The sequence below is a fragment of the Labrus bergylta genome, chromosome 13, assembly GCF_963930695.1.
Source record: "Labrus bergylta chromosome 13, fLabBer1.1, whole genome shotgun sequence".
NCBI classification, from domain to species: Eukaryota; Metazoa; Chordata; class Actinopteri; order Labriformes; family Labridae; genus Labrus; species Labrus bergylta.
The window spans coordinates 15,598,690-15,670,017 of NC_089207.1; the positions used below are offsets into that span (position 1 = coordinate 15,598,690).

General features: G+C 39.3%; 8 protein-coding genes across 10 annotated transcripts in view; 6 read left to right on the forward strand and 2 right to left on the reverse strand.

The window, feature by feature from the left end:
- Nucleotides 1-5,142: 5,142 nt before the first annotated feature.
- zgc:162780 (putative methyltransferase DDB_G0268948) lies at nt 5,143-11,423 on the reverse strand. The gene is made up of 6 exons (XM_020644763.3): nt 11,000-11,423; nt 10,710-10,870; nt 8,764-8,980; nt 6,995-7,098; nt 6,743-6,880; nt 5,143-5,833 (listed from the first exon to the last, which is right to left on the reverse strand). Exons 1-6 carry the CDS (start codon nt 11,108-11,110, stop codon nt 5,737-5,739), a joined length of 828 nt encoding a protein of 275 aa, XP_020500419.2. The 5' UTR covers nt 11,111-11,423; the 3' UTR covers nt 5,143-5,736.
- A 1,334-nt stretch (nt 11,424-12,757) lies between these two features.
- On the reverse strand, nt 12,758-18,355 carry zgc:162396 (uncharacterized protein LOC555292 homolog). Its single transcript, XM_020644740.3, has 6 exons — nt 17,800-18,355; nt 17,503-17,663; nt 17,180-17,396; nt 15,559-15,659; nt 14,145-14,282; nt 12,758-14,037 (listed from the first exon to the last, which is right to left on the reverse strand). The coding sequence occupies exons 1-6, from the start codon at nt 17,908-17,910 to the stop codon at nt 13,947-13,949; spliced, it is 819 nt and encodes a 272-aa protein (XP_020500396.1). The 5' UTR covers nt 17,911-18,355; the 3' UTR covers nt 12,758-13,946.
- Nucleotides 18,356-18,379: 24 nt separating this feature from the next.
- Nucleotides 18,380-23,826, forward strand: LOC109992213 (olfactory receptor 6N2-like). The gene has a single exon (XM_065962220.1). It carries the CDS (start codon nt 22,452-22,454, stop codon nt 23,373-23,375), a length of 924 nt encoding a protein of 307 aa, XP_065818292.1. The 5' UTR covers nt 18,380-22,451; the 3' UTR covers nt 23,376-23,826.
- A 2,730-nt stretch (nt 23,827-26,556) lies between these two features.
- LOC109992223 (olfactory receptor 52D1-like) lies at nt 26,557-28,167 on the forward strand. The gene has a single exon (XM_020644748.2). It carries the CDS (start codon nt 26,866-26,868, stop codon nt 27,787-27,789), a length of 924 nt encoding a protein of 307 aa, XP_020500404.2. The 5' UTR covers nt 26,557-26,865; the 3' UTR covers nt 27,790-28,167.
- Nucleotides 28,168-32,103: 3,936 nt separating this feature from the next.
- Nucleotides 32,104-33,458, forward strand: LOC109992222 (olfactory receptor 52D1-like). The gene has a single exon (XM_020644747.2). It carries the CDS (start codon nt 32,104-32,106, stop codon nt 33,025-33,027), a length of 924 nt encoding a protein of 307 aa, XP_020500403.2. The 3' UTR covers nt 33,028-33,458.
- A 3,512-nt stretch (nt 33,459-36,970) lies between these two features.
- LOC109992221 (olfactory receptor 11H6-like) lies at nt 36,971-37,913 on the forward strand. The gene has a single exon (XM_020644746.2). The coding sequence runs from the start codon at nt 36,971-36,973 to the stop codon at nt 37,877-37,879; it is 909 nt and encodes a 302-aa protein (XP_020500402.2). The 3' UTR covers nt 37,880-37,913.
- A 5,508-nt stretch (nt 37,914-43,421) lies between these two features.
- On the forward strand, nt 43,422-45,136 carry LOC109992220 (olfactory receptor 52D1-like). Its single transcript, XM_020644745.2, has one exon. It carries the CDS (start codon nt 43,422-43,424, stop codon nt 44,343-44,345), a length of 924 nt encoding a protein of 307 aa, XP_020500401.1. The 3' UTR covers nt 44,346-45,136.
- A 2,184-nt stretch (nt 45,137-47,320) lies between these two features.
- The window catches only part of adarb1b (adenosine deaminase RNA specific B1b), a 127,865-nt gene continuing 103,857 nt past the window's right edge, over nt 47,321-71,328 (forward strand). For all 3 annotated transcript variants that reach the window (XM_020644756.3, XM_020644755.3, XM_029279499.2), the window contains exon 1: nt 47,321-47,518. The gene's annotated coding sequence lies outside the window, so the exon portion shown is untranslated. The remainder of the gene's footprint in view (nt 47,519-71,328) is intronic.

A 71,328-nucleotide genomic window follows, 5' to 3' on the forward strand; every position in this document is an offset into this window, starting at 1 on the left:
TTCAACTGTAAAAAAAAAAAAAAAAAAAACCTTTAGCAGAGCAATATATTAAAAACAAACAAAGTAAAGAGGAAAGAAAGAAAAGGACAATAAAGAGAGGTACAGAAATCCAGATGGGATCAAGAATTCCAGAGAGAAAGGAGAATTCTCTGAAAATAGAATTCTGCAGATACAAAGCATATAAAAGTTCCCACTCTCTCCTCAAATGACACATAAAAGAGAAAATCCACAGCTGAAGATGGAGGCTTTCACTTTGATATAAAATACTTCTGTCACTTCTGGGTCTTGCAGCTTTAAGGGGGTTATTAAAGTTTGTCATGCGTTTCTTTCCAAAGGGGGGGGGGGGCAATTAAATGACAGAGGATGCACCTTGGGGATGTCAGACATGTGTTTATCTTTTTGGAAAGCTCTTGATAAATCAAATATTTAAAAAAAAGAGAAGGCTTTGTTCATCTTTGATGTCTGAAGCCCAACCGTGATTTAGAGAATATTGACCTTGAGTCAAATACATCTGCTGCCTGCATGCCTGATAAAATATATTAGCATGTGTCTCCTGCTGCTGTGCCTGTTGCGTACAATCCAGTTTCTGGAGGCAATTTACTGATCCCCTCACTTTCATCTTTACCTCTTGTGCATGACTCAGATTCAGTCTCTCAGTTCATTACACAGAACAGGTCTTGTGTTTTTGTCTTATCAGTGACTCAAAGAGGTCGGATCGTAAATATTAAACAGCATTAGGTGTTTTTGGACAGTTCTGGGGAATTTTTGAAGAGAAACTATCCACTAGGGAGTTCCCTGAGATCTACAAATCATGGGAACTGTCTGCTTTCGCACCGCCATGGTACCTACTCTAAAGCAGGAGCTAAAAATATTCCTCTTAACGGGGTTCTAGGAACTAAAATAGTTCATAGTTCCTGTGTAGCGAAATACATAAAACATTAGTAGGATTACAAAAGTTCCTACAACTATGAAGAAGTTCCTGCAGTCCGAAAAACGCATATTGATATTGACGTTTAAGTATTTACCATTTGACATACAGTAGGGGCGGACCCAATACACCTCCAAGCAGATCACCATACGAAAATCTGGCAAGATTATCTTTAGAATCATTTAAAATACAAGACTTTGCTTAAGACTCTGAGACCTTAAGCATCCTGACAAAGAGTTAAAACACACCCCTATTTATGGAAATGTATTCATAATTCTTAGCCTAATCTAGACATATTAGTTTTTGTACCAGGCTGTAAACATGTCTAACTCCAGCTAAAGTAACTGGTCTGTTCGATCACACTTAGCTGTGCTTTGCAGTGCTTAAATTACTAACATTTGCAAGCCAACAACATGTTGACAATGCTGAAATGTACATGCTGTTGGTATACTTTGAGTCAATTTAGAAGGATAGTATGTTACCATACAAACAGATGCAAATGATTGAATTAGGTATTTGGTCGGAAAAGGGTTGGACAAGTTCAGAATTTTAGGGGGATCACAAAAGTCACTTTACCATGGGGCGCCAGATAGCCTAGCAGCTATGTCGTGCACCCTTTGCACTAGAGGCCCCAGTCCCCACAGCAGCGGCTGTTGGGTTTGAATCCGACTTTGGCTTCTGGCTGCATGTCATCCCTCCAACATTCCCCGTCTCTCCTTAGCTGTCCTAGCTAATAAAGGCAAAAAGGCCCAAAAATGTATTTGAAAAAAAAAAGAGGTCAGTATAGCCTAATTCATCCACTGGCCATATATCTTTATTCTGTCTTTCTTTTGAGATATCAGAGTCTTGACCAAAATATTTGCCATGTTAGCTCAAGTTTTACTGATTATTGTCATACCACCAGTTACTTTGTACATCAGACTGACATCTGGCTGTCACTTCACATCAGATTAGCACTGTAACTGCAGCAGCCAGTGACAGTAGCCCCAGTGGCTCTGATCTGAGTCACGTAAAAAAACAAAATGTTCCACCAGAGGGCCATTTGCCTGGCTACATAACCCAGATGTGAGTGTAGAGTCTGCTCAGTTTAAGAGAAAACGCTCCTCTGCAACAACATGACTAATGCACATGTCGTGATGATACAAATCCTGTCTTGTACTTCCCGTTCGCCCAGTCTGTGGCAGTGTAGCTGTAACCACGGGCTGTTTAGAAAATGACAAGAGATGTCTACTGCTTATGAAATAAATATGTGGAAACAAAATACTTACAGACAATGTGTGTGTGTGTGTGTGTGTGTGTGTGTGTGTGCGCGTGCGTGCTAAAGAATAAATCATGTCTTTGTGATGTTTTGAACTACGTTAAATTATGTAGAGACTAAAATTTAAACCAAATTCATGTTAACTGGGTGTGATAAGTCTTTTATTTGTATGCTTCAGGTCAACATCTTTCACACACACTTTTGATGTCATAAAGAGGCAGCCAATCACAACTATACTAGAACTTTATTAGGGCAGCAGTCAGATGAGTGACCTGATCTATTGTCAGAAGCAGAATCATAAAATAATTTGAATATTTTCCCTTAAAGTGTCTTTTACTTTGGTGGAAATTTCCTAGTTGGGACTCATAACATGTGCAGGAAAGCATGCAACTTCAAACTGATGTCTTTCTAGAATAAGTGGGCATTTACAGTATACAGATGAAGAAGAAGAACGGTGGTGCAGTACACTGGTGGGGATGAAATGTTACGTAGAAATGTAGTATACTGCTTTATTAAATATCTCCTACAGTATGTGTTAATGTTCACAGCATTCAAGGAAGGCTTTTTGTTAATATACAGTAAGTCCTTGAACTGTGTTACTGCACTTTTCAAAGAGGAAAACATCTTTACAGCAGACACATCAGGCATGCTCACTGCTTCTCAGAACAGCCAACATGGTCTGAAGTCATTCCAACTCACTCTGCAGTGTTTCAACGCCATGAAGAGTGAGAGAGTTACTATCTACATTCTTCTGTCATTCTTCTGTCACACACACTTAGCACTTGAACATTGTCTTCAGCACTACAGCCTTTGTTTGGGCATTAAAACTCTCCTTCATTTGAATATGGGAGGAGGAGGAAAGAGCTTCTCCTGACTCAAACAAATGAGTATGCAAAACTTTTTTGTTTATTTAAAATGAACTGCTGTTAATAGTTTTATATTTGATGCAGACTGCAGGTTTGTTTAACTCCTGAATGATTCCCTTTTTAACTTTTTATATTATAGCTTATCAGACATTGATCCTCTGCATGATAGTTTGGAGCATCTTTTTCCCATAAATAAATAGATTTCTTAATAAAGAGGAATACCAATAACATGTCTTGAAAAGTGAGTTTCATGTAAAGAGGGAATCTTTTCTATCAATAGCCTTCAATCAATAGCAGAACATCCTTAAGAGATATGAATGGAGCTTTGAGCTCATACAGCTGCAACAACAGATGGATAGAAAGATTTGCCAGATGGTTCTGTGTTTACATGAGATGTTGGAACAACAACCACACAGCGAACTTGTTATGAAGCATGAAGATTGGATCCTCTTTTTGAATAGCGTGCCTAAAAAGAAACTTGTACAGAGGATTGTATGATTCTAGAAATGATTAAAGTAATAGTCACATCTTAGTCCATCACTGTGAGATTGATTACAAAAACAAAACAGTTTCTATTGAATTCAAGAGCCGCCCAAAACACTTGTTAAAAGATGTTTCTTGTCAGTAAACATTCATTTTAACCCGTTTTACCCAACATTTGGTCAAATTCTGCCCAGGTATACAAATGATCAAGCTGTTAGAAACATAATAGTAGAAATAGCAAATTTAAGGTACTAGGGAATGATTCATTACCAAGATTACAGAAGGACAGAATACAGTATCGTATAGTATAGTACAATATGTTGACAGAAGGACCATTCAACATGTGAAACCTGTGGGCTCACCGGTTCAACGTTCCTGAAATGCTCATCTGTAAATACTGCCATAATATGTGCATGTGTAAGTATGTATGTGTGGACAAGAGAAAGCACTGAAATACATTTCTGTGTAATTGCTCAAATTCTTCCCTTGTCTGCAGCAAACTGACTGCAATTGCTGATTTGTTTTTATTCTGTTGAAGTATTTTGTATTCTGTATTGCTTGTAAATTGCAGCTGGACAGAGTCAAAGGAAAACAATAAAGTATATCGTATCTTATCTTATCTCTTAACATTTCAACAGCTCCCGTCAACGATAAATGCATTTGATCGTTTTCTTGCCAAGACTTAGAAAAAAAAGGCAACCTATGCGTTTTGCTTTCAGCCAATCATGATAACATTTTTTCGTTTGTTTTAACGCAACAGCTATACCTCCTACTTTCTGATGTGAAATGAAATAAAGTCAAGTATGATGCATAATGATGCATAAGAGAGGGTAAGTCGATTGTATTGGCATTAAATTCATTTATATTTGTTTTTTCACAACAGACCAGTTATAATTGGATACTCTCTATTTCCCAGAGGACAATACTTCATACTGACAGTAGGATTTGTTAAATGACTACGATGGCCTTACAGCAGCAGGTCAAACTGAAATCTGAGCTCAGGGCTAAAAGATAGACTGACTCTATGGCTCTGTGCTACAGGTGAACATATTACAAACATTTCAACATAAAGCCCTTCTGTGTTACTCAGAGGCCTCAAGTCAGTGACAGTGGTAACCAGTGCTGAAGGCTCTACCATTCAGCATTGCCAACACTAAATGTGTTATAAACAAATGTCTTCAGTCTACAGACTGAGACTCACATATTAGAAAAGAGGCCAAATAAGCTCATCCAGGATGTTGCTGTGGAAAAGTGGTTGAAAAGCAAGGTTGCTGTATTTGCTGCATTTACATAGAATTTTAAAAACACTATGTCAAGGCCTGAGCCTAGGCCAGAAGTTTCCTTGTGTTTCTACAGCTGGGGATCTTAGTCGAGTGACCTGCAGCCGCCCCTTAGTGGTGCCATGCAATGTACCAGTCATATGAAGAAAGTCACAAATATTCACTTTGCATTAAATGTCTCCCTCTAGTGGTTCTCTAAATACTACACTTCTCAATCCACAGGTGTTAAGTCATTCTTTCACAACAATGGCTTATTAAAATGATTAACAAGAGGCAATCATAAATCTGCACAGTGTCAGCACATCAAGAAGAGAGGCAGAGGAATGGTAGATATTAATGGTAAACATTTTATTATCATAGTATCAGTCTATCATTATGACAACTTTCCAACACCAACCACCTTTTGGTGAAAACTATTGAAAAATAGTTTGATATTTATGGACAGCGTTTTTGCCAATCGTTAGAAAATCATGATGTCACTTGAATGTTTGTATTGCTAGCTGGGCTCAGAGGCCAGATAGCAGCACTCATACAGATACCCTTGCTTGGCTTAAAACAGAGCACGGTCAGTTTTTAAACTGGTATGATTTAGTTAAAGTTTAAAAAACTAAATGTCAGGCAGACAGTTTGAGCAGGAGCTGTTACCCACCAATTTTAGCATTTACAGTAGTGATATCTGGCACGAGCAGCTCCATACAGAAATGGTACCTTCCATATTCTCAGATCTCTCTCCCCCCCTCTCTCTCTCAATAAAAAAAGTAAATAACAGTACTTTCCAAAATGTCAGAGTTTGTCTTTTCTCTTTTTCAAAACTGGTATTTAGTGGCAAAACAGAGTTAAAATGTCTACATCAGTACAGTAACAGACATCCATAGCACTACTTTGTCTTGTTATTTAGTTTAAATACAAACAAACAATGAGTCAGGCTTCCTGTGGTTTGCTGGCCAGAAGGTAGAAATACTTCACAGCCAACACCACCTCTGTGTCCTCAGAGGTCACCCTCATCACCGACATCAACCTGAGGAGAGGCACAGAAAAAAAGAGGTTCATACGGTCACTCGGTCAGTCAGTGGGGGCCGTTTTTTACTGCAAATGATCACCGTTAGACATCTTTGACACATGTCTAATGGGCTGGAGATATTAATTTTAATTATGCGTTTTTGTCTCAATTTCAACTACCCTATTTAAATGATGATTTTAAGGGGTTTCTTGATGACCCTGATGAAGGCTACAAGCTGAATCGCGTCGGTCTAATAAAGTTCATAAAGTTGATCTTTGTACTAAAAGTGTTGCTGGAGCTTTTTGACCTCTTTTCACTTTCACTCTTCATGCATCTTGGTAGTTGGTGAAGTAATGCCAAAGAAAACCCAACTCTGCTTCAGACATGTCTAATAGATCAGTTGAAGGATCCACAGAAACTCCTTTTTTTTTAAAATTAAGAATTATTAATTTATTTACATAGGACAGTGAATAGAGCAAGAAAATCGGGAGAGAAATTGGGGAATGGAGCCGCAGGTCAGACTTGAACCCGCGTCCTCCAATTGGAGGACTTTAGCCTCCTTCATGGGCCTCGACCTAACCGCTGGGCCATCAGTGTCCCTGAACCATAGAAAATGTCATGACAAATATATTCATTTTATCATAAGCATCAATACTTTCACAAAATGTTACTAATACATAGCTAGCATGTTTATGTTTTGCTCCATTATTTTAAAAGTTGGCAGATTATGTTTATTTTTTAAATGTATCAAGTTGAATTGCATGTTGCCCAAAACACACATGAACATTAATGTAGGTTTGTAGGTTTTCATTGCTAATCATCGTTTTTATGAAGTTTTGCAAAGAGTGTGAGATATTATTGTAGATATAATGAATTATAGGTGGATTGTGTGTGTATGCTATATACAGTATGTGTGTAAGGTTTTACTTTTGACAGATGTCCCTGGAGAGCTCGGTGGCTTTCTGTGGGTCTTCTCTCAGCAGACGCTGAAAGCTGGAGAACGACTCTACCAGCCCCATGTAGCTGGAGAGAGGCACGGGCCTTTTCACCCACACACACTCCTGCCTGTTATACATTGATAAGAAGACACACAGAGTACTGTACACACACAGTCTGTTTTGTCTACATAAACAAATAATGTCTCTCATCAAGTCATCAACAACACAAGCTGTCACTCACCACTCCTTGTCAGGGTAAGGGATTGAGTTATAGGCCTCTCTGTATAACTCAATAGAGCTGACTCCAAGGTGAGGACTGCGGTAAGGTTTCAGGGCTTCATAAAACTGATAAAAAACAAGAAACAGGAAGTGTTTATTATTTAGCTATTTTGATTCGCATAACAAAGAGCCTGAAGCAGGCATTTCACTATCAGATGTGTTTGCTTCAGACAATTAACATGAACCATCTTGAAGTATAATCTCTCCAGAGTAAGTTAATATGTTTTAAATGCATCCTTTCAAAATACAACAAACCTTCACACATCCATTTCATAAGACTGGTGTGTCGGAGAGCAAAGTGTCAAACAAAAACTTAAAGGTAAACTGTTGTTGACTGTTTGCCTGTAAATGTGGCCTATAAATGTTTGTTTTCAGGTTAGATAGTGTGCAGGAGTTTACCTTTAAATGCATTCTTTAACAATTTGAAGTCACTGACATGGTCTTGTCATCCATATTTACATTTTATTTTCCATTTTCAGCCTCAGTGAGTTCAATTTAGATAACTATCCCTCAATTAACACCTGCTTTAACACTAATTATTCACTAGAGGGTGCTGTTGAACATCATTTAAGTTTCTTATCCACTGATTGCTTTTGCTAAAGCCCACTGTAATATGATGCCTAAACATTGCCAAACAGTATATCCCCATACACTAGCAGAACTAAACAAATAGCACTTTGAAGCAGGGAAATAGCAACTTCATTGATGCTGTTACTCTCGTATAAAGCGCAAGTAGAGGAAAAATAAAATACACGTCTTCAGGAATGCTTTTCAGTTGTGTAAAATAACTTTTTCATTTATTTTGAAATAAAAACTTTAAAAATATATATTTGGATGATTTTTTTAAACAATTTCCCAATAATGTGGGAACAATATAACCAGAACCTTACTTCTAACTTGCAATGGAAAAGTAGATCAATGGTGCACCAACACATTTTGAAAAATCCAAAAAAGGATATCCACAGGGGCTAGTAATAGAACTACTGATGATTGAATTCCATATAGATTTTCAGGGTGCTAGTTCAGTTCATGCTTCTTCACGGTCAAGGCCTGAGCCTTATAGGCCACAAGTTTGCCCTTTGTTCCTCATGTTTCTACAGAGTCCCCCCCCCCCCCCCCCCCCCCCATGTTTTTTTGTTGTCTCGCTCTGGCCGTATCCGAATTGCCAAGTACATACTCAATCTTTCAGGAAGCAGTATGTACTATCCGTGCTGTATACTGTTAGTACCTACTATTCAGTATGCACACACAGTAGGCAGATATTTGTGCCTACTTCTTCTGATTTATTCAGTATGGAAGTGCCGTCATTTACGTTACCCGAACCGGCCGCATTCACCCGTTTTTTTTGTTATTTTTGTTTAGCTTTATTCAAGAAGAGTAATGCGCATGTTAACAAGGCAGGTTAACATGAGTGAAAATCAATGGACAATGGTGATGATGTGCAAAATGCAATCCAAATCAGCATACGTCACATTTCCTTTTCATGTAAAAGGCATGCTACTCAGTATTATTGTGGTGAATAATCTTGCTGTTCAGTGAATTTAATGTTTTAGCGGGAGATTTAAACACTTGAACAGAACTACATGTCACCATTTCTTACCCCCTACATTTCTAAACCTTAAATTGCCCCTGTTGACAGTATAGCCTAACCATCTATTTTTGAACCTGTGGCTGAGAGTACCAGTGCACATTCACTATAACCTCTGTCAGGTGAACATTTTATGTCATTACCTCTTTGCAGACATCGTTGAGTGTCTGTGAGCAGCAGTCAGGGTGGCTGAGCTCCATGTCAATGGTGTAGTTAAGCAGCGCCAAGCAGCCACGGGGCTTCAGGACTCTGTGGGCCTCCTTGAGAAAGCGTGGTCGGTCAAACCAGTGGAAGGCAGACATGGCTGTCATCAAATCCACTGAGCCGTCAGCAAATGGCAGCTCCTCTGCCACACAATGTCTAAACATGGAGCAGTGGCAACAGCAAAGTCAAAATCTTGGTGATTCAGAGGAACAGTGAAGCAGAAGTTTGAGCATCAAGCCTTTGAGCATACAATCTGCATGATGTTTATCGAGGACCCAGCTGTAGACAGCATTAAGTTCAGGAGATGTTCTGGTATGTATTGTATTATTCAGCGTGGATTAAAAAATAAAGATCCGTGCACATATCAGCACATATCAAAGCTATACAACAGTATAGCTTTGCTTGTGCTCATCCCTTACTTGATAAGTTATATTTACTTTTTCGTTCATGGGTGGATACGATTAGTGCCGGTTTTACAACTACTCTCAAATTAAAGTAGAAAAAACATTTTCATTTAAACATTTAGTGAAATATTGGAAAATGTTCAAAATAAGTCAACAATTAGGAAAACAATTGAACACATTCAAATTCATGGATATAAAATTATATTTCATAATTCTTTAAAATCAACATTTTAATTGGATACCATTTCTATTTTGGTCTTCTTTTAATATAACTTGTTTTCGAAATCCCTTTTTACATATTTTGTAAAGCTATTTTAATATTTCACAATTTATTTTGGACAGCAGAGTTGACAACAGTCTCCGTCTCCTCACTTTTAAGCTAATTACATAACCCTTTGCACCCTCTCATGCTAGCAAGTCCAATAACTACTACCAAATGTTTGCAGTGTTAGCAAGCTTCTGGGAACAAATACGCTCTCCAATTTTGTGTTCTTTCAAGGAAAAACCGTTTATATCTCTCTGGACCATCTAAGGTATCAAAATGATTTCACAGTTACCCTGAATAAACTACCAAATGTTAGCGGCTGTCATTACTAGCCTCTTTACTCCTTGTTGAACAAACCCAAGTTCACAACCATGCCAAGCTAATCAGCTAGCTTCAAAAGCAGGATAAGAAGCCATTTAAAGCGATAGTGAGGAGGTACACGATATGAAATGTAAGGATCTGAGTCGTGTACTGTTTATTTGCAGCCACAGCTCTACGTTGATTCTAAATAACTTTGACATTGATTTTTTATCTCCCTGACAGGAGCTCATTTGCTCAATCCGTTCGCTAGTGTGCTTTCTTAAGCGGCAGGACACATGAGGTTGTAAGAAAGGTGAGAAGGCAGGCATGAAAGTATGACATTTGCAGTAGCATTGAATAAAGTATAGTTGGGATAAATTCCATAATGTAGGCCTATCCAGTCTATTAATTGAAAGTAGTGTCGTTTGAAATTAAATTAACACCAATAAAAGTGATATTATTAAATTCAAACAATGACATACCATTTTAAACAGTGACTAAAACATGAAAAGGTTTTAATTGGTGTTTTGGTTTTTTTTTTTACAAGTTACTGTTTTAATTGTTAATATTCTAGACAATGACTTAAATTGAACACTGGAGGATCAGCATTTGACTACATTTAAAAAAAAGATGATATAGGCTACTGTAATAGTAAACTGGATGTAGGCCTATCTGTGGTTGCGGTACAGCACATTTGCTCCATTGTATGGGCCTAACTGCATGACCGACTTTCACCAGACAAAGGTCACATTGTTCCTACATTGGCCCATATTTAACTAAGTGGCTTACTAGACTTTAAGGACTGAACAGATTATGTGATGTTAATTGTCATGCATTTCACGAACCCTCCCTTTAACCAGTGAAGCTCATGGAGTCAGAGTTAAAGCAAAAGGAAAAAAACTATTGGTTGGCTTACCGATATGTAACATTTGGTTCCTTGGCATGCTGCAATGCCATTTCTATCTGGGCGGGACTAACGTCAGTCCCCACCACGGAGGCAAAGTGTTTGGACAGCAGCACTGTGCCCTGTCCTGAGCCGCAACCCACATCCACAGCCAACTCATAGGGACCCCCTTTCTGACAAAAATATTTCACAGATGACAGTGCTTTACAGTGAGTAGTCATTCACACTGAGCCCCATAAATGGTTCATTTTTTTTTTAATGAAATATGTAGAAGCCGGTATTAGTATTCAAACTGTACCTACCTGTTTTTCCAGGAAGTCAATCACCTGTTGTATGAGATGATCGGATGGAGAGATCCTGTATTTCCAGTAGGAAGAAGCATGCTCTTTGCCTTCAAACAGGCGGTAAGTCATAGCTACTTAATTCCTCTCTGAGTAGCTAATCTAACTTAAAATAAGCTTTAAAGTGATGTCCTTTTCTTTCTGGATAAAATGAGCAACCTTCCACGTCAGCTAGACTGTTTTCTGGGGAGAGGAGAGAGAAAGTGGGGTGCCTGGGAAACAGGAGGCCCCACTACTTCCACTGCTACGTGGTATGTTGTAATGATGTGTGGGTCATGAACGATTCGTACAAAACGAACGAATCATCTGGGTGAACGAACTGAACTGAATCACTTACTGAAAAGAGTCGTTCATTTCTCAACTTGAGTTGCGCATCTCCTCTCTCCCGTCTCGTCTCTCTCTCTAGACCGTAAGAGTCGCTCAAAGCCCGCCCCTCCCTCTCCTTCTCATGTCAGTGATACATACTGACCATAGGTACTGACTGAACCAACAGGCCGGAGTCGGTCGGGAGCTCTGTGTCACTAAAGCTCGCCCCTACTTCTCCCTCTCATGTCTCCAAAATTGAGGAAGTAGAAAATATATTATTTAACATTTAGGTGTCGCGAAAATGTTTGTGCTTTTTATAGCTGCTGTCAGTTTACAAACGGCTTTTATATCCAACTTAATTTCACTCAGCTGACTGTTTTAACATCTATTAACGATCGTGTTTCAGTCAGTAAAGTGTGTGTGTGTGTGTGTGTGTGTGTGTGTGTGTGTGTGTGTGTGTAGTAGATTTAGTCGTCTCTCAACCGGCGGGTTGGGGGTTCGATCCCCAGCTCCTGCAGCCACATGTCCGATGTGTACTTGGGCAAGACACTTGACCCCCCAAGTTGCTCCAGCTGTTTCGTCTGTGGTGTTTGAATGGATTAGTTAATACTGATGGACACTTTACATAGCAACCTCTGAGATGAGATTCAACTTTATTGTCATTACACATATACAAGTATAGAGTAACGAAATGAGGTTTGGCATCTCACCAGAAAGTGCAAGAGTCTGTGCTATGTACAGTAATTACAAAATGTACAGATGTAGACTAAAAGAAAAGTGAATTATTTGGTATATATGGATGGCTGGATTAATGGGATGCTATAAATATAAATAAATGCTATAAATATAAGTGTATTCTTAGGATTATAATATACAGATTAAGGTGCAGTGAGCATGCTATACTAGTTTACAGATAATATAAAGAATATGGACATATTGTACAGGTCGATAACTTATTGAGGTGATATGAACAAACTATAATACAATAATACAGGTGGATGAGAGATGTGTGTGTGTGACCAGGAGGAGAGGTGGGGGGATGATGGGTGTGAGGTGATATGCAGGGGAAAGGGGGGTCAGCAGGGGGCGGAGAGAGAGAGGGAGAGAGAGAGAGAGAGAGACAGAGTTCAGAGTTCGGGGGGTAGAGTTCAGTAGAGATCTGCCATCGCTCTGCCATCGCTGTGTCAATGTGTAGGTGTGATCTGTGATGTAAAAGTGCTTTGAGTAGTCAAAAGACTAAAAAAAAGTGCCATACCAGCTCAACATTGCCAAACTTATATCCCACAAATGTTAAAATAGAGAAACATTCCCATTCACTTACATATGCATTTTGGAGAAAGTTAATGTTGCCCGTTGGGGGGCTGTTCCAGAAGTGTGTGTGAAGTCAAATGAAAACTTTAAATTGATTCAATGCACGTTTTGTTCTCATTACTTTATTAGAAAGATTAAAAATGTAGATTTTTGTGAAACAATCAAGTAAAAAACAACATATTTGTACCCCTGTGACTTCTTGATGAAAAGCTGTACTCTGATCAAAAGTTACTCCAGCTCTGTTTAAAATGTATCTAAAAGGTTTAATATGAACTGTCAGCAGGTCAACGCTTGGTTTGACCTTCTGAGAACGAGCAGAGAATAAAAGGAGGGGCACTGAAGCAGTTAAAACAAGGAAATGGGCCACCAGCTGTGCCACGCAGATCTTTCTCTTGACAACACTTGACACTATAAACCAAAGCATCTGAGCTCCCCTTCTGTGAAAACACAGTCTAAGGCCTGGTCAAATTTATTTTTCCAGTTATGTAACCTCGCAGTGTGCATTAAAGTCTGCAGGGAATCAGCTGGAGATTTGAGAGGTAGAATCAGTGAAAAATAAAACATTCTTTAGGACAAAGAAAATAGAGTAGAATGAGTCCAATAAAAAGAAGAGCCCAACCGATATTAGCATATCCGTGACTATCTATATCAGCAATGTACATTCAGTAGTTTTATTGCAGATATGCACCAATATTACTAGATTTAATCAACACTCAAATAGCATTTTTATTAAACTAGCAGTTCTCTTTCTGTAGAGTGTGCTATATTGATTAGAACAAGCATTATCACCCTCTGAATGTCAAGCGGCGATGCACAGGTGTAATGCAGTTCATTTCCATTTGAGTGACCATCTTGTCTTCCTTGTTTGATAACTGTATTTAAGGGATTAACACAGTAAATGTTTATATCTATCTATTTCTACAGATCAAACATAGATCATAGAAAGATAATTGGCCAATACATCGGTATCATTTTAACGACAGTATCATTTTTTCACTCCCTTATATTCATATCGGCCCTGAAAATCTCATATCAGTCGGGCCCTAATAAAATGTTATGAGTAGAGGTTCTATTGACAGAAAACAACATAATACAACATCTGGAGTCGGAGTGGTCCAAAAATGATTTCTTGTGACAAAAATAAGTGTATGAAGAATTTTAATTGCCGCTAATTAAAAGTTGACTGACTCTCCTTGCATTACACAAGACATCAAAATGTAAATTACAATGTCTCTGAGATCAAACATATCACTCTCACTATCAATACACACCTCCATTGTCACTTTATTGATTATTGGGGTTTTGATGCCAAGACACAGAAATACCCGAGCTCCAGCCCTATTTCAGTGTCAGGAGACGTGACTCCCATCTCCTCCAGAAACCTGTAAGGCAGTGCAGTGATTGGTTACTCAGAGTGACTAAAGTGAATTTGTGAAATTAAAGAACTGGAGAAAAATGAAACGTTGTGTTTATGTTGTGGTTAGATGACCTCTTCTGAGTGTTGAGCAGGAGGTCTCGAGCCCTCTGTGGATCTTTCTTCTTGTAAGCTTGGAACATGGAGAAGGACTCAATGAAACCCAGCAGGTTCCTCACTGAGAGGGACATTTTCACACGAATACACTCAATCCTGTTGATTCATGATAAAACAAGTTAGAAGATAAAAGTAAGAAAATAATACAGTGACACAGTAGAATAATGTATTTTTGAACAAGGAGAGATCCAGATTTAAGCCCCTTATTGTCTGATTTTCACTGATAAGGGCTAACTGGGAACAAAATATTAAAATTGTCTTTCTCTGAACTATTGCAGAAAAACTTTCTCACTCCATCTAATATGGCAACTTAGCTCCAAAGTCAAGGTCAGTATTGCACATGCAGGACTTCACAGAAAAGTTAACAGTGATACATCTCCATCATTTGGTTAGATTTGCAAAATCAAGCAGTTACCTAAGTGATCATATATATACATGTGTGTGTGTGTGTGTGTGTGTGTGTGTGTGTGTGTGTGTGTGTGTGTGTGTGTGTGTGTGTGTGTGTGTGTGTGTGTGTGTGTGTGTGTGTGTGTGTGTGTGTGTGTGTGTGTGTGTGTGTGTGTGTGTGTGTGTGTGTGTGTATATATATAAAAATGACCAATTAGGCTTTTAAAATAAAGCTCAACATATTTTTTTGGATGTGCAACAATAATATGTAATAAATATGGTTAATTTCTGAAATGGTTCTATTTATAATGTCAAGGAATTAAAACTGAGTCAGCTTTATAAAGATGGTCATAGTTTGGGTTTTAGTAAGTATTTAAATACCTTAGTTACTTTACTGAAATATGTATTTATACAACTGCAACACATACATATTAAGATGAATTATGTTACTTACAACAGATTGCGCTACCTCATGTTACCTCGCGCCATCAAGTTATACAAACCAAAGCAGACCTTTGCACTCTCGTACAAAAATAGCTAACTTTGCTAACGCATTCAAAATTATATGCTGGTGCACGGAAAAGCAGACTTTTGCACTACAGGACCATAAACTACATCAGCTACAGATCTCTGGTAATACAGCTACAGATAGAATTATTTCAATCACTTCAATTTACACTGTGTTTTAACATCTGTCTGTTATTTTAATATCCATTTATTCTTCTGTTTTAACTCCATTGTAGTTCTTTTTCTTATTTATCCTGTTGCTTAAATCAGTTTTCATCTATTCTGCAGTATACACAGCTGAGGGAGATGCTTCACTCTTTTGTTGTTTTGTACAATGACAATAAAGACTCATTGAATCTTTGAAACCTGAATTTTGTTTAAACAGACAGTAAAGACAGTACAAGGGTACCTGCAGCTTCATATTATGTCTGTCCAAGCTGCTTAATAAGAACGGTCTGTGGCAGTAGAGTATTCTTACCTCTCTTTGTCAGGAAAACTGATGTCTGAGTAGAGCTCTTCCAGCTTTCCCTCACATGCAGCCACTGGATTAGTAGTGTATGGCATCAGAGCCTGTTTCACCTAAGAGTTCATGTATAGTAATGTATTACTAGTTATTGTGCTTGTATTGCATGTATTTGTTTGCATAGGTTAGAGGGCAAATATTTGGTACACAGTTCTCAATACAGAAATGTTAGTAGTTAATCTTCTAACTTTATGACAACAAGAGCCTGGAATTCCCCAAGGGGGGAAAAAAGGTTTCATATTTCTGTTAATGTATGACAGGTGTTAATGTGAGTCTTTTAAATTTCAACAGGGCCAAACTAACCATGCATTCATGTGCTGTCAGACACATCGAAAAAAAATAATTTCTTGGGAAAGAATAAGGTGCTTGATTTGTCAACTTGACCTCATAACAGCATAACATTTGGGAAGGAAATATGTTTTATTAATGTGAAGATTATTTTTATTAATTCACATATTGCATATCAACTTTAGGCCCAAATATAACTTGAAACATCGACATTCCTCACAATTTTCTTCAAAGCATCCACGCTGTTTTTTGTCGTTGTTACAACATTCAGACTTTCCGAACTAAAAATCACGTTAACACACTGCCTCCAGTCTTTATGCTAAGCTAATCTTGTCCTGACTCCTGCTCTACATGATCCAAATTGAAAGAAAGAAATAAAATAAAAAATCCCAAACATGTTGAAAAATGCTCCTTGTCCTAGTAGAGTGTGTGAATGAGACTCCTGGGCAGGCTACTGTGAAAACAGGCTACCTTCGGAGTGGGAATAGGATTCCTGACTCGTGGGTGGGTATGGGGTTAACTGGGATGGGCGGGAGAAGGCAGGAATGGGGTTTACAAAAGATGACCACAGTACAACTTCAACTCTTAAGTTTTCCTAATCATCTGTGCAAACTAATAATGAGATTTGCAAAAACAAAGATTTCCATGTCCTGGGTACCAATGCTTAGTCAATAGTTATACTGTGATGAAGCAGCTGCCGTCACTGCAGAGTAGTGCTTTTTTCCACTTTTTTCAAATCACCTCCACTGTGTTACTATTGCTTTTGACAAATATACATACCAACAAATGACCCATGAACTGATCCTTTATCACACAGACTTTAAGTTGGACGTTTGTTCCTTTTTAACAGAAAAATAAACTCTACACTGCAGAGTAGATAGTTTGATTAAAAATGTTGGATGGCTGCTGTTGAAGGTACCCTAATAGAGCGATTTTAACATTAGTCAGACTGTCTTTGTCCTCTGCACAGCCTGTGAATCTAAAGTATTTGGTCTCATACTGGGGGATTCCTCATTAAGTAAATGCTTGTGTAACCTGCACTCTGTTTTTTATCTTATGTACATTTTTTAGAGTAGACTGTTAGAGTAGGTGAGAGCACCACAGGTCCTCTAGGGAAAGAAAATTGTAAACATCTCCGGACAACTTGCATTCAAATCCACAGATGTTGTAGGGGACTCCACTGCATTAATGGCCTCTTGTCAACTTCCGGTAATTGGAAAGATTAGTGCGTACTGACTCTGTGTCAGGGTTTAACATCACTCCCATAAACTTGAAAGTCTGCACCCACCTCCTCGTAGATGTGACTGAGTCTGTCTCCACAGTCCTGGAAGTGAAGTCTGGTGATGGTGTCACTGAAGCCCAGCAGAGCCATGCAACCCTTGGGTTTTAAAACTCGACTCGCTTCAGCCAGAAACCTCGACCGATCAAACCAATGAGCTGCTGACGCTGCTGTCAGAAGGTCAACAGAGCCATCAGGAAAAGGAAGGTCCTCTGCCGTCCCCTCCCTGCAGGTTTAACAAACAAGTCACAGGTCAATTGATCATTTCATCATCAGTATCATTTTAAAGCATTGCTTTGACGTGCAGACAAACTCTTACAGTACACTCCTACCTGTATGTAATGTTTGAGTGTCCTGGTACACCTCTGGCCTCCTCCAGCTGACACTCACTGATGTCAATGCCCACCACTTCCTGGAAATGTGGTGCCAGCAGCCGGGAATTCTGACCTGTCCCACATCCAAGATCCACGGCCAGCACATGTGGCTGTCCCTTCTGAGGATGTCAGCACACATGAATATACTCAAAATGTTAAATGTTGTTGATGTTTTGCATCGTCAACTTAAGTTCACCAAACAAGGAGAATGTAAAAGCAGTATACATGTACATGCTGTATTTGGCCATGGCTTACCTTTCTATCTAGGTACTGAAGAATAATGTTCTTGATCTCTTCTGGAGGAGTAAAGCGATACTGTTGGTAGATGGAAGCATGCTCCTTCCCCTCGAACAGTCGATACGTCATGGTGATGTTGAGCCGTAAATTCTTTCTTTCTTTTCTGTCTCTCTGAATTGAACTTCCCTGACCTCTGTTTTGGAGATAAAAACAATCTCCTTTCTCCTCCTCTTTTGCTCAGTCTTGTTTTCTTTCCTTGTTTTTTAGCCTCTTTTACCTTTAGTTATATTCCATATTCTTATCTTCTTGCTCTTTCCATTGTTCAACCAGTTTGTAGGATTTCAGCCCGGACACTCTCGAGCTCTGCACTCCTGCCTGCATTTGACCCTAGACCTACTTCCACAAGCTTCGTTTTTCAGTTTAAGAGAAAACGGGTAAAACGGGTAAATCATGCAGCAGCTTAAAATCACCTTACAAACATACAACTTAAAAAAAAAAGAAACAAAAATGAAATCAAGACAGACTATTTGCTAATTAAAAATGTTTCTTTCTGGTTGAAAGCTGTCTCTCATGCCAGGAGTCTTTACAACTCAGCTGCAGATTAGTCACCAATATGTAACAGAGGCAGGGCCTCTAGCTTAACCCTTTCATAGCCGGAGACTTCAGCTGAGTGTATTTTACCCTATAAGCAAAGCAATGGCTTAACGTTTGGAAGAATGATTTAAATCTGTAGGTACACCAATAAATTGTTGAGGGGGAAATATTGTCTGACCAGAAAAAAATACATAATATTTAATTTCTTAGTCCATCATGACACTGATTAGACATTAATAACTTCATGAGTCACATGTTGTAGCAAGAGGATACTCCCTCCATCACTTTATCATGATCCCAGCGAACGGATTCAGCTGCTTCTTCCAGCATTTCTGTATTTGATTTTGTTCTTAATATCAGTTTTTGTCTTGTTATAAGGTGCTGTCTGCATGATTAATATTTGTTTTTTTACGCTATTAAAAGCAGTTTGCTTCAGCCTATGCATTTTCGGTCACTACTTAATACATATATACAATATTGACTTTTGAAATTATTGAATTATGTAAAATGGCTGAAAAAAAAAACTCATACTGATATATGGTTGTAAATAATGGTCTATAAAACTATATAAACTATTTTAAAAAAAAGTATAAAAAAAAAAAAGTTGACACTGGCTTATCAGACTTTTGATTGTATTTAATCAGCCTGTGGATTGGGGGCATAGGGGGGTCAGGGGGTAGGTAAAGATGATTAATACAGATAATAATCTTGTTTTACCTCTGGGTTTAGTTTTTTGAAAATAATCTGCAAATCTCATTGTCCTGCCTTCAGTCTACTTCTATCAAGTGTCAGTTGGCCAACGTTTACTCTAAAAAGCTGTAGGATAGGGTGGGGGGCTGCATGAGACACACTGAGGTCACAACTGAATGTGATCTAAACTTACAAACATCAATATTTGATGTTCAGAGCCAAGAGTTTTTTTTGTAGAATGACCGGTTTTACCCCTGTGTGGAAACCAAAAGTAAACAAACAAACAAACACCAAACTATCCCAAGGTGTTTCCCGAACCTTCTTGTCTTTGTTAGCTTAAAACCATCAAACCTGACCATTTGAAATTAAACTAGTTGAGCTCATAGGACTTGATGCTACAATCCCTCTTACAGTAATCTGCACTTTATTGAGTCTTGATGTCTTGAATGGGGGGTAGGGGTAATCGCTTCATTGGGGTCCTCAAGTGGGCACCCTCCTTCCTTGATGTTTCATTGATAGGCCCTCAACATCTCCAGAGGGCTCAACTGCAACACCTGGCATCGCAGGTGAACCCCCCCTCTGCTTTCTTGCAGCCCAGTTGGGATCCTTTCTTTTCAGCCAGATCCAATTGCTGCTTCGTTCTGCAGCCTCTGACAGAATCCTGATGGCTCGTCGGAGGGCCTGTCCACAGACTCCCATCCCTTGAACTGGGGGACTGGCTTTTGCTAATCTTGACCAGTCCTTGGTTGGGCAATGATTTATGACATCAAATCTCATCCTTCAGTCTTCAACACTCATATTCATCACTCATTGTTAAGATTTCTTGTAGAAAGTGTAAACTAAAAGGCTGATTTTTCAGGGTGCTGTAAAATATCTTATTTACCACTTACCTTGTGGCAGCAGCTTCAGACAGTAAATTTGTTGTTGCTGATTGTCTTGTTTGCTTTTGCAAGTCAAGAGGCATCAATATTAATTTCAGTCTGTTTCATAACCAGCTCAAAATTCCTCACAGGAGCTTTAAGTGTCTAAGTCTTGAACACCATTCAGCACAGGAGGGCAAAATTAGTGATGGCCTGGAACAGGATCTAACAACGCCTGGTGGCATGCCTGGCTTACAAAACACTAGAGGAAACCTGAAATGGGATTGCTCTTTCAAACAGATAATAATGCTCATATATGGTGCCATGGTTTGTTTCAAATATGGGATATGATCCCGCTTGATTAAGATGAATTCGGTCACAGCAATGTCCTAGAAGTAAAGGTCACTTGTAATGGAACTAAACCTATAGGGCTCAGTAATAAAAGTCTGTATGTGCAGGGTCAGCGGGTCACTCTTCCCTCTGTCTTTGTTAAACACCGACTGCACCTACTGCTGGGTGTTTGCCAAAAAACATTTCATTCTCTTGACCATTTGCTAGACTGAAAAACATCTTTGTTTTGGTTTGGTACCCATGGTGCCTCTCCAGGGTGGCAAACTGTGTCTAATTGCACTCCAGGGATAGTAGAGATAATGACCTGTTGACCATATCCAACTTAATGATACAACATTATTATCCTTCAGAAAGTACAGTGTACAGTTTAATGTCCCATGGGCTCTCATTAGTCTGAACATCATCAAATATTGCATCAGAGGCACTGAGCTAAACCCTTACCTTTCACATCACATGTCTTTTTATATTTTTTTATTTCACAAAAAAATATGTATTTCAAGTCAGTATGTAGTGACTCTTTCAACCCAAGTTCTGTATTTTTCAACACCTACTGAAGATACACAAGGGATGCCCTGGCAGAGCTAGAGGGCAATAAGGAAGACTGTGAGCCTGACTGTTGATTACGAGAAAATGAATGAGCATGCATGGAGGAGTGATTTGACATGGGATAAGAATAAATAATAAAACGAGCATGCAAAATATAGTCTTCCTGACTGAACTTTCACTAGAGCTACATATGACGGCTCAGTGGTGAAGTAACTTCGGTCCTCTATTCTGCCCTTGGAACATTGACTGCAAGACGTAAGGGGCTTAAGATGTTATTTGGAAAGGTCCCCCCCCCACTCACACTTTACACCGATAGTGCAGGACAGTGAAAATAATCATGGTCGGAAATTGACCCTGAAGCTTCGGCCTTTACATGACAACCATTTGTCACTTAATGGATGCATTCGAAGAGGGCAGAGGGTTGTTACGCGGTATTGTACCAATAATTGACATGTCACGTCTGGCTATAGTAGTAAACCTTTCAGTCACTGCCTGGAAAAATGAGAATGACACCTCAGAAAAAAATGACAGCATGTGTAGTTTCAGTAGAAACTAATAAACCCAATCTGTTTAGCCATCTCACATCAAGGGATTTTACACAAAGTCAGAGAAAGTAGGGCTGTAAAACTGAAATGTAGTCCAGGCCATAATGACAATGAGATCATTGTCAGGTTCTCCAGGTCCTCCCGATGTATCTCATTCTGGCAGTAACTCTACCGATTGAAGTCCTCTTATTAATCACTGCAACTTTCAAAAATAAATAATTTGAAATGTCAGCATCAAAACCATCATCATCGTCATTATCAAAATCAAAACCATCCTCATCTTCTTCATCCTGCAATCTAGTAGGAACATGTGTATGTGTTGTGTATGTGTTGTATGGAATGGTGCAGGGTCCTTTTAAAAATGTTTTTGGGGATTTTATTGTGCTTTTGAACCTATTTGTTCATTCATTTTAATGATTGTTTTTGTATTATTTTTGTATAATTTTGTATAAATTTTGTTTATTTTTGTCTACCGTAAAGCACATTGAGCTTAATTTGTCTGAAATGTGCTATACAAATAAAATGCAGTTGAATTAAAATTGCCATCAAACTGTTTGTTGGAAATGTATAAAGCGCCAAGAGTTTTTATCTTCCAAAAATATTTTTTTTCTCTTATCGACCAATGTGTTTGTTTCTGTATTGTTGTAATAACATTGTATGTTATTATTTTGTTATGGCTATATGTGTTTTGCACACTCGGAAATCCCTGCCACGTCCCCCAGGGATACATAATGACCACGGCAGTGACATAATAAGGTATGACACCTTAAAGAGAGGTTACCTGCCACGCCACAGAGCACACACAGACAGCATGACACCATGTAGGACAGGTGAAAGACTTTGGAAATTTTACACCGATTATAAATGTAACTGAGATTCTGATTTAATTGGATGGTTTTTACTTACTTATTGTGTCTTATTCTAAACACATGTTCTGTCTTCTCTGTTGTGTTCAATGCCCTTCATGTACATTTACCTGTCTCTCCTCTAGTCTATGAGTTTCAGCTGCGTTGTAATGATTTATGGCATCCAGCTTTAAAGCTTGTCATTCATCAAACCGTCTCCGTTACTGTGTACATTTTAGATGGAAAACGGCACTAATCCCCCTTACTTTAACCTCACCATGTTTGTGAACATAGGCAACTACCGCTACCCAACATTTGTCTTGTGTTTCCTGTTGTGCGCTTTCATCATCTCAGCAAATCTTGTCATCGTTGTTGTAATCACCTTTGAGAAGACTCTACATGAGCCCATGTATGTTTTCATCATGTGTCTGTCTCTCAACTCTCTGTACGGCACCGCAGGCTTCTTCTTCCGATTTCTGACTGACCTTTTGTCTGACAGTCATTTGATCTCACGACCAGCTTGTTTAACTCAGGTATATGTCATTTACACCTATGCTTCCTATGAGCTCACCCTTTTAGGCATTATGGCATATGATCGCTATGTTGCTGTTTGTCAGCCTTTACATTACCACACCAAAATGACCTCAAAGGTGGTTTCCATACTGATTTTCTTGGCATGGCTCTATCCTGCCTTGGCTGTTTTTGCCTGTGTGTATTTGGCTTCCAGACTTCCATTGTGTGGAAATAAGATACAAAAGGTGTTCTGTGCAAACTGGTCTGTTGTAAAACTGTCATGTATCTCGACGGCGCTCAATAACCTTATTGGTATGCTTGTGACGACCAGCACTGTCTTTCTGCCTCTGGCTTTTGTCTTGTACACATATGTGCGGATTTTCCTCCTCTGTCGGAAACGCTCCTCAGAGTTCAAGAGCAAAGTCATACAAAGCTGTCTGCCACACATTGTCACGTTTGTCAACTATTCTATCACTGTGTTTTGTGATATCGCCCTCAGTAGAACCAATCTGGAGGAGCTGAATCCGTTTCTGGTGGTTTTCTTATCACTCGAGTTCGTTTTCATTCCCCCCCTTGTGAATCCTCTCGTCTACGGCCTGAAGCTTCCAGATATAAGGAAAGTTATTTTAAGAATGTTATCATGCTCATAACCTGACTCAAAGAAACAAAACTAAACCTGAGACATGAGAGCAACATGATACACGTGAACTGTTTGAGATTTTTCGTCATAATTCTGATCTTGCAACACCTGGCTGCAGCAATGACTTTAAAAAAAAAAAATGGGCTCACAGTTGCATTACCCTTTAATTCAAAGAAAAAGAAAAAAAAACAATTTCAAAATAATGTGATCGAGATGTTTTAAAGTATTCTTACATTATCTTTATTCTTACATTATCTTACATAATCATTAATATGTTCATATTTCCTTTCTATGCTTTCAGTGGATGATTTATTTAACAAAGTGTAATTTTATATCTAAACATCAATCGGTCTGGGTGTTCCTATTTTCCCCTCCTTCATTCTGTATGGTTGGACTTTATATGCCAGTTATAGGCTTGGGAGAGACGGTGAACAGTTGTGAATAAAGTATGAAGAAACATATGTCTTGTTGTCCAGATTTTTATTCCAAAAGCAAAATTGTTTCCATAGAAGAATTTGATTTTTAGATGTGGATTTTAACTGATCAAAATGGGGCTTACTCAGACACTTGAAACATTTCCCTTTTTCAGTTTAAATAGCCAACATTATAACAGTATATATACTGTATGTCTGAAAATATGAAACAGCATAAAACTCCATCCTAAGAGGTGACACGTTCCTCCTGGAAGTGCAAGTTAAAAACGTGTTAGTTCATTTCTCTGCCAGTTGGAAATCAATGACAGATTTCTTTGAACATGCCTGTGTTTTATAATTCATAAGAACATTGATTTGTGATACATTTTTGTTAATGTTAAAGTCATATGGCATTATAAAGCCACTGAAGCGCTAATGGGTATATATTACGATTAAGATTAAGATTAAGATTAAGATTTACTCTATTGATCCCGCAAGGGGAAATTCTGTTTTTACACTCTGTAAGTCATGCAACACACACATAGGCTGAAATATACACACATGCACAAACAGGATCCTGTGGACATGCACTAATGGAGAGATGTCAGAGTGACGGAGCTGCCCCCGGCAGGCACTCCTGAGCTGGTGGTGGGTAAGGGGTTTGGTGCCTTGCTCAAGGGCACCTCGGCAGTGCTCAGGAAGCAATCTGGCACCTCTCAAAATGGTGTATAAGGGAACACTCACACTATAGGTGAAGTTAGGCAAACACATGAATGGTTACACATTATTGTGGAGCGTGTTTAGTTTACAAGACAGACTGACTCAGAAAATGTTTATTAACAAATAGCTTAGCCCATTATTTCATCTCTCTGTGTGTACAGAGGGACAAACAGAGAGACCCTCCAAAACTTACACACTTGGACTTGTCGGTGCATGTGAGGCAAAAAATTGCAGGCATAAGACTAGGACTGAAATAATAAATGAAACTTTATAGAGGGTGAACTAACATTTTCAACCTCACTTCTTCACTTGACTTTGTTCATAGACTGATGAATAGCACCCCCTGCTGGCAAACCGGATCTACAATAAGCTGACACTATATTTTGTACAAATTTTGATGTCCCCTCTACTGATGTGATTGACATAAGGAAATTGTGACATTTACAACACAAAGCAGATCAACCTATCTCGCTTCATATATTTCACAACCCAAGCTGCTCTTTCGACCACACCTTACAGCAACACTGCCGAAGGTCTAAAGGTTATCTTAAGTTTCTGAAGCGCCACATTTTTAAAGCTGAATGAATTGAAATTCTAAAACGGTTAAGAATAAAGTTCTGGACTTTCTTTTAAGCACAGCATCTTGCAGGACAGTGTCTTAATATCGGGGTGTCTTAATAAAAACTAAGGCCCTTGACTATATAGTAGGACAACACCTCTCCCCCTGCTCCTGTTGTACAAAAGTGAAGCCAAAATACCCCACTGATAAGTGCAAACATTTTCTCATCGGGAACAAGAGTCTGCACAAGAGAGAAAACAAACCATTCTAGACCAGAATCAACACTTAGGAGGCGGACATATTAGCTGCTGCATTGTTGACAGAAAAGACAGCACTTCAGTATTGTATGGTTCTTAATGTCTGATGATATAGTCATGTTATGATATAATTCAGTAGATATCTCACATATTGCTCCTTTAATGGCAATATTACTGTACTTGACCTTCATCATGCAAAAGCCAAGTCTACTCTGTTTATGCTGCACACAATACCTCTATGTCCACATTTATCAACAGACCTGTCAATCTTGACATTTTACACCTTTTTATAACATCAAATCACAAATTTTTTAAAAAAAGGACTTGAACACAAATCAGTGTAATCCTAACCAGCTAGCATGATATAAACCAGTCTTAAGATGAATGAAAATATGTATTATGTATTTTGGTTTTAAAGTTTGACCCGTTTCCCATCTGTTCAGGGAGCCGGGGTTTATGACCTATACTGCAGCCAGTCAGTAGGGGGAGCTCTAAATATTTTGGCTTCACCTTGGCAGAGTTAAACACGCTATGGTTGAGACATATACAGCATGACCAGAAAATGCCATAGCGATGAATCTGTAGACCTTTTTTTAACATGGGATATCTGCCTCAGTCATTTATTATCTGCGGCTAAAATGCGAGAAAGAAAAATGCATCTTCCTTTTTGCTAAAGTGACTGCGTAAAAGAAAATAACAACTGGTAACAGACTGGCCCATGAGGTTTAAAATTGGTTACATCACATCTGCTCCAAGGCCTGCTTCCTGGTGCTATCTTGTTTATCGTTTGCTGTACACTCCAACTTCAAACTAACTTCATGATAGTGCTAAATTACACAATTTGTCCATTGCAAAGAGAGGTCCACATATCCTATACGTGCATTTGCGTTTTTCAGTAAATGCATTTTGGATTGTCTGGTTTCCTTTTGGCATTTGAGAACAACATTTATTTTAATACAGACACTGACACTCAACTCTTACTTGCATTGATTTAGCTTTTAAGACTATGTGTACATTGTTGTTGTTGTTGTTGTTTTTGTGCTTGTTGTTGTGTTGTTTTTTTTTTATATGTTAATATATAATTTATATGTTTTATAATGAACTCCTGAGTCTGGCAATAAAGATTATGATTCTGATGATGATGAAAAGGGACACAGCAGGAAAACTGGACAGAAAAGAAATTCACAATAAATGGGTTAATTATCTTTAGTTAGAAATTATTATAGAATATTATCCTTATTATCAAGAATGAAGTATGAAAATTGTATGAATTGGCTTGAATTTAAATCAAAAACCGTTGTGCTTGCAGGATGATTTTTTTGTGTGCATTCAATCACGATCATTCAATCATGTCAGTTGTATTGTTGTTCATTTTGTTTAGTGTTTACAGTTTGTTACTAGGTGATAACCATGAAACCTCTAATGATTGGTCGGTGTGTTAATGTGGGCGCACAAAATATTAATACCAGCGCGAAGAGAAGAGTGCACTGAGACAGTAAAAGACAGTTATCCCTCAAAGAGGGAAAAAGAGAACATAATTCACCTGCCAGGATGGATAATGTATCGTCAATGTTTTTTCTTTCAGGTTTAAGTGAGACAAGGAACTACCGCTTTATTATTTTCTTCCTCACTTTACTTTGTTACTGTACGATATTGGTGATCAATTCTATTCTCATTGTGACCATCATCATTGATAAAACTCTGCATGAACCAATGTATATTCTGTTGTGCATATTCTGTATGAACGGCCTTTATGGGTCATCTGGTTTCTATCCTAAGTTTCTCTGGGATCTGTTGTCTCCAGTTCATGTTATCTCATACTCTGGATGTCTCATCCAGGCTCTAGTGATGTACTCCTTTGCCTGCAGTGATCTCTCTATTCTAGCAGTGATGGCGTACGATAGATACTTGGCTATATGTCGACCGCTGGAGTATCACTCCCTCATGTCCAAGCAGAGACTGGTCAAGTTAGTGTGTTTCTCTGTGATTACACCTTTTTGCATCATGTCAACGAATATCTTTCTAACTTCTAGATTAAAGCTGTGCGGTCGTCATATTGCCAGGCTGTTTTGTGTGAATTGGATTATTGTCTTGCTTGCATGTTACCCAGCTGACACTACTCTGAACAATATTGTGGGTTATATAACGATAATATTTTACGTACTGCACGGTGCTTTTATAGTGTGGTCCTACATGTATCTCATCAAAACATGTGTGAATTCTGCAGAAAACAGGGCAAAGTTCATGCAGACATGTGTGCCACATTTAGCCTCCCTGCTCACTTTCCTTGTGACTGTACTGTTGGATATTATGTATATTCGATACGGTTCAAGGGATTTACCTCAAACCGTCCAAAACTTTATCGCTATAGAGTTTCTTATCATACCTCAAATTATGAATCCTTTAATCTATGGTTTGAAACTGAAAAAGATTCAACACAGAATTCTGCGTTTTCTTAACATTAAAATCTCATAATGATGCCACAGATGCTTCATGTGGCACACTTGGGTTGATGACAGCATTTTTTTTAAAGTGTCTTTTTTATGCTCTAGGTTGCAGAAAATCTGTTTTACATAAAATATATTGTTCTGAAAAACATAATTCAAAAAGTTGCATGTAAGATATATGTAAGAAGAGCATATGCCAAGCGTTATCATATTAATTGTCTTTTTTAAATCAGTGTTTGTTATTTAAGGGAAGAAGAAAACGCACAAATTTAGCAGAGGCTGAACTCAAATGCTGATAAAGTTTCTTATCTTATGTTTGCTTTCATACATGTAGTTGTTGTGTCGCTGTATTTATAAAGACTGTATATATTTAAATTCTATAAAGAGATGTTAGAAGATTGTGACAGAATGCTTACATTTCATTCAAATAATCTGGACTTGCTGTCTTTACTACAGATATAAAGATCTACACTTCATTTCTTTCTGGTGTTTGAAATTTTTTTCACTTAATTTTAAAAATGTTACTAGTCAAGATATATGTACATCATGTGGGTTTTGCCAAAGTCAATATACTACTACTGTACGTGAACATAAGTATGAGGGAAGAATATAAAGCAGTGATAGCATCTAGCAAACTGTGTGCCCTTGAATTTCTTATTAATATAGTTAGTAAACATTAGACAAGTGTCTGTTTCTCATTTAAAGTCAACTTACAAAGATATTTTCAAATGAAGCATAGAAGAGTCCAATATAATGTATTCACATTATGCTGCCTGTAGGCTTTTATTTGATCATTATTCTTCATCTTTAGATTAATTAGCCAGAGATGAACAGTGTTCAACTTTGCACATTAATTTCTTAACCCTTACCTTTCTGAACCATGCTGCAATAGAAAATGCAAAATGCAGACAGAATGTAATCTTATATTGTATATTATTTAATGAAAACATGCTTCACTGAGGCTTTTGGAAACTTGCAACTCTTAATCATTTTCATTTGAGTGTGTTTTTTTTTATTCTACATCTATTTATGTTTTTTAAATAATGTTTATGTCCCTCTGTTGATGTCATTGCCATAATGAAATTTTGACATTTACAAGACAAAACAGATCATCCTATCTTGTGCTCTGATTTGATTTCATATTTTTGATGACCCAAGCTGATCTTTCGACGACAACGCACAGCAACAAAGGTTTACAGGTTATTTGAAGTATGCCTAATTTTAAAGGCTCTAAATAAACTAATATCTTAAAAGGGTTAAGAATATATTTGTGATTTTTTGTTTGTTGGCTGTACACATTTCTGAAGGTGTTGCCATTCCACATGCTTAGGACGGCAGATGTGCTACAGGCCGTGACATGGCAGAGTCGGTTCACATCCATCGATTTAAACAACGCATACTTTCATGTGCACAGTTCCTGGGCTTTGTGTTGAAGGCAGGGTTTATCAGTTGAAGGTGCTCCCTTTTGGGCTTTCCCTGGTCTCGCAGGTCTTTACACAGTGCATGCAGGAATCATTGGCCCCATTGCAGGCGAGTTGTATGCATATCCACCCATACCTGGATGACTGGCTGATCTGTGCCTCGACCGGGGTGCAGGCAGATCAGGACACTTCGGCCCTTCTATACCATGTGTCACAGTTGGGCCTCACAATCAATTACGCCATGAGCTGTCTCATACCCAGCCAGAGGGCGGTGTTTATTGGATTGTCCCTGGATCCCTAAATTCGAAGGGGCAGGAGGTTACAGTACAGCCTTTTCCTCAGACTGTTGGGTATGCTGAAGTTGGTAACACCAGTGGTGCCTGGGCCTTTTGTATCTACAGCCCCTCCAGATTTGGACAAATGGCCTCCATTTAGATCCAAGGGTGCACAGATCCAAGAAGTCATGGTGTCCAGCCGATGTCCCCTAGCTCTGCAGCCATGGAGAAGCAGGGAGTTTCTGTCTAGAGGTGTCTTGTAGGGTTTTGTACTCTCACGTTGTGAGGTGGTAATGACCGATGCGTCAACATCAGGTTGGGTTGCAGTGTGGCTGCGCAGGGCAATGAGAGGACATAGGACAGTGCAGGAGGCTATGTAGCACATAATGTGCTCGAGCTCTGTGCAATGCATTTGGCACTCATCAAGTTCCTGCCCTATTTGAGGGGCAGTCTACCATATCTGTCATCAAGGGGGCACCAGGTAGACCTGGCTGCTGCGGCTGGTGCACCGTCTCCTTGTATGGGCTTTCCCTCGCCTTGTCAGCCTCATGGCCATGTACCTGCTGGGGCCAGAGAATGTGGTGGCAGACTTCCTACACGTTACTACTTCTGTCTTTTTCTTTGCATTTGATCACGATCATTAAATCATGTGACTGTTACAATTATACCGGTGCCTAAAAAACCCCAAATCTCCTCCCTCAATGAGTACCATCCCGTAGCACTAACCCCTATCATGATGAAGTGCTTCGAAAGGCTGGTAAAGGACTACATTGTCTCCCGACTTCCCCCTGCATTCGACCCGTACCATTTTGCTGACCGCCCTAACCGCTCCACAGAGGACGCCATCTCCTCTGCACTCCACCTGAGCTTACAATATCTGGAAGGGAAGAACACTGATGTGCGATTGTTGTTTTTGGACTTCAGCTCGATGTTCAATATGATCATCCCGCAGCATCTGGTGAGCAAAGTGGCCCCCCTTGGTTTGAGCACCCCCCTACGCAACTGGCTGCTTGACTTCCGCACCAACAGACACCAGTCTGTGCGGGTGGGATACAAGTCTCCAATATCATCTCCCTGAGCACCGGCTCCCCTGATGGCTGCGTCCTGAGTACGCTGCTGTTCACCCTGATGACCCACAACTGCTGCGCCAGGACCACTACTAACCCCATCGAGAAGTTCTCGGATGACATGACGGTAGTGGGCCTCATCCGTGACAACAATGACATGGACTACAAAGAGAAAGTGAAACATCTGGTTGACTCGTGCAAAAACCAACAACCTGGCCCTGAATGTTGACAAAACCAAGGAGATCATCGCCGACTTCAGGAGGACCGAGCTCAGTAACACACCACTCCTCATCAACGACACGGCAGTAGAGAGAGTAAGCAGCACAAAGTAGTGGTGGGCGATATAACGATCTTAGATCGTGAAGGATTTTAACGTGCTGACAATCGGCCAAAGCAGGGAGATCGTAGAATCGGGCTAATGTGTTTATTCTATCATGACACTCCGACACAGATGCGTCTCCTGCTCTTTTGCTCCGCAGCGGTGAAAATGAAAACGAAACTTAAAAGTAAAGTCCGCAAAAACAATTCGATCCCGGTTATATGCAACTGTTCTGATATTTTTCCCGCCCCCTTTATGAATTAAACTCTTCTGTTAGTAAAACTTACTTTGATCATGTGTCACAGAATGAACACATTCTGTATTATGTTTGATTATATGTTAAAAACTAAAGTTAGTCCAATGATGTCATAAAAAACAACAAAGGCTGCAGAGCCTGTATGAAGCTCCAGCTGTAGGAACTCTGCAGGGCTAAATAGAACAGAAACACTAGAACTTGAAGTGTAGATGTTTTTAAATGAATGCATCACTGTATGAAAATGTTCCTGATGAACATAAAAAGAGGACACATAACTAAATCATAATTTCAAAGTGGTGAGGAAAACCTTCAAATTGTGCATAGATATTGATCAAATTGAGGGAATGACATTTCTGTTGCTAAAGATGTTCTGGGTGAGACCTCCAGACCTCCTACAAAGATGTTTTTCAAATAGATTAAACTTGTCTGCACAGTTTTTGTGCATTTAAAAACATTATACAGGGAAATAAGTTTGATTGAACTGGTCAGTAACTTTCAAATTTGTCTAAAGATCAGTATGAAAAACATTGTGATAAAATCGTGATCTGGATTTTCCCCCCAAAAAATTGTGATATGATATTTTTCCCATATCGCCCACCTCTAGCACAAAGTTCCTGGGGGTACAGATAACCAACACTCTGACCTGGTCCACACCGGAGCTCTTGTAAAAAGAGCTCAGCAGCGCATGCACTTTCTGCGCCGGATGTAAAAAGCACACCGCCCCCCCTCCAGTTCTCACCACCTTCTACAGAGGCACTATAGAGAGCATAAAGAATAGTCTAAGTCTTAGTAAGATGTATTGTTGTTCTTTTTTTTTTTGTGTTTACAGTTTGTTACTAGGTGATAACCATGAAACCTCTCATGATTGGTCAATTTTTCAGCATGTGTGTTAATGTGGGCAGACAAAATATTAATACCAGCGCGAAGAGAAGAGTGCACTGAGACCATAAGAGGCAGAGTTATCCCTCAAAGAGGGAAAAAGAGAACATAATTCACCTGCCAGGATGGATAATGTATCGTCAATGTTTTTTCTTTCAGGTTTAAGTGAGACAAGGAACTACCGCTTTACTATTTTCTTTCTCACTTTACTTTGTTACTGTATGATATTGGTGGTCAATTCTATTCTCATTGTGACCATCATCATTGATAAAACTCTGCATGAACCAATGTATATTCTGTTGTGCATATTCTGTATAAACGGCCTTTATGGGTCATCTGGTTTCTATCCTAAGTTTCTCTGGGATCTGTTGTCTCCAGTTCATGTTATCTCATACTCTGGATGTCTCATCCAGGCTCTAGTGATGTACTCCTTTGCCTGCAGTGATCTCTCTATTCTAGCAGTGATGGCATACGATAGATACTTGGCTATATGTCGACCGCTGGAGTATCACTCCCTCATGTCCAAGCAGAGACTGGTCAAGTTAGTGTGTTTCTCTGTGATTACACCCTTTTGCATCATATCAACGAACATCTTTCTAACTTCTAGATTAAAGCTGTGCAGTCGTCATATTGCCAGGCTGTTTTGTGTGAATTGGATTATTGTATCCCTTGCATGTTACCCAGCTGACACTACTCTGAACAATATTGTGGCTTATATAACGATAATATTTTACGTACTTCACGGTGCTTTTATAGTGTGGTCCTACATGTATCTCATCAAAACATGTGTGAATTCTGCAGAAAACAGGGCAAAGTTCATGCAGACATGTGTGCCACATTTAGCCTCCCTGCTCACTTTCCTTGTGACTGTACTGTTGGATATTATGTATATTCGATACGGTTCAAGGGATTTACCTCAAACCGTCCAAAACTTTATCGCTATAGAGTTTCTTATCATACCTCCAATTATGAATCCTTTAATCTATGGTTTGAAACTGAAAAAGATTCAACACAGAATTCTGCGTTTTCTTAACTTTAAAATCAAATAATGATGCCACAGATGCTTCATGTGGCACACTTGGATTGTTGACAGCATTTTTTTTAAGTGTCCTTGTTATGCTTGTAAAATCTTTTTTACATAAAAGATATTGTTCTGAAAAACATAATTCAAAAAGTTGCATGTAAGATATATGTAAGAAGAGCATATGCCAAGCGTTATCATATTAATTGTCTTTTTTAAATCAGTGTTTGTTATTTAAGGGAAGAAGAAAACGCACAAATTTAGCAGAGGCTGAACTCATGCTGATAAAGTTTCTTATCTTATGTTTGCTTTCATACATGTAGTTGTTGTGTCACTGTATCTATAAAGACTGTATATATTTAAATTCTATAAAGAGATGTTAGAAGATTGTGACAGAATGCTTACATTTCATTCAAATAATCTGGACTTGCTGTCTTTACTACAGATATAAAGATCTACACTTCATTTCTTTCTGGTGTATGTAGCTCACTTAATTTGAAAAATGTTACTAGTCAAGATATATGTACATCATTTTGTGCACCCATTTTGTGGGTTTTGTCAAAGTCAATATACTACTACTGTACGTGAACATAAGTATGAGGGAAGAATATAAGGCAGTGATAGTATCTACTAACAGTATGCCCTTGAAATTTTTTATTAATATAGTGAGTAAACATTAGACAAGTGTCTGTTTCTCATTTAAAGTCAACTTACAAAGATATTTTCAAATGAAGCATAGAAGAGTCCAATATAATGTATTCACATTATGCTGCCTGTAGGCTTTTATTTGATCATTATTCTTCATCTTTAGATTAATTAGCCAGAGATGAACAGTGTTCAACTTTGCACATTAATTTCTTAACCCTTACCTTTCTGAACCATGCTGCAATAGAAAATGCAAAATGCAGACAGAATGTAATCTTATATTGTATATTATTTAATGAAAACATGCTTCACTGAGGCTTTTGGAAAGTTGCAACACATGAATGACAAGCATTATCCTGCAATACTTAATCATTTAAATTTGAGTGTATTTTTTTCATTCTTCTATTTATGTTTTTTAATAATGTTTATGTCCCTCTATTGATGTCATTGCCATAATGAAATCTGGACATTTATAAAACAAAACAGATCGTGTGCTTTGATTTGATTTCATATCTTGACGAGCCAAGCTGATCTTTCAACGACACCACACAGCAACAAGTATGCCTAATTTTAAAGGTTCTAAATAAACTAATATCTTGAAAGGGTTAAGAAAACATTTGTGGTTTTTTTTTGTTTGTTGCACAGTATCTTGGCTGGACAATGTCTGATAATTGAGGTGTCTTAACAAAATGAAGGCCCTTGACTGTATAGTAGGACAACACCTCTCCACCTGCTCCTGTTGTACAAAAGTGAAGCCAAAATACCCCCCTGACAAAGCAGACATTTGTTCATCTGGAGTGAGGGTCTGCACGATAAAGATCGGCTAGTGGAGCCGTGGTATTGCAAAAACTTACAGGTCGGGCGCCTGTAGCGTAGTGGTTAGTGCATACGCTCCATGTTCGGAGGCTCATCCAAGCAGGCAGCCCAGGTTCAAATCCATTCATTCTACACTCTCTCTCTCTCTCCTCAATTTCTCACTCCATCCACGGTCCTATCTCTTAATAAGGGCATAAAAAGCCTAAAACTAAACCTTAAACTCTAGAAACATACAGTTCAAATTCAATTGGAGAGCGCTGTCTCCCCCAACCCCCTCCTCCTTAGAGTCGATGCACAAGCAGGCTGCCATATCGTGGACACTGAAACCTCAGTATTTAATCATCTCTGCATCTTTGTCAAAAACCTTTCTGCTTCCTTATCTCTCTCCATATTTCACAAGCATCTCCAATATTTTTCCTAGTTTTACAATGTTTCTGGTCGTGCAGCTTATTAAATACATGCCGAGGCTTTTTAGGTCGGGTAGAATCCGTTAAATAGTATATGAACCACTTCGCTTGTCCACTTCCATTGCTGCAACACCAATTGATTTGCTGTTTGTCTGGCAAACTGAGGGGTGTCCAAAACAGCCATGTGAGGGAGCCTTAAAACTTCTGCCTTTCAGGGAGCAGTGGACGCTTCCGTTCATGCCTGTTCTCAGCAAATGGTAAGCGGATCCGGGGTTGGTTCAGAGGCTGCCTCAGCATCTGTTAAGCCAGTTGTCCGTATGGTAGTGGCACGCTTGGGCTTGGATGAGGCCCCGGCCTCCAGCAAGGGTTATGGTTAGGTAACCCTTATTAGGTAACCCTAACCCCTAACCCTAAATACTTCTGACAGCAGGTCCCTGGCTTCCAAGCAGAATGCTGGCAGTTATAGGCTGGGCCCGGTGCCAGCGGTAGAACCAGCTATTGCCCCCCTCATTGTGTTGCCTGATGAGGTTTTGAGACCCGATGCTCACTGTCCCAGGCCACAGTGTTGCATGACTGCCGATTTTCTGGTGAAGTGTTATGATACGGCTGCCAGCATGGGCGTATCGGTAACTCACTTTCCCATTTGATACTGGCTCTGTCACAGTCACTCCAGTCCTCTGGCATGGATGCATCCATCCAGAGCCTGAGTGACATTTTTTCACTTATTTGCCCTCATGACCAGGGAGCTTGGCAGGTTAATGTCAACACTAGTCCAGACTACATACTCAGTCTCCACTTCCAGAGCTAGGCCGGAGGGCTCTTCGGATTCTCCCGGTAGTGCATCGCGTTGTTTTGGCCAGCAGCACAACAAGCCTTAGAGCATAGAATCCATGCGGACCAAACTCGGTTGCAGTTTGCTAGCCTTCAGGGCCCTGCGCCCCCGCTTAGACGACTACATCAGGTGGATTATGGCACTGGTTGTCCTTGGTTGCCGGCCCGCCCTGGTAGCTTCCCAAGACACTCACACTCCTTTGAGCGGCCTGATTACCACTGACAGGCACCCCTGCAGTCTGCTCTGCAGACCTAGAGAGGTCGGGGGTCTGGGTTTCATCCTACCAGGGACCCTAAGGGCCATGGAGGCAGGCCCTGATGTCACAGGGATCCAGGGACAATCCAATGGCAGTGACAATCCAACTCTTATTTTCGACGGAGTACGCTGCAGTCACACGTCAAGCTGGACAGAATATGACAGCCCGGACAGGAAGTCAGACAAGGAAACACACAGAGCATCCAGTCAATTTCAAAATAAAACACAATATACGGACTCGCAATCGTATTTTTCATCACTTTATCAACATTACGTCAAAACAGGAACTGAATGAACAACAGTTCATTTTCAGAAAGACAAAGCAACATGTTGTTGGCATGTTTTTCTCTTTATTCCCACGGGATCTTATAGTTCTCATGTGATGTGTCATGGGTGCGCTGACGTCCCAGAAACGGATCCAGTGTGAATGGGAACGCGCCGTCCGACGGAGCAAAACCGTGAGGCTGACGGATCGCGGCGCGCACGGAGTATGTGTGAATTGGGGGTTAGACTATTGAATGCAAAATAATAAGCCCTCCATCCCCCCTCAAACCTGCACACAGGACTACCTCACTGGACTGTGCAATGAAATTTAACAGTACACATTTTGTGAAATATATTTGATATCTTTATAGAAATTGTATACATAGTTTCATTATTATACCTATTTATGTCTGCACCTTATTCTTATGTAAATACTTGCTGCTGTTTTTTTCTTTATCCTGCACTATAACAAGCACACTGCATTAAAATGTTGTTCTTATCTGCACTGTAAGGTACAATTTCAATGACAATAAAGAAAGTCTAAGTCTAAGTGAGTTGTATTGTTGTTCATTTTGTTTAGTGTTTACAGTTTGTTACTAGGTGATAACCATGAAACCTCTAATGATTGGTAGGTGTGTTAATGTGGGCGGACAAAATATGAATACCAGCAAGAAGAGAAGAGTGCACTGAGACCGTAAGAGACAGAGTTATCCCTCAAAGAGGGAAAAAGAGAACATAATTCACCTGCCAGGATGGATAATGTATCGTCAATGTTTTTTCTTTCAGGTTTCAGTGAGACAAGGAACTACCGCTTTATTATTTTCTTCCTCACTTTACTTTGTTACTGTACGATATTGGTGTTCAATTCTATTCTCATTGATAAAACTCTGCATGAACCAATGTATATTCTGTTGTGCACATTCTGTATGAACGGCCTTTATGGGTCATCTGGTTTCTATCCTAAGTTTCTCTGGGATCTGTTGTCTCCAGTTCATGTTATCTCATACTCTGGATGTCTCATCCAGGCTCTAGTGATGTACTCCTTTGTCTGCAGTGATCTCTCTATTCTAGCAGTGATGGCATATGATAGATACTTGGCTATATGTCGACCGCTGGAGTATCACTCCCTCATGTCCAAGCAGAGACTGGTCAAGTTAGTGTGTTTCTCTGTGATTACACCTTTTTGCATCATGTCAACGAACATCTTTCTAACTTCTAGATTAAAGCTGTGCAGTTGTCATATTGCCAGGCTGTTTTGTGTGAATTGGATTATTGTATCCCTTGCATGTTACCCAGCTGACACTACTCTGAACAACATTGTGGCTTATATAACGATAATTTTTTACTTACTGCACGGTGCATTTATAGTGTGGTCCTACATGTATCTCATCAAAACATGTGTGAATTCTGCAGAAAACAGGGCAAAGTTCATGCAGACATGTGTGCCACATTTAGCCTCCCTGCTCACTTTCCTTGTGACTGGACTGTTGGATATTATGTATATTCGATACGGTTCAAGGGATTTACCTCAAACCGTCCAAAACTTTATCGCTATAGAGTTTCTTATCATACCTCAAATTATGAATCCTTTAATCTATGGTTTGAAACTGAAAAAGATTCAACACAGAATTCTGCGTTTTCTTAACATAAAAATCTCATAATGATGCCACAGATGCTTCATGTGGCACACTTGGGTTGATGACAGCATTTTTTTTAAAGTGTCTTTTTTATGCTCTAGGTTGCAGAAAATCTGTTTTACATAAAAGATATTGTTCTGAAAAATAATTCAAAAAGTTGCATGTAAGATATATGTAAGAAGAGCATATGCCAAGCGTTATCATATTAATTGTCTTTTTTAAATCAGTGTTTGTTATTTAAGGGAAGAAGAAAACGCACAAATTTAGCAGAGGCTGAACTCAAATGCTGATAAAGTTTCTTATCTTATGTTTGCTTTCATACATGTAGTTGTTGTGTCGCTGTATCTATAAAGACTGTATATATTTAAATTCTATAAAGAGATGTTAGAAGATTGTGACAGAATGCTTACATTTCATTCAAATAATCTGGACTTGCTGTCTTTACTACAGATATAAAGATCTACACTTCATTTCTTTCTGGTGTATGTAGCTCACTTAATTTGAAAAATGTTACTAGTCAAGATATATGTACATCATGTGGGTTTTGCCAAAGTCAATATACTACTACTGTACGTGAACATAAGTATGAGGGAAGAATATAAGGCAGTGATAGTATCTAGCAAACTGTGTGCCCTTGAATTTCTTATTAATATAGTGAGTAAACATTAGACAAGTGTTTGTTTCTCATTTAAAGTCAACTTACAAAGATATTTTCAAATGAAGCATTATAATGTATTCACATTATGCTACTTGTAGGCTTTTATTTGATCATTATTCTTTATCACCAGCCAGAGATGAACAGTGTTCAACTTTGCACATTAATTTCTTAACCCTTACCTTTCTGAACCATGCTGCAATAGAAAATGCAAAATGCAGACAGAATGTAATCTTATATTGTATATTATTTAATGAAAACATGCTTCACTGAGGCTTTTGGAAACTTGCAACTCTTAATCATTTTCATTTGAGTGTGTTTTTTTTTATTCTACATCTATTTATGTTTTTTAAATAATGTTTATGTCCCTCTGTTGATGTCATTGCCATAATGAAATTTTGACATTTACAAGACAAAACAGATCATCCTATCTTGTGCTCTGATTTGAGATTTGTGATTTTTGTTTGTTGGCTGTACACATTTCTGAAGGTGTTGCCATTCCACATGCTTAGGACGGCAGATGTGCTACAGGCTGTGACATGGCAGAGTCGGTTCACATCCATCTATTTAAACAACGCATACTTTCATGTGCACAGTTCCTGGGCTTTGTGTTGAAGGCAGGGTTTATCAGTTGAAGGTGCTCCCTTTTGGGATTTCCCTGGTCTCGCAGGTCTTTACACAGTGCATGCAGGAATCATTGGCCCCATTGCAGGCGAGTTGTATGCATATCCACCCATACCTGGATGACTGGCTGATCTATGCCTGGACCAGGGTGCAGGCAGATCAGGACACTTCGGCCCTTCTTTACCATGTGTCACAGCTGGGCCTCACAGTCAATTATGCCACGAGCTGTCTCATACCCAGCCATTGGATTGTCCCTGGATTCCTAAATTCAGAGGGGCCTTTTGTACCTACAGCCCCTCCAGATTTGACTCGCTGCATACAACCCCCAATTCCATCAGCGCAGCGCACTACGTTGTACTTAGCCTCCACTCTAGTCAATCATTGTGTTCACACAGCGCACGCTGCCGTCCGTCTCCGGCGCGTGCCACCAACGGCACTGCGCTCTGCTCCGTTTCAAATACGCAGCGAGTCTATTTTCGCCGGAGTACGCTGCAGGCACGTGTCAAGCTGGAGAGAATATGACAGCCCGGACAGGAAGTCAGACAAGGAAACGCACAGAGCATCCGGTCAATTTCAAAATAAAACACAATATAATAATAGTAATAATAGACTTTATTTGGCGTGGACATCACAGATACATTGAACGAACCAGATGCATTGTTTAAGTGTTTTAGCAAGCATGTTAGTTCTCAACACCTGTCCACAGGAGGCTTTTGAAAAGAAAACAATTAAGATAGGGAGAAAAGCGATAAACAGAGAAAACAATAATGGGAGAATAAATAAATAGAACCGTAGAGCAAAGGCAGCATGATCAAACAATAAACCAGTCAGAAGCTATTCATTTGAGCACTGTTGTTTTGATTTTAGCCATTGTTTGAGTCCTCTGTTAAAAGCATTACTGTTGCTCTCTAATTTTATGCCAGAGGGCAGAGAGTTCCAAAGTTGTGCCCCCTTTGCAGAGAAAGCAGACTGGCCAAAAGATGTCTTGTACATTGGGACAAGACAATCACCGCTGATGGAGGCTCGTGTGACTGCCCTACGAGAGCTCTGACGCCTAATGGCTAATTCAGATAACAGTGGTGACATATGATTATTTACACATTTAAAAAACAGTTTAAGATTACTAAAATTCATAAAATTGTCAAAGGTGAAAACGTTGTGTTTTTTTTAAATGCCGCAGTGATGCCATCTCATAGGTTTCTGGTCCATGACTTTTATTGTCTGCTTATATAAAGAAACAATAGGTTTTAATTTAGTTGGAGAAGTTTGGGACCATGATGTGATGCAATATGACAGATGTGAAAAAATCATTGCATGCATGTATAATTTGGCAGTTTGACAAGAAATGTCCCTTCTAATAAAACGAAAACAATTTAGATTTGGTTTGACCTTCTTCACAATGTACTTAACCTGACTGTCAAATTTTAAATTCTCATCCATGATGATGCCTAGATATTTAACTTCTTTTACTACTTCAATTGCTTCATTCTTAATCTGTACCTCAAATACATCGTTTCCAGATCTATTACATATGGAGAAGCACATGGCAACAGTTTTCTTAACATTAATAGTTAAATGAGACAACTCAAGCCATTTGGAAACATTACGTAATGCCTCTGTTAGGTGTTCACCTGCTAAGCTAGCTGTTTTAGTGGACACATGGATAACGGTATCATCTGCATACATCTGGCAGTTGGTGCCTGGACAGCAGTTTGGTAGGTCATTGATGTACATTGAGAACAACAGTGGACCAAGTACAGACCCTTGTGGTACTCCCATACTGTACAGATGAGACTTCACTCCATTGACCCTAACACATTGCTGTTTCCCCCCCAGGTAAGATTTAAACCACTGCAGAGCTTCTGATGACATTTGGAATTGCTTTAATTTATTCAGTAAAATAGTGTGATTGACAGTGTCAAAGGCCTTTTTCAGGTCCAAGAACACTGCGCCGACAACATTTCCTTTATCCAGTGGAGCTTTAATATTTTCAAGCAAATAGCAGTTTGCTGTTTCAGTGGAATATTTTTGTCTAAACCAAAACTGCTGTGGATGAAGCAATTGGTTAGACTCTAAATGTTCCATCAATTGCTCAGCTACAATCTTCTCCAGAATCTTTGAGACTACAGGGAGAATAGCAATAGGCCTGTAATTACTTGCTATGTCCTTGTCTCCTGATTTTAAAACGGGTAATTATTGCAGTTTTCCAGCTATCTGGGAATTTTTTTTGTTTGTATTGACAGGTTAACTAAGTAAGTAATAGGCTCCAACAAATAGCTCTGGTGTTTTTTGATTAATGCAGCATGAGGGTTATGAATATCCTCTGACATGGAGTTACTCATGTTCAAAATCATCTTTTTAACTTTGTCATGTGATACCACTTTAATACAAAAGGAGTCTGTGCGATCATGGTCAGGTTCTTCAGGATGACTCTGTAGTTTTGAAATGACTCGTTAACTCTTGTACACTCTCAATAAAAAACCTATGAAAAACATTTGCAATAGACTCGTTACTATGAATTAAATTATCACAGACTTTAAGACAGTTTATTTTGGGGTGCTTTTGCTTACTGGAGTTAGTTAGTTAGTTTGTTTATGTGTTGCCACAATTTAGAACTACTGCCACTGGCCTCTTCAATGAGTTTGGAGAAGTGATTTGTCTTGGCCTTCCGCAGTTCAGACACCACTTTGTTCCTCAAGCCAGTATAAATAAGGTGGTCAGTATTGTTTTTAGTTATTAGAGACCTTTTAAGAGCAAGAGCTCGCTTTTTTATGATCTGAAGGATATCACTATTAATCCATGTAAGAGAGTATTTCTTGGGTCTACTTTTCCAGGTTTTTGTGTATTTATTTAATAATTCACATAGGGTAGAGGCAAAAATGTTTGCACTGTGGTTTAGATCTGATTCTTTAGTTACCTGTTCCCAGTTGACTTCCTTCAAATCATGTTCAAAGTCAGCTATTTTTGACTTGGGAATTGCTGTTGTTAAAATTAGATTTTCTGTTTTATTGTGGTGGATTAGGCGTTTTCTAGTTAGCTTTCTTACCATCAGTGTCATGTTGTGGTCCGAAAGGCCAGTGATGAGATTGTATATTTTTATTACTCTCTCTGGTCTATTTGTAAAAATTAGATCAATAAGGGTTTCAGTCTTTCTTGTGATTCGAGTTGGTCTATCAACCAGCTGTTTGTATTTAAATTTCTCCATAATTGGCTTTTTATCCCCAAACAACATACATTCACAAGAGTTGTCAACAACAGAAAGAAGCTTCTTCAGTTCATTATAGAAATGTACATCATGTGATGGAGGATTGTAAAGCACAGCAATATTAAATTTCATGTTAGGAGACAGAATTACATTCAGTGCACTCCAAGTTTGAATTCAGTTCAAACTCTAGGCATTTAAAATGCTCCCTAATATAAATTTAAATAAAACCCTCCCCTTCCCTTAAGCCTATCTTTCCTGTAGCATGTGTATTCTGGTATGTTAATAAGGTCGGTAGGAACATTGGGATTTAACCAACTCTCAGATATACACAAAAAAATCCAGAATACAATCAATAAGTAAATTTCGTATCTGGTCTATTTTTGGTAGTATGCTTCGGACTCGCGGACTAGTGATTGTATTTTTCATTACTTTATCAACATTACGTCAAAACAGGAACTGAATGAACAACAATTCATCTTCAGAAGGACAAAGCAACACGTTGTTTGCATGTTTTTCTTGATCTTGTAGTTCTCCTGTGATGTGTCATGGGTGCGCGAGTATGTGTGAATTGGGGGTTAGACTATTGAACGCAAAATAATAAGCCCTCCATCCCCCCTCAAACCTGCACACAGGACTACCTCACTGGACTGTGCAATGAAATTTAACAGTACACATTTTGTGAAATATATTTGATATCTTTATAGAAATTGTATACATAGTTTCATTATTATACCTATTTATGTCTGCACCTTATTCTTATGTAAATACTTGCTGCTGTTTTTTTCTTTATCCTGCACTATAACAAGCACACTGCATTAAAATGTTGTTCTTATCTGCACTGTAAGGTACAATTTCAATGACAATAAAGAAAGTCTAAGTCTAAGTGAGTTGTATTGTTGTTCATTTTGTTTAGTGTTTACAGTTTGTTACTAGGTGACCATGAAACCTCTAATGATTGGTAGGTGTGTTAATGTGGGCGGACAAAATATGAATACCAGCAAGAAGAAAAGAGTGCACTGAGACCGTAAGAGACAGAGTTATCCCTCAAAGAGGGAAAAAGAGAACATAATTCACCTGCCAGGATGGATAATGTATCGTCAATGTTTTTTCTTTCAGGTTTGAGTGAGACAAGGAACTACCGCTTTATTATTTTCTTTCTCACTTTACTTTGTTACTGTATGATATTGGTGATCAATTCTATTCTCATTGTGACCATCATCATTGATAAAACTCTGCATGAACCAATGTATATTCTGTTGTGCACATTCTGTATGAACGGCCTTTATGGGTCATCTGGTTTCTATCCTAAGTTTCTCTGGGATCTGTTGTCTCCAGTTCATGTTATCTCATACTCTGGATGTCTCATCCAGGCTCTAGTGATGTACTCCTTTGCCTGCAGTGATCTCTCTATTCTAGCAGTGATGGCGTACGATAGATACTTGGCTATATGTCGACCGCTGCAGTATCACTCCCTCATGTCCAAGCAGAGACTGGTCAAGTTAGTGTGTTTCTCTGTGATTACACCTTTTTGCATCATATCAGCGAACATCTTTCTAACTTCTAGATTAAAGCTGTGCGGTCGTCATATTGCCAGGCTGTTTTGTGTGAATTGGATTATTGTCTTGCTTACATGTTACCCAGCTGACACTACTCTGAACAACATTGTGGCTTATATAACGATAATATTTTACGTACTTCACGGTGCATTTATAGTGTGGTCCTACATGTATCTCATCAAAACATGTGTGAATTCTGTAGAAAACAGGGCAAAGTTCATGCAGACATGTGTGCCACATTTAGCCTCCCTGCTCACTTTCCTTGTGACTGTACTGTTGGATAATATGTATATGCGATACGGTTCAAAGGATTTACCTCAAACCGTCCAAAACTATATCGCTATAGAGTTTCTTATCATACCTCCAATTATGAATCCTTTAATCTATGGTTTGAAACTGAAAAAGATTCAACACAGAATTCTGCGTTTTCTTAACTTTAAAATCAAATAATGATGCCACAGACGCTTCATGTGGCACACATACTAGATTTTGTTTTTACATAAAAGATATTGTTCCTAAAAACATAATTCAAAATGTTGTATGTAAGATATACTGTATTTAAGAAGAGGATATTGCAAGAATTATTGTGGCTTAAATCATAATCATTGATTGAAAAAGCATAAATGCAGCAGAGGCTTAAATCAAATGCTGTTTTTTTTAAAGTTTATTTTCATATGTCTGCTTTCAAACACATAGCCGTTGTGTAGCTGTATTTTTAAAGACTGTATATTTAAAAGCAAATCTCATTAAAAATACATGTTTTGCATTCAGTACACCGTCTGTAATAACAAACAGACCATTGGGGTTAATACTTTGAGTCTGAGTTTGTTTGCCTTAAGCCACTGAAGACGGGCTTTGTCTGATACATCTACATACACAAAAAAGATATACACATTTAAGATTTTGGTGTGCTGTCCCACAAATACTATCAAAAATGTTTTTGTTGAGGATTCAGCACCCATATAAGTTACTGGGGGGTGAGTGTGTTTTCTGATTTACTTTCTGGACCAATAGTTTTGAAAAATAGAAGGATATAAGTTAAAAAGTTAAAGGAATTAAATGCAAAGCTGACATGCTCTTACCGGCAGTAGTAAAAGCCAAGCATAGAAGTTTGGTGTGGACCGTCAGCTCTGATTTTTTTTTTTTTCATGCTTTAAATAGTGGATTTTGTTTGAATGTTAAATTTTGTACAAGAAGTGCAAACTGAAATTCTTGGCATGTTCACATGTCTCCATATACAAAGTGATATACATGAGCAAAATATTGTGGAGATTTACTCCTCATTTGTTTGGTATGAGTTTAAGAATAAAATAAATGTATTTTAAAGCTATTTAAGATGTTTTAGTCCTTTAAAATATTTCTAACATCTTTATGATTTTGAAGAAGAAAAAAAAAAACTCTGCAAAAATAGCCAAACATTTTAACAGCAGATAACCTGCATAAATGTAGACCATTAAGGCAGATAGTGAACAGTATTCCTGATGTCTTGTTGAAAAATATTACAAATTGCCTTTAACAGTAAGGGCACCAAACACAGATCATGTATTCAGTTAAGACAGTTTAGGATAGTTTCTCAGCATCTCTACAATTTGTAATGCTTTTGGTCTCAACCTAACCTTAGTCAGCCTATAGAGTAGCAGGCGGGCCTTCTCAGCCTCCAGGTTAATAGCTACAACTCACTCGCTTGCAGACATATCAGTGACGCATGTAATTATGAATAACTCTTATTCTTCATAAAATCAAACTAGATGAGTAAAACAAAATCCGCCTCCATACACTGTGTACAAAAAACACATGAACTGTTACCAAGATTCAATATTCCATTTTTGTTTTGTCATTTTTCTCATGTATCTGCACACATGAAAAAGACAAAATGCTGTTCTCCCAGCCCCCAAGCAGTGTGACAGAAAGAAAAACATGTAGACACATACAGGCCTACCTGAAAGTCTAGTAAGGGATAAACATGTAAACATGTGTATGCCAACTGTAAATATGGGCATTTTAATAAAGGTGTTGTTACTTCTAGGGCATTTGCAGCCAGCCTCAAGGTGACAATGGAGGAACTGCTATCTTTTGCACTTCCACATTGGCTTCATATTTCAGCACCAGAGGCTGCCGCTTGAGTACATTTCTTGTGCTATAAAATAAGCCCATTTAGAGCTATTGTTTGTTGTTCTTGTAACTATTAGCCTCGGTTGCTCCGTAAGGTTTAACCAACATTTTAAAACAATCTCTTGTTAGATCTTAGGAGAATGTTTTTCTCATCTTAATTGTAAAATAAAGGGAGGTCGTTTATACCAGCCACCCCTGAGTATGGGGGATTTATATGATTAAATCCAAAGGTAAAGCCTTAAAGCCAATTCCGACATCCTCAGGGTTGAGTTTTTATCTGAGTTTCCATTGTGGAAGTCAATAAATCAATTTCAATTTTTATTTGTACAGCGTCAACTCATAACAAGTGTTATCTCGAGACACTTTACTTAAAATACCTTACTCTTTGTCTGTTAACATTACAAAAGAGCAGGTAAAAAGACCTTACTCATTGTTATGTTACAAAAAGCAGGTAAAAAGACCTTACTTATTGCTATGTTACAAAAAGCAGGTAAAAAGACCTTACTTATTATTATATTACAAAAAGCAGGTAAAAGACATTACTTATTATTATGTTACAAAAAGCAGGTAAAAAGACCTTACTTATTATTATGTTACAAAAAGCAGGTAAAAGACCTTACTTATTGCTATGTTACAAAAAGCAGGTAAAAAGACCTTACTTATTGCTATGTTACAAAAAGCAGGTAAAAAGACCTTACTTATTGTTATGTTACAAAAAGCAGGTAAAAGACCTTACTTATTGCTATATTACAAAAAGCAGGTAAAAGACCTTACTTATTGCTATATTACAAAAAGCAGGTAAAAAGACCTTACTTATTGCTATATTACAAAAAGCAGGTAAAAGACCTTACTTATTGTTATATTACAAAAAGCAGGTAAAAGACCTTACTTATTGTTATATTACAAAAAGCAGGTAAAAGACCTTACTTATTATTATGTTACAAAAAGCGGGTAAAAGACCTTACTTATTGCTATGTTACAAAAAGCAGGTAAAAAGACCTTACTTATTGCTATGTTACAAAAAGCAGGTAAAAAGACCTTACTTATTGTTATGTTACAAAAAGCGGGTAAAAGACCTTACTCATTATTATGTTACAAAAAGCAGGTAAAAGACCTTACTCATTATGGCTATATTACTTATTGCTATATTACAAAGTCGGCGTTAATGACTGTTCCCTTTAACTTTGCGTGACACTGGTCCTGCGAGGGGCCGCCGGCGAGCGCCAGTGGCAGCTCCGCACCACAGGGCGGCGCAGACGCGTACCTCGAGACAGGCGTCGCGTGAGCACATCCAGCAGAAGAAGAAGGCCGACCAGCAGACTGCGAGGGAGCACTGCAGTACATGCGACCATACAACCGCTTCACAGCCAACCCTGTGCTCGGGTTTTTTTTTTTTGCTCTCCACCGCAAGCGACGACACGGAGGGAAAAAACAGTCGTGTCTGTTTTGAAGTGAAGTGCCCGGAGAAGACTACAACCTGCCCCGGACAGTCAAACTTTCCGTCACAACCCGTGAGTAGGCTTGTTAGCTTGTTATTTTTTTTTAAGGGGCTGCGGAGGATGAAACAAACGGGGTTGCTAATATGATTCCGGTTGTGTTTATGTAATATTAGGCTGGTAATCCTCTAGGACAGATCAGACCTTTTTGTATTCAGCAGTCAAAATGTCATCTTGTTGTTCAGCATAATATGCACTTCTAGCTGTGTGAAATGACGCTGTGTGTAACGTTATGCAGCACGGCGGTGGGATTTATGGCTGTCATCTTACCTCAGCTTTGCCCTGTCAGTGGTGCTTGTGAAGGTCTTCCCGGGAGACCGCATCATGTACAGTTCACAGACATGCAGTGATATTTTTGGGCTATGCTAACTGCTGCAGCATTATGAAAGTGTGAGGTTATCTGTATGCAGGTGTGTGTGTGTGTGTGTGTGTGTGTGTGTGTGTGTTGCAGCCTTCAGATAATGTGTTGTTAGACATTGGGTCGCAGTAGCTCCATCGGACCTGCGAGCAGAGAGGCTGCAGAAAGTAGGCTACGTTTTTACACAGAGCACAAGGTTTCTAGGAGAGGGTTGTTTTAGTGCTGCAGCATTGTGACAGCTATTTTGGTAATGCCTGCCTTAAAAAGAAGCCACTGAATACATAGAAAGTCAGTCAACTCCTGGACTTACCTCAAAGGAAAAACAAAAACAAAAATTAAATCAAAGATGAAATATCATGTTGCTGTAACCATTTCTGCATTTGATAAAAAACAGAGTGGGAGAATCCTACATCGCATCCCAACCTGTGAATACTCTGCAATGAAGGAAAGTCAGTTTATATGATAACTCACTATGTGCTCATTTCTCTCTCTTTTTACATTTTTTTTTTTTGATTAAGCTTTGAATTTTTCCCCCCACACACACATTGCTCAGATAAAGCCAACCAGCGTCTCTCTAAGTGGCGCCTTTCCTGCAGAAATTCTCCAAAGTAGTTATAGTTGTGTGTCAAGGATGCACTCCTCTTATTACTTACTCCCCGTGTACTAAAACCAAATGCATAATCCAACAATAATCAATTTGAAAAGCTCTTTTGGTTATTATGATCAAACACCTTCAGTAAAATCCGTACAGTATAAGAATGCATTGGTCTCCTTTCTCATTCTCAAAGTGTTTCCAATATTCTGTGTAACTATCAGTTATTTAACTAATACATTGACTTAATCTTAATGTGCCGATGCTGGAGTCGTATCTGTATGGTAGCGCTACCTTTTCCAAAAGTTTTTTTTTTTTTACACATTATTTTTATATTGTGTGGGCTGTTTGGCATTGTGTACTGTTACCATGGAGGTTATGGGGGAGGTTTGTCTTCAGGGCTTTTTGGCGCAAAGCCTTTCTGTCAGAAGTCGTGCCTTTTGGAAATCCTTCTGTAGGGTTGTGTAAAAAAAAAAAAAAAAAACAGCATTGGCCATGAAGTGAGCAGGTGAGGGGGGGGGGGTGAATAAGTCATACAAGACTTAACTCGTATTACTCAAATAATAAATCACTTAACTCAGAAGATCCGTTTTAATCTTTATCTTTAGAACAATAAGAGTTTGACTATCTCTTCGTTTTGTGAGGTTTCGATCTCTTGAAGAGGCATTTTCAACTTTCATAGTTTGACTGCATGTACAGTCTTTAACTCTCTCCTGTGCAGACTCTGCTCAGCTGTCCGCTGCATGTTTCTGTGTTTGTGAGTGTGTGTGTGTGTGTGTGTGTGTGTGTGTGTGTGTAGTGAAGGAGATCAGCCTTGTCCTCGGAAAACACCAACACAGAGAGCAAAGGAAAGGCACACAGAAGAGAGGCTCCATGCAGGACCATAAATCACCCTCAAAACTGTATTTTCCTCTCTGCTTCTCTCATTCCACGTTTCTTTGAGTGCCATTTAAAGAACTAATCCCAAAAAAATTACCCCTGGCTTCTTTAATGATTTAGAGCGGGTTCCAATTCAGATGATGGTCGCAGTCAAGTTTCTGAGTCTTTCTCACAGGTGCGTTGTCATTAATAATTCACTTTGTCACTCTCTCTAGTTTTCGCTCACAGATAAGAGTCCTTCCTGTGCTGAAATCATATCAAACTTTTCTGGCCCACACAATATCTGCGAAATCTCAAAATAAGCCACAACACTGACAGAAAGCGTTGGTATAAGGTTGATCTCAGTGGTAGTATAGTAAAAGCAACTGTACCTCTAGTGTTACACTGAAACAGTAGACCTGATAGCTCAATGCATAAAGTAACAATATATCACATTACACATCTTGTTTGAACCTTTTTATGATGTTGTTGTTTACAGACAAAGTTTGGTTTGTCATCAATTTTGGCACTTTGACATTGAGTATGCTTTACCTGGAAAAAAAAAAAAGAAGCAAAAATACTTATCACATAAACAGTTTCAGCTTATTAAGGTCAAGAATAATAAAGAGTTTTTCCTGATGCGACCACCTCCTTCAAATTTCATTTGCTACTGCTATCCCGGCATTATGACGATTTTGTGGCGGTGCTGTATCTTTTTTCAGTCCAGTGGACTATAATACGAGCTGCCAAAGGAGACAGAAAGGGAAAGTAGAAGTTTTTTTTCCTTATATCCAAAGGCTTAAGGCTTAGAATTAGCAAGGGACTTGAGGAAATGCCCCCCCCCAATATCCAGCTACCACTGAATTGTCCCTATACCAATACTTTACAGATTCTTCATAGCACATTCAACCTGCGGAGAAATCATTCATGTGAGTTATTCTCTTTAAAAACCTATACTAACCTCTTATTATTTTGTTATAAAATGTGTTTTTAAAAACACAATAAAAAAACAATGCTCTCAGTTTTGGCACTGCGACGATCTGTGTTCTTTTGTAAAAACAGGAATAATACTCGTTACATCATACTTTTATCTCATCAAGGTCGAGAACAATAGATAGAGTTAATGGCAATAACCTGCTGGTGTACAAACTGTCAGGAAACCAAAACTACAGCAGCAAAGACGAGGCTGTAAGCGTTTGTTATTGGTGTGTTTGTCTTGATGGTTGTTCTGAAAACTGTTGGCAAGATAGTTTTTTTCAGAAGTCTAGTTTTGCTTTTTGTCCTCAGTGGTATGGGATACACAAAGGGGAAACTTTGTATTTTTAACGATGGGACGCTTGATCTTTGGACAGTTGAAGCCTGAGGGAGTTTGTAAATGGGAACGGTTGAGAGCATCTCATTGGGGCTAACGTTTGACCTCTTCCATCCAAAATGTTGATGTTTCAGTGATTTTCTACAGAGTCAAATTAGCCAGATAACTGAGATGGGACTGACCAGTGCGTTTGATTTTTTGATGAGTTACTACCCGCCTCAAGGAGCACGGTCTAAAATAAAAAATCAGTGTTGAGTGACAGTTTCTTTATTTGCCTTTAGCCGAAGGTGTTTCCCTTGAATGTTCTCTAATCCCACAGGGAATTTCCCTTCCAGATTATTTTTGGGGTGTGAGATTTGGCCTAAAGAAGGGACAAAGACATTTTCCTCTGAAGGAATGGTAAGATAGCTTTGCAGGAAAGTGATACAGGTAAAGTTTTTTTGCTGACAAACATCACATGGATAGATTAGGTGTAATGATTAAACGTATTCCTGTGGTCCGGAATAAAGCATTTTTTCCTGTTTTGCTGTGTTAAAGGAGGTAATTAAAGATTTAAAATGTCAGAGCCCACTAAACAACACATGTCAAACAAATATGGATTAATAAGTACAAAGGCCAGCTATGCTAGGCTTAAGTCTGTATTCCCTTAATGTGCTGCAGTGCTGCTCCACTTGCTGAGGCGACAAGCTTAAAGAGGAGAAAACTGCTTTGGCCAGAAAGTTCACTCAGCTCTGCAGCATTGTGCCACCTCAGGAAAGCTGCATGCAGCCGAGATGCTGCGCTGGCTCTGTTTGAGAGGACCACGCAGCAGCAGAAGCAGAGAGGCTGCTAACTGCTACCACTCAGGCTTATACATTTTCTGTTGGCTGTCAGACAAAAGAGGAACCTATACTGCTTTACTGATCACATAACGCATAAACGGAGGCAGCCATCAGCGTAGCCATCGCCCTCGCACAGCCCCATGTGGACGTGGCAGCTTTCGTCATTCATCCATATGTGTCCTGACCCCAGGGCATTGTTGTTTGAGCCCTGATGGATACAGCATTGCTCCATCATGGGGATAGGGCTCTAAAAAAAGACAATACATTTCCTCAGGATTTGCGGTCTGATGGGTGCTGATCAGGATACATATTTGAAAAAGACCACATGGGCTCAGAGTCAGCTGGTACAGTGAGACGCTGCGGGATCAAGCTATTAATAACTGTTTAATATAATGAGTAACACAAAGCATTCTTACTCACCTCCAGAAAATAAAGGCCTGCATGAATAATATGATTGATGACCCCCAAACTGACCTTGAGAGAAAGGGCACTGGGTCAATGTTCTCACTGGTATCTGTGTTTTCAGCCTAATCTTGGTTTTCTACTCATTTCGGAGACTAGGTTTACGTTGAACTTTACAAACATGCTTGGCTTCTGCAATATGTGGCGGGAAGAGCACCTGCTAGATCTACCAGTAATTGCTAGCTAACAAAACATCTGAATGCAAAGGTTGGATCAAGAGAAATTCCTCTGGCTGCCTCTGCGCTGGATGCCTGCCCTGAGTGTATTTCTTTGCTATAATAGGGGGATGTTAGTGCTGTTGAAACAATGTCAGTCCAGGCAAAGTAGTACAGAGTTGGTTAAATTTAACTTCTTTCAGCGGACGAGTGATTTCATGAAGTATCAAGAGCAATTCCATAATGAGTAATGTTGATGAAAACAAGCTGTCTGTCTGCAGGGTTTATAACTCTCCAATTAACAGTTCTCTTCTAATTACAGCATGAATCCCTCTATAGTGCCTCTGAATGTTTTTTTGTCTATCCGCCCTTTTGAAATGTGCACATTTTGTCATAGAGGGGCCTCTGTGACTTCCCTGAGCTCCTTATCAGTATAACCACTTGCATACTCTTCATCTTTGTCCTGTGTACTTTTCCTGTAACACACCAGACATCCTGTTTTCGTCTCGCTCAGTTGTTAGGTTGAACATCAGCTACAATTGTATTTTAGCATCGACTTGTTAGTTCATGCAGTCTCCACAACTTCATGTGTCTTCTTTTTGGGGGGATTTTACAATGCCAATTATGTTGTGTTTATTTCCTTTATAGATTTAGATATCAAGGAAGGAAAGCGTTGCTAGCACCCTGTATACAGATGAAGGATTAGAAAATGCTCCACACTCAATGATGGCCATGAAAGTCCCAGTGAGCAGCATATTTTAAGCTGTTTTAAAAAAAAAAAAAAAAAAAAAGAGATGCATTGTGTACAGGAGACAGAGAGTCCAAAGTAGGGGTGGGATTTGTGTTTCTGGATGCACGATGACTGCCGTATTTGTACCATCATTTTGCCCTCTGTATGATTCATAATTGTAGAAAAGGCCGAATGTACGATCATTTTGACATTTCAGTGTCCCTTCAACCAAACATTGTGTGTGATTCGAGAGCAACCAATCACATCAGCATGACTGAGATGGCCATCACATGACACGCCCTCCGCTCTGCTGCCAGGCTCTACCTGCCAATCAAATCATCACCTTATGCCCTACCCAGGGCAGGGTAGGGCATAACCCTAACCCTCTGGGCCACTAGTTTTCAAAGATCACTGGCCCAACCATTGTAACCTCTGGCCAGGGAACGTTACTTTTGATTGGAAAAATAACAGTCACCAATTTAATCTTGAACCATTCTGACGCACGAGCGCTTGATACGTTGATGCTGTAGCAGTTTTTAGCGAAACGTTTTTAAAATAATTACTGACAGACGTCTAATTATGCCAAACAAATTGTATGAAAACGCTTACCATCAACTTAGGATGCTACTTAGCTAGACGCAGAACAGAACTATTTACACATTAATAGTTTATTCCATTGTTTGTTTGTTTCTTTAATGTCCTGTGCATGGCATAGTTTTGCCATTCAGTGTGGTACTTAGGACACTCCTCTTTTTTTCTTTTTATTTGTATGGTAGTTTTGAGTAAAATCCGATAATTTTAAAGCTACAGTACGATATTGCTGTATTTTCCGTCTGGCAACACTGGGTGGAAATAACAGGGTAACTCACGATACAATATGTGACACATGGTGTAGTTTAGCAATAATATCATGATTCATCGACATCACAATTGATAAATTGCAAGTCAGTCATATAATGATACTAGGTATGTGAGCAATTTCCTGACTAAAGATGAAAAGTTGAACTACTGGTTAGTTTAACCATCATTTTATGCTGGTCAAAAGATCTGTCTAAGTAGCCACCTGCCACTAGCGAGGGTTGTATCTCTGGTTTATAGCTACTGCCATACTGGAATTATGCCCTACTACTTGGGTGTAAACCAGCACAAAACTGGTAACCACAGCTGTCCATCTCAGTCTGTTTGGGAAACTGCTAATAGAACAGGTCAGTGAAATTAGCATTTGTTTGTGTCATATAGCACATATCTTTGCACTCAACAGGTTTAAGCAAACGTTAAATCCACATGCCCAATGTGGATTTAAATTAGTTGTGAATTTTAAATTCTTAGTAAAGAAACCTCAGTTTCTCTCCCCCTACATTGATATCACTTCTTTAGTCATAAATGTGCATGAAAGAATGCCAATTACTCTGGAACTAATCATAATGTGGTCGACTGAGATTTGAAGATTGGAAAATTGAACTAATAAAATGTGTTGTTGTGAGGTCTTGTGCACTTGTTGATTGTGCTTAAAGCGATAAATGAGCCATTGAGCCATGATTTTTCTATATTTATACATGTTCTTTGATCACACTTTGATGTGTTATTGTTCTTTGATGTGACTTCTGAAGTGACAGTGATGCGTGTTGATGTGTGGGTGATGGAGAGGCTTTGTAAAGCTCTTTTTTCCTTACTGGCCTTGAAAGCCACAATATTAAAACAGTCTGTGTAACAAGCAGCTCATGTGTTTAATTTGACATGTTTGCCACAAAATAATGAGGCTTCCCGACGACCTTGCTGTTTCACATTTCACTGCGACTGTCAAACATCATCCTGCAATGCTGTTGTTTCCTCCCAATTTCAGATTAGAACAATTGATTTTGGACTTGGTTTTACATGAGTGGCAGTTTCAATCAATTAATTGTGTACATGTTGTAATGGATGATGTTTGCTCAAGGCTACTGCTGCTAACAACGAGCTCCAGTTTGATGTCGACAAGGCCGATGGAGAGGCATTAACTGGAGGATTTTACATGGAGTGACATTTGTTTAAAAAATGTATGGAGAATGTATATTAAGATGTTTTTACATAAATGATGGACAGTGACAGCCTCTTATTTATATGAATTTGCCAACTGGTTGGCTGAACCGATAGAAACTAAAGGGTCAAGGGTATAAATTTATCCATGGTGTATTGCACAGATTTAATGATGGTTTGAACAAGGCTTTCTACAAGGCTTCGTACTCCATTCACACTGTAGAAGCCTTAGCTTTATATAGGACTCAATGTTGTTTTGCATTGACCAAAAACATTTTTTTTATGATTTTCTGTCAACTTACTTAAGTTGCCATATATTGTCAGGTCAAATTAGACCTTTTAGAAGAGGAAGGTTGAGCATATTTTTAAGAGAAAAAGCACCAAGTCGATGACAAAGCTGTTTTATTTTTGATACACAGTTTAAAAAAAAAAAAAAAAAAAAAGAAAAGGGAAAACCAGCGAATATCAACTGAAACCGTTGCATTTTGGAGCATTTTATGTCTGTAGTGCCATTTGTAAGTACGAAGTGTATATACCTGCAAGGCCAGCCATTTTAAGTGCACTTTGCATTTCTGACCAACAACAGAAAAAAACCCACTTTATTCACAGATGCATTATCCAGTCCACCTTGCGGTCTTTTTGCACTCTCAGCATTCGGGGATCTCTTGGGATTCAGCTCTCTTTCACTCTATCACTCCACTGTGGGGCAACACAAAGCTACTAAGCTAGTAGAAATGGGCTCCACATTACAGACCCTAACTTTTCACTGGAAGAGACGGAATCAAAACTCCTGGATATAGTTGATTTTTCTGTATCAGATTGTGTAGCCTTGTGTTACAAATACTGCATCGAAGTGGAAGATGATTAAACTTTTGATAAGAAAGGTTTTTGAAAAAAAAAAAGCAGCATGACTAAAACTTTTGTGATACATCTGTACCTTCCAAAGGAGGTCTACATCAATGCCATTTTACTGCCCTGTCACAAAATGTTGCCATTATTCATGTATACAATAATATTCTAACTCTGCATGAAATACAAAATAAGAAATATGAAAACGTATTGTCTGTCTGACTCTGCTGTGAGAATGCATAACCAGATATTTGGTAATGAATTGCAACTTTTTAAGGCATTATGAAACCTCTCTTGAATTTTAGTAGAGATGAGTTGTCAGTGAAAGCAAAAGAAAGGGCTAATGCACATGCCAGACAAGGTTAGCAACCAAGCGTGAATGTGACATAACAGTCAATGCCGCACACACTAACACTCACGAGTTAGCACCACAAAGGGCAGGACACGACCTCCATGCCATCACCAGGACTACGTTGGGTCCTTGGCCACTCATCTGCATAATTGCGACTCAGGCTAGTCTGCAGATGCTTCAGTTGATTTAATTTGAGAATGCTGCTCCTGCTGCGTTGAACACTGTCTGTACTTTTTGGGAGAGCATTTTTTGTTTTGGTATGTTTCGGATTTTCCATTACCGTGTTGTTCATTTTTGCGGTCTCACAATGACTGCTAATGCGGAGCAGTTTAAAGGAGGCACAGTGTTTAGATGATGCAAATGAAATTGTATGGATGATTGCTGAATCAATTAAATCCATCGTCATGTTCAGTGTTCCATGTTGTTTAATGGCTTTTCAAATTACAAAGTATTTGGACTGTAGAAGGGTCAAAATGTTTCATAACCTTATTGGTTAGAGGTACGTCTGGCTGAATATTCATACTGTATTATGGTTGCTCTCATAACTGCTGGCTCGCCACACCAACCACAACCATTTGGCCAAATGGCCTCTCGAGTAGGCGGGGGTTAATTGCATCGGTGTAGGGCATTTGTGCTCAACGCTTTGACTGCTCTCAGGTAGTTACAATACAATATGTGCATAACATCTGCAATAAGAATTGCATATTAAATAAAATCATGTTAAAACATTAACATTAACAAGTGTGTTGGCAAATTCTGATAGGATTCCCTATGAAAGCAATGTATCACTTTATTTCATGTTAGTCCTGGAGTCCTTTGCTTTTCTTAGACCAGAAGTATACCAGAAGGGAGGGCTTCAAGGGAAGCTGGTTGGGAATCACTGGTTAAGGGATGAATTGGGTCTCTGTGAGATGAGGTAAAATATGCCGTAAATGCTAGCTTTAATAAAATGTTGCTGTTGAACACTTATTTACTATCAAACAAAAGCCTCTGCTTTCCATTTTCATGCTTTCAAAACCTCCTACGTGGGACTCTTTTTTAGAGGAGGATAGTTAAAGTGAATCATAAGATGATCAATGACAATATTTCAATATCACTGCAGCGTTTCTCACAGAATGACTTTGTACCTGGGCTGTGGAGTGTGTGTGTGTGTGTGTGTGTGTGGGGGGGGGGTGTTTGAAATGTTTCACTCAGAGTTACATTATCACATCAGTTGATGATAGTGCGTATGACACATATCACAACGATCATAAGAAGCTTCAGATTTAAAATGAGATGTAGAAACTCAGTTGGTGCATTTACAGAAGGGACGTACAGTCAGCCAAAATCTCTCTCTCTCTGTCTCTCTCTCTCTCTCTCTCTCTCTCTGTGTCTCTCTCTTTCATCTAAATAAAAACCAAAAAACTGGAAAAGCCTTACTTTCTGCTGTGATATGTTGAGTTTTAGTAGCGGGACTAAAAACCTTACAGTGTTGCAAAGACCAATGAGTACATGTTATACAACATTTGTGGTTAAAAGTTTAACACACATGGGGCACACAAAACTTATGAAAACATAATTAGTTCTACCGAGGTCTCTGATTACTTCTGCACTTATTTTCCCAAGTTGATATTTTTAACCTCCACATCATCTCTTATTAGTTTTGTGTTCAGTAGTGCCTAAAGCTAGGTAAGTTTAGCTAAATGTGAATACATCCACTAATAAATAACTGAGGCCAAAGGGCGCAGCTGGCCTAGTGGTTAATTTTTTGCGTCCCATGTACAGAGGCTACAGTCCGCCACCATGTAGTCCACGTTTAAATTCGACCTGTGGCTCATTTGCTGCATATCATTCCCCCTTCTCTCTCTCCCCTTGATTTCTGACTCTATCCACTGTCCTGTTTGTAATTTTGATGTATTTAGTTGAGGGGTAACTGCTGTTATTGCAATTATGCAACTTATATATTAAAGGTGCACTATGGAGTTGGTAGAGAAATGTACAGATTCTGTGGTTTATGTTCTTAACTGTACACACAAACTGTCCTCAGAGGAAAATTTGGTCCCTGGAACACTGTTTGAAGATAAAATGCTACTCAAGAAGTTTTGGTGTCCCTCCCCAACAGTGAAACCGTAACTCTCCTGGTAGCTTTTTAGCTCCAAACAGTGTTCCAGGGACCCATTTTTTCCTTTGAATACATTTTGTGTATTCACTTCAGAAAATATAGCATAGTATTGTTTCACTTCTCCAACTTTCAAATTTCACTACTAAATCTACAAAGTGCACCTTTAAAGACGGTGTTACTGAGATTATAAAAAGCACTTTTTAACAAAAAGAAGTTCAGGTTTTAATAACTGACAAAAATGTGTGATCTGGACCATAAAAATGTGTGATCCGTTCCACCCCTACCAATAAGTCCATCCATCCAATTATTTATACTGGTTTTCACATTTGGGTCACGGGGGGCTGGAGCCGATCCCAGCTGTCATTGGGTGAGAGGCGGGGTACACCCTGGACTGGTCGCCAGTAGCCATTCGCCCTCACATTCACACCAACGGGAAATCAAGGGTCATCATTGGACTGTGGGAGGAAGCTGGAGTACCCGGAGGGAACACACGCATGCCAGGGGAGCACATGCAAATTCCACATAGAGTGGCTCCTGTCTGACAGGGATTAGAACCAATACCCTTCTCGCTGTGAGGCAACAGCACTAACCACTTTACCGGGTTTATCCAATCGGTGACAAAAATCTGTGATCTGGACTGCAAAAATATGCAATCCGTTCCAATCCTAAATCAGTTAATCAATTTATTTGTATCGCACCAAATTTACTACAAATGTTATCTGAAGATTACAAACACATGGACTTGAGCTTGTATAGTATTTTTCTAGTCTTCTGACTACTTAAAGTGCTTTTACGCTGCATGACACACCTAACCATTCACACCTGTTCAAACTAGGGATGGGTACGAGCAGAGGTGTGGACTCGAGTAACATGACTTGGACTCGAGTCGGACTCGATTTGATGACTTTGGAATCGAATTCACAAAATCATGAAAGACTTGCAACTCGACTTGGACTTCAACACCAATGACTCGTGACTTCACTTGGACTTGAGCCTAATGACTCGAATACTTTTTAATGTGTTATTTTAGGTCCCATATATAGCCTAATTTCCGCGATGCGCAAAACAGGGTCGAAATCACAGAGTTTTACAATGAAAACATAATCAACTGTGTACAGAATATCGTGGAATTTGCCTCAATGTGGGTGTGATTTAATAAAAAACCCTACGTTTTTATACCAAGTGTTTTTATAAAATACATGAGGAGTTTTACGCGCGTTTGGTGTACCTGCAGCTTCTCGCTGATGCTACTCATCTGTTTGCATGTTGCAGGCACAAACTGACACATGCACACACACGCACTCACCGGAACGCCAGCCATCGCGCGCACCTTTTTATTTTTAGCGCAACACAGTCCGTTATCTGTATGGACCTTAATATCTCTGGTCAATATGGACCAAGACTTTATGCTCGGGAAGGTACATAATCCGGTCAAACGGCCGTTTCGACTTTTCCCAGTTCTCTCTCACCGTGTCTGCATTCTGTATTTATCAACAATCAGCACCTTAAAATTGGTAGGCTGTTATCTCACAGCCTGCTGTAGTCTGGGAACGGCACTAGGCATACTACCTTTAAAAAATAAATAAAGGCGAGCTAATTTATATTTAAAAATGTCTCAATTTCCTGACATGATCTAATAAAATGTCCCAAATGAGTGATCTGATCCAATGGAACACCGTAAAACACAGAATTCAGACAATTAAAAATGGAGAAAACTGAATTTAGGAAAAATAAACAAAACAGAGTCAGTCACCCTGGTATTGTTATTTTATTTTAAGAAGTAGGCTAAATAAAATCATATAAGCAACCATGATTGTGACAAACGCGACTGAACGTGCCCTAACAAATGCCTATTTGTTCTGGTTTTGTATTATCAAAATTAATTATGAGGTATGTTTTAATGAAAGCTAAACAAATAGGCTTTGGTTAGGACACGTAACGTACGACAACCAGACTCACTCGGCTGACCGTCATCAGTTTACATGGTAACTCTTTTAATCGTAACACCGGCACGGACTTTGCCGTTTCTAGCGATATAAATAGTGTGCTGTTAAAGTATCGCAAGTGGCCCAAACTCAAAGTTTATCTTAATATCTTAGTTTTGCTATGGTTGTCAGGTGATGTAAACGTGTCGTTTATAGTAGATATTAAATTAAAAGCCCGTGCTGCAGTTCCATAGGGTTTTCAACGGTGGTCGTTACTTTCCTGAGCGTTTTTTTTGCCCTCCGCGCTGGTGACATCACTGAAAGCTATGAATACAAGGCCTAACTTGTTAGCATTCCTAAAGTATTTAATTTTGCAATCTCATAATTGATTGACTATAAAGCTTAGACAGCTATGCACGTACACATCCCCTTTGAAGCAGTGGGAGGACATCCCTGCTCTATCCCTACTCCCCGTCTCTCCCAGATGTACTTTTTTTTACGTATGACAGTAGTGCACCTGTCATAGCCTTTACATGCACTTTCAGTGGATCTCTAGCTTACTGAAGAAAAATCCACATTGCCCTTGGGTATGGCTATAGTGGGCTGCCATGTCACTCAGTATAGCTTCTATGGGCCTTTGAACAGGGTCTCAGGCCGCCTTTGTGAACGTATGCACAGCACAGACATCCACATAAAGGTTCCCGTCGTAGCAGTTCACTGTGTGTGTATCACCGCAAAAAACATGGATTGTGTCATGATGTGGCTGAACATGTATTCACAGGGGATTAAGCTAAGCCCATCAATAATGTAGGCCACATGGAGTATCTGTGAAAACACTCTTCTCTTGTTTTTGTAAGCTCTTCTCTGCTCCTTGGCCTGATGCTTTTGCAGAAGGTAAAGTCAGACAGTAAATCCTCTTCACATGAACAAGCGATTGTTCTTTAAACTTCTGAATGAAGTGCTGGCCCTGTCCTCCGCTTGCCCGTCTTTTGTCTTATTCATCAAGCTTCTCTGTTTCCTTCTATTCCTTCATATTCTTTGGAGCAGTGCATTGAGCCCTTGGTGATATGGCTATATATAGAAGAGAAAGAAGGAGCAAGATTAGGAAAAATAGAGTGCCTTTTAGTGTGCTGTCCTGGGACGCTTGCTCCGACGCTCCTCTATGAAAGGGTTAATGACGCACAGATTTAGCCGATAGATTGTTTTGATCTGTGCAGGAGCGACAAGAGGTGGGGAGAAGTCAAGCCTCAGCAGTCCGAGATAGATGTCCTCAATTAAACACAGAACTTTCTGGCTTAATGCCCTTCGAGAAAGGAGAGCCTTTCTATTACCAAGAGTTTCTTTTATTATAACAGCTATGAAGTTTCAGAATAGAGCTACAGGTAAACCTGTTTTGTCATGGAGCCCATTTTTTTATGTCTATGAGCTCAGGATTAATGTGTTTTTTTTGTTATCTCCTTTTCTGGTAGAAAATCTTTCTCAAGGCCATTGAGCACCTCAAAAAAGGATCTTTGAGATTTATTTGCTACAATAAAATATATATGTTTTTTGCCTTTTGGGCAACACAAAAGTTCACCTAGTAGAAAATCTATGCCAATAGATGTCACTCTGACACACCTTCCAGGGGTTAGGTGGAAGTCCAGTATTTTCACACTTGTGTTAGATTGTAAGATGCAGCATTGTCTTACTCCCACTCTTAGCATAGCAATAGGGTTGGGAAATCACAGAGTAACTCACAATACGCGATAATATCAAGATAAAGTGATACTGCAATGATGAACATTTTTCCGTCATTTTGATGAATCATGATATCTGATTTAAAGTGTAAAAGTAATGAATTTATTCACTCTTGTTTGGTAGTTTGGTTTCACACCTTAATATGATTTGTCTCTTAACTTCTTTTCACCACTGTCTGACATTATCCTGCTGTGTGCCAATCAGCTTCTGTTCAGGTTAAAGCTCAAATCTGACATGTGTGTCATGATGTTTTGTGTTGATATTTTCACCCACACCTAATTGTGACCACCAATTTTGTCAGGGAATAAGACAACTGTCAGTCAATTTTTTTCCAACCGATCACCTTTATATCTTTCGCTCTGAATCACAACAACAGTTGCTCAGGTCACTTTCAAGCGGCAAACGCAAGTGTCTGATTAGTTCATGTCTCAGTCGGTACACACTGGATTGGTGGTGAACTTTTTGAATAACTCATCCCTTTTGATTTTATAGGATAAGAGTTATTCCCAATAATACAAGTAGCTGACCTGACAGACAGGCGCGATGTAACGGTTTGTCAAGAGGCTTAAAACCCGCTCCAGCTCTTAGTCTGTTGTTAGGTTGACGAAAAGTTAGGTTGAGACAGCATTTCCAGCACGGCTACAGCCACCAATGGGCTTCCGAAGCCTCCTCCTGTAACAGGTGTGTGACATCACTAAGGTTTGGTCTATTAATATTTACAGTCTATGGTCACTTTGCATGTAGAGCTAGTGTAGACAATACTCTTTGTAAAATTATTTTCAGAGCCCTAGCATTAACCTACAGAAGTGCAAGCACTCTGCAACAAAGAGAAAAGCCTTAAATGGATGACGACTGACAAATGTAACTGCAGCATTTCTACTTTTCAGCTTATGGTTGTGGCTTCTGCAGTGGTGTAAATCCAATTAAGGACAGCTCGTAGTTAGCATATCCAAATCTCTCCATACAGTGAGGAATTACTGCACAGTGGATGAGGTAGATGAGAATGACACTTTATATTGACGCCTAAAGGTAATTGAACAACGTGCTGTATTTAAAGCAGTCATTGTCACTAACATAGACAGTAAGCTGTTAAGCGGGACATGTCAACGAATTCACCTCAGGTAAGCGTAAATAAGCTTCCAGCCACGCTGATCAGTGGATTTGTTGTGGGTTTGTTTGTTTTTTCTCTGATCAGGTGTTCTGAGAAGTGATAGAGATGCTACTTTGGATCTACGCATGCTTCAGTGAATTGGTGTGGTGTGGATGGGGGTGGGGTGGGGTGGGGGGTGTTTGCTGGGGAGCAGAGCGTAGCAGGTGCTGCTGGCCCATGGGGGCATATTTGTGTACTTTGCTCACTCAGTGGGAACATTTTAATTTGAACCTTTTATTTCTATAAAACAGGTCAGGATTTGTTTTACCCCTGGGCAATTTGTGTCAGTGTTTGTACAGAATCTGCTGTACAGATGCAGGAGAGATGCAGGAGAGGTGCAGCTCCATGTGTTTTTCGGAACCACTCATCAAAACACACTCGCTTTATGGGAATCTTTTGATAGAGTGCTGTGTATAATTGGTCACCGAGGAGGCTTTCAAGTTTTCATTCCGGCTTTACGAGCATTAAATCACACACTACCAGTCGAGAGCAGTCATTAGTGGGCTCTGTCCTACCCTGAACACTCAGAAAATAACACCCTGTTGTACACAAAAACAAAATCCTGCTTGATGTTGTGACGTGGATTCATTTATTCGGGGAATTATTTTGACGACTTTTAGAGTTGAAGTCCTGCATGCAGCCTGCATTTGCAACAGATAACGACTGTATTGTTTTTTCAGTCGTGGAAAATCCATGTGCGGCGCAGTGGAATGTTCCCTGTTTTCTGTCCCTCAAGCTGAAGGTCACAGCCAATGAAATGGTCTCATACTACTGTTCTATATCCATTTTACATTGAAAAACAACCCCCGACGGTTTGCCTTTGAATCACTGTATGCAATATTGTTTACATGGCTTTTGACATTAAGCTTATAGCAATGCTTTATTATATCTATTTTTTCCTTTCGTTTACTTGTCAGTGACAGTGAGGGAGCTCCCCCTTAATGAGAAGACAAAAGCATTTATATGACACCCTGAACTGTTCACCAGCTGACACCCCACATCAATCAAGAACAGTAAAACACAATTCCCCTAAAAGGATTACAGAAATTTGTCATTTTAGGTGTCTTTGATTTTGCATTGACAATCAGAGAAACCAAAGACAAACCAGATTCTCTTTACTCATCATTGCAATGACACGTCCCCTTGAAATGAAATCTAATTGTAATTTCAGGATAAGTTCTGTCCTTTTTGCTTTGACTGTGTGTCAGCAAGAGCTGGTTGTCTTCTTCTGCCTCTGCGTCCTTTTCACATGTGTTGTGTTTGAAAGAGCAGTGTTTGTACATTTGCTTAGTTCTGTGTAGAGGTTTGTAAAAGCAGCATTTGAAACCAAAGCCATAAATATACAGTATACCCCAAGTGTTCACAATGTCTATCTCAGTATATTTATAGCTCCATCATTGCACATTTGCAAAATGTTTGATTCCCCTTGTGTAACATTCCCTCAAAAATAAAAGTAAAGTTTTTGTAAAGTTTTAATTACACTGTACGTCTCCCAGTGATGCCTTTCTGTTGAGTAGTTTTGGGTGAACGCTCGCTTTGTTGTCACTTCAGCTCTGGCTCTCAGCTTTGGACTGTTCCTCTGACAAATGTGTCACAAGTAGGATCACATCGAAGTTCACCACTCACAGTCAAATGAGCCTCTTTTCCACTGATAGTCCTCTTCATTTCTTCTTCTCCTCGTGTCAGTGCTTCTCCATCGGAGGTGAAATCAAATCTTGGTTTTATTTGTGAGTCACATGAATCCTCCGTGTTTCATCTTTGTCAGGAGGCTTCTGTAGTGTCACTTTGGGTATTTCCTCCCGTCAGTTTTTTAGCTGTTAGTATGCCTGAGAGACATCTTTCCGTGGACAAAAGCACACACACACACACACACACACACACACACACGCACACACTCTCAGACACACATTCTCTGCTTTATTCCCAGGGTTGTGAATTTTTCTCTACAGGCAGCACACTCTCTCTTTCTCTCTCTCGCGCACAGACCGGGTGGTGATGAAAGATGTGCCTAAATTAGGATGTTCAGCTCCACTAGAGGCAGGTGTGAGATTTTAGCACCATCTCACAAATCTTACACTTGCACTCAAATGTGCACTGCGTGGTGTGGAACCTTTCATTAGTGGCCTTTTTTTTCCTGTAAGAGGCTTACCGGTACATTTCCATCCACACCTTGAGTTGCAAAAGCCTGTGTAATTAAACCTGCAAGTGTGCCCTTTGTGTGCCTTTCCACAAAGCTGTTGTTTTTCTTAAATGAAAATATTAGTATCCTGGAGAGGATTAGTGAATATTAAATTAAACTTGTATCCAAAAGGCTAGAAGCATGGAGTCAGCAGACTTTTTTAATGATGTCATGAAGTGGAAGTTTGGACTAATGATTAAGAATATTTGTTTGCTGGGCTGTGGGTTTCTGCTGCTAGAGATACAGATCCCATCTGAGACCAGTGTTAAATTAATAACCGGTATTCCTCACTTTGGGAATGAGACTGGAAATTATTTGCAAATTCTCCACAATGCTTTACCGTTATTTATTGCTCCTTTTTCAAAACAAAAATACCAAAGTAATCAAGTAATCCAGTACAAAACAATAGAACATTTAATTTTCCAAAGAGAGTTCATGTGATTTTAAACATTAATAATGTTGTGACATGAATGCAAATCTATCGAGGTAATCATGAAACCTGGATTCTTTTTCAGACTTACATCAGGATGTCAAAATCCATCATCATGTTGCATCCCTACAAACTGACTTGATTACTGCCACAATCTGACCCAGTTGAGCTTCTCAGTTTGTGGCTTGCGTTGTCTCTCAAAATGTCATGTGATTTAGTAAACTGTGATAGTATTTCTATTACGTTATCGCTCCAGCGTAATGTCATATCTCATGGTATCTGAAGCTTCCAGCTTAAACATCCATTCACTCTGTTGATAAACTTTCTCATACGTTCTTGAAGAAACCAGGCAGAATGCCTTTACAAATAATTTACCCTATGGTAAACTGTTCCGGGGTTTCAAGTGATTAGTTGCTTTCAAACCGTCACTAGGAAGCTTCTCTCATCTTGCTGCATACAAAGTTAACTGCTTCGTTTTGTTTTGTCTTCCTTCTTTGGTTGTTTTAACCCGTCGTTATACCCCCACCCCTTGAAACATGAGCTATGCAGATATTTTTTGTAGTCCTAGAAGTTGTAAGCGTAATAAGCATGCATGCATCCAAACTGCTTAGCCTTTGTGTTGTTAGCGTCCACCGTGCTATGTCTGCTCTGCCTGGCAAAATGCACAGGCCTACTAACACGCTGATGAAAATGACATACACACATGGTGCTGGAAACACAGAAAAGCATAGAACTGAGTTGTATAGATCAGCCTGGAGGATCAGCTCCATGGGTCAGCCTACTGTCACCGATGGCTTCATCTTTTTCTGCATGTATGTAGGTTGCAATGTAGGTTTGAACATATTTGGCCTTTTGCACTCAGTGTAGTATGACAGGTAAACCCTCACTAGACCCAAACGTGTGCTCCTCTTTGTCACCAACAGAGATAACGTGTGTGAGTGAATGAGTTGTCAGAGGGCTGTGACATAGCATCAGTAAGTGATGACCTAGCATGAGAGCTTGAAAGTACTATAATGGAATAGCAGTATGATATCAGTATGCTGAACCTGCATTGTGTGTAGAGTGAGGTTCAACATAGAGCCTTGTCCTTGGTACAGCCAAGCACCCTGTTGTGTAATGAATTATTAATAATGAGAACACATCACATATTCATATTTTTCAAGTCTCCAAGTCAGCTTTTAGTACAGACTTGTCTGTAAACATCGGACATTATCACTTGACTTATTGTCAACTCCTCAATTATATTGAGATAACATTTCACCTGGCTATTATTTGAGACTCTGCCTTTACATTTTAAAGCTCCTGTGAGGTGTTTTTACGGTATTGTTAAACAGACTGAAATAAATATTGATGCCTTGATATGAGCTACAAAAGCAAACAAGCTCCATGGGACAAGATTGACTGTTCTCTATAGTTGCTTTTAACACTTTGTACTGCTGCCATCGGGTAGGTATCACACAACGAATAATTGACAGTCTGCTACCCTAAAGTTCATTTGCATACATTTGCCATGGCAAAGATTTACAAGGAGTGATCATTTGGTTAGTTAAAAGATAGGAAACTATTTTTCTCTCGCAAAGAAACACTACTTAATCATGTACAGGACACGGTCAACAAAGAGATGAGATGTACCACTTTGACCAGAGGGGTCGCTAAAATCAACACAAAATGAAAGCTTCTTAAAGTAGCTTTAAAGAACGCAGACGCAGCCAAATTTACCGGATTTCATTACCAAGTTGATTGTCTTTCAATGTGTAAGGATGAAGCTGAGTGGTAACCCACCCCTCTGACCTACATAGACCCTCAATGAAGAATGAGTTCTGTCTCGCAGGCAGGGTCCGAACAATGACACTCACACACATGCACGTTCTCATGCACAGAAGTGTTTTGCTGCCTTTAAATGGTAGTGTAACCGCGATGGCATTTGAGAGTCTGGGAGCAACACTTTCAGTAACAGTTTGTTTGGGATTAGCAGGGCAGATGGCTGACATTTTTGGTAGTTTTGAGATCCAATTGTCTAAAGAGACTTAAAGTGTGTCTACAGTAAAATAAACAGGCATTAAAAGAAGAGGGGTCAGCGCCAGAGCATGTTAAAAACATCTTTCTGTTGGAGAAGTGGATTGGTAACAAAGGAAAATGACAATAAAAGAGTTAAGGCTTTAAATACTGCAGGATTGGACATCATCACTCCTGACCAGAATGTCTAGCTGAAGTAAAGGAATGTTTGCGACTTGTTTTTGGGCAGTTTTTTTTTTTTTTTTTGCTGCGCTGTGAGCAGCTTTTGTTGCGACTTGTTCCCTTCCCCTGTCGAACACAAAGCTTTTTGTTTGATTTGACGGCCAGCCACTTCTCATTAACAGCAATGTGACCCCGTCTGATCACTTCTCATATACAAAGGGTCATTATGTCCTTGATAATAACACATTTTTCAGTCAGTATGTTTCTAGGATGCAAAGGGAGAGAAAGTAAAAAGAGATAGAGAGATAACAGTTCTGTTATTCAAACTTAATTGTAGAGAGTCATTTTGGTGTGTAATCGTTGTCCATTTATAGCTCAGTCAAGGTAGAAAATGCAACTACTTTGATGATGGCATAAATGCTACATATTATTGTTTACAGTGTTTCAAAATGGAGCACAGTTTATTTAAAATTGTCTGTGGGTAAACAATGTAATTTGGTTTGCTGAGTGTGGCTAATGTTAGCAGTTAAAGATTGTCAGAGTTTAAAGAATAAAAAACTTCAGAACCCTGCTGCTCCTACAAGATGCTATCCATTCACTCTGCTTGTTTATATCTGGGTAGTAGAGCAGGCAGAGCAGGCTCATTGACCAGAGCTACAGCCAGTCTATGGCTAAACCTCCAGTTAGTGGCTGGTGGCTGAATATGTGCTCAAACTGGCATGGAGGGCGGAGTTATACAAATTTAACTCTGCTCTGCTTTGTCCAATATTGACTCAGGGGTTAGCTAAAAGTTTAGTGTGCATCAGAAAAGACTAAAATAGAGAAGTTGCAGCCCCACTATTAATTATTACTACCACTAGAGTTTTTGGCTGTGCTTTCAGGAGCAACTTAGGTTTCAGTTTTTTGCCCAAGGACACTTAGACATATGCTACAAGAGCTGGGGATTGAACTGCCAACTTTTAATGTTGCCTTGTTTTTCCTGGTCATTTGACAAATGCAGGTTTTGGAACTAGAAAGAGAATAGAAGCCATTTGAGGACACAGCTTGTGGCTCCTGGGACATTTTTCAGATACTTTCCAATGTTACTCCTCATTCTATAAACCAATATGATTAATAAATGATTTAGATAGTTTTCCAAGAAATTTGGATTTTACTTTCACAAAAGTCTCTTGAAATTTTGGTGACTCAAAAGGCGTCTTGTTCCTAACCATCGCTCACACCATCAATTACAGATTCTCAACCTAATTTCTTATTTCATGTGTTTATATAAAACATAGTTTTAAATGGTGAGGTTGTTCAACACCACACATTCCAGTACACACACAGTCTGTGTAGTAAAATGGCCTGTTAATGTTCATCAAAGCCAGTCACATTCAGGCTCGCTGCTATGTTCCCCGGCCCGTACGAAGGAGGTGTTTGTATCCCACAGAGGAGTTTTGCATCCTTACAGTCTGCTGCGGGCTGCAAAGCGGTGTGTTGCATATTCGGATGGAATGCGTCAGCAGGCAGCGCTCGTGCTTTTTGGGAAGAAGATGTAAGTCCTATTACTCACCTCTATAGCAGGGATAGTGCTATGTTGTGCCTCCCAGGGGATCTGTTCAATCATTGGCGCACACTTTATTACATTGTTCTGAGGAAGTGTGTGTGTGTGTGTGTGTGTGTGCTGCAGAGTTCTCTGCTCTTAACCTATTTTTTTGCACAGGGATTCATTTTTCTGTATTTTATTGTTGCATTTGTACTTCTTTTTACAGTGAATTTCTGTGGATCAACCTCTACATTTGTGTTTGCAACCGGTCATATATGAATATCAGACTTCATCCCCCGCCCCTTCACCTTTTCCAATACCAGTCCTGTGGTGATGCTGCAGTTTTTTCTGCATCCACCACAGATGTTTCTATGACCCCAGCAGACAAAACAGGTTTTCCCTTAATTATTCGAAAAACATCTGCGCACGAGGCAGAGAGTAGGCGTAGGCGCGTGTTCGTCCTGGAGGGCGGTCGGCCGTAATCGAACCGTAAATAAGACATGGCTCGGGAGATGTGGGAAGCTTGTGCAAGCAAGCGTGGGTTTGTGTGTGTGTGTGTGTGTGTGTGTGGGAGATAGAGAGAGGCCATTTCAAAACAGTGCGTAGCGGGGCAAAGGGGGGAGGGGTATGAGGTGGAATCTGCCGTATGGATGAGTGAGGAAGACAAAGGGAAAAATGGAAGGGAGGAAGGAGAGACTCAGCGGCCGGCATCAACTCACTTAAAGCTCCCTGCTGGCCCCGGGGATGCTGACAGCACAGTTTTTGTTGATTCACCCCCCCCCTCCTTCAACTTGTTCCCCTGTCTTTTGCCGTCAGTCTCTGTTCTTGTTGCCCTTGTGCTGCCTTTATTTGTGATGCTCCCCGATCTGTCTCCTCGTCCTCTAGCTCGACCTTTCCAATGTAGACTCCTCTTCCCTGTCATGTAATCTGGTCAGCTGATGCATATGCTTGGTGCCAGAGCGTGTATGTGTCTCCAGAGTTTGAACTCTGTGCATTGTGTAATCTTCCCCACAAGCTATAAGGTGAAGGGAACATACAGTGTGCCACATGGATTAGTTAGAATAGTAAAAGGGATACCACAGCATTTCTATCACTAGAATGATACAGAGGAAGTTTTGGTTTTCAGTGTGTGGAGTCAGCTTGAAAGCTGTTAAATATCTGCAAACCTTTTCTTATTTTTAATGAAGAACTATACCTAATGCTTTGACACCTCAGAGTGTAATTAAAAGCAAAACAAGAAGAACTGGTGATTAACACCAGTACAAACACTAAATAAAGCAGTTTCATGTTAAAAATGAGTCTCTTCCCTGTTGCTTGATGCAACCATTTACGTTAGTTCTGCTTTTTTGTAGGTACTGAGCTCGTCTAGAGGTTGGGCTTCCTTCAGTGTTTATTGTTCTCAAGGTTTTTCCAGGAGCATAACTATTCTTAAAGATATATTCCCACTCAAACAAAAAAAAAGACCAGTTAATTAAAGCTGGTAAAAAGCTGAATAGAGCAGTTCCAGTTAGTCAACACTAGAATTACAAGTCAGCTAATTTGGCCACCCGCCACTAGTTGGGGCTGTAACCATAGACAGGCTGTAGCTTTGGGCAATTGGGCCCGCCACGGTCCGCTCTAGTACCTGGATCTAAACAAGTTCATTGAATGGATAGCATCTCATAGAAGGGGATCTTGAAACCTTTTCATTTCAACTTGAGCAATGGGTAACCACAATTTACACAGATATGTGGATGTTAACATGCAGGGAACCGAAGGCTGGTTGTGCTAGCGAATCTGGGTAAACCAAATAACATTGTTTACCTTCAGGTAATTTTATGACTGTTTATTAAGTGTTTTATTACCTTATAGTAGACACTAAATTTACATTTCTGTGTTTAGTCGGTTATGAACATCCCTAGTATAAACACTCTTGAGGAACATTGAGTAGGAATTGAGATCAGATCACTCAGGCAAGGAGGTGGTCTGGGATACATTCATCCACATTGGTTTGGTAGTATGTATGCATACGTGTCCTGGGCCACATTAAGTACCACCCACTCTCCTTTCCATGGCAACAATTACATCGGAGTAGCCCAACAGACTACCCTTGTGC

Bases quoted from the DNA above. Each gene is read 5' to 3' on its own strand.
- zgc:162780 (XM_020644763.3), bottom strand. From the start codon at position 11,110: ATGACTTACCGCCTGTTTGAAGGCAAAGAGCATGCTTCTTCCTACTGG. The intron at 7,099-8,763 runs GTAATGACATAA...GTTTTTTATCAG, and splicing joins TCAACGATGTCTGCAAAGAG to TTTTATGAAGCCCTGAAACC. The intron at 5,834-6,742 runs GTAAAACCTTAC...GCCTCTCCTCAG, and splicing joins TCCAGGGACATCTGTCAAAA to GTTGATGTCGGTGATGAGGG.
- zgc:162396 (XM_020644740.3), bottom strand. From the start codon at position 17,910: ATGACGTATCGACTGTTCGAGGGGAAGGAGCATGCTTCCATCTACCAA. The intron at 17,664-17,799 runs GTAAGCCATGGC...TGACATCCTCAG, and splicing joins TTCAGTACCTAGATAGAAAG to AAGGGACAGCCACATGTGCT. The intron at 14,038-14,144 runs GTCATCTAACCA...ACTGCCTTACAG, and splicing joins CTGCTCAACACTCAGAAGAG to GTTTCTGGAGGAGATGGGAG.
- LOC109992213 (XM_065962220.1), top strand. From the start codon at position 22,452: ATGGAAAACGGCACTAATCCCCCTTACTTTAACCTCACCATGTTTGTG.
- LOC109992223 (XM_020644748.2), top strand. From the start codon at position 26,866: ATGGATAATGTATCGTCAATGTTTTTTCTTTCAGGTTTAAGTGAGACA.
- LOC109992222 (XM_020644747.2), top strand. From the start codon at position 32,104: ATGGATAATGTATCGTCAATGTTTTTTCTTTCAGGTTTAAGTGAGACA.
- LOC109992221 (XM_020644746.2), top strand. From the start codon at position 36,971: ATGGATAATGTATCGTCAATGTTTTTTCTTTCAGGTTTCAGTGAGACA.
- LOC109992220 (XM_020644745.2), top strand. From the start codon at position 43,422: ATGGATAATGTATCGTCAATGTTTTTTCTTTCAGGTTTGAGTGAGACA.